Source organism: Cajanus cajan, chromosome 6, assembly GCF_000230855.2.
Source record: "Cajanus cajan strain Asha chromosome 6, NIPB_CcT2T_4, whole genome shotgun sequence".
Classification (NCBI taxonomy): domain Eukaryota; kingdom Viridiplantae; phylum Streptophyta; class Magnoliopsida; order Fabales; family Fabaceae; genus Cajanus; species Cajanus cajan.
This window is the reverse complement of record NC_138522.1, coordinates 6,814,654-6,886,742: the sequence shown is the minus strand read 5'-3', so window position 1 is coordinate 6,886,742 and position 72,089 is coordinate 6,814,654. Positions and strand designations below refer to the sequence as shown.

General features: G+C 32.0%; 5 protein-coding genes and 1 non-coding gene across 9 annotated transcripts; 3 read left to right on the top strand and 3 right to left on the bottom strand.

The window, feature by feature from the left end:
* The first annotated feature begins 18,055 nt into the window (after nt 1-18,055).
* LOC109796244 (pachytene checkpoint-like protein) lies at nt 18,056-22,909 on the top strand. Its single transcript, XM_029271168.2, has 14 exons — nt 18,056-18,309; nt 18,394-18,457; nt 18,638-18,750; nt 18,977-19,044; nt 19,276-19,379; nt 19,501-19,605; nt 20,184-20,273; nt 20,367-20,442; nt 21,173-21,242; nt 21,329-21,399; nt 21,566-21,656; nt 22,164-22,291; nt 22,443-22,571; nt 22,658-22,909. Exons 1-14 carry the CDS (start codon nt 18,213-18,215, stop codon nt 22,796-22,798), a joined length of 1,347 nt encoding a protein of 448 aa, XP_029127001.2. The 5' UTR covers nt 18,056-18,212; the 3' UTR covers nt 22,799-22,909.
* A 4,666-nt stretch (nt 22,910-27,575) lies between these two features.
* On the bottom strand, nt 27,576-28,163 carry LOC145958522 (uncharacterized). Its single transcript, XM_083076018.1, has 2 exons — nt 27,997-28,163; nt 27,576-27,891 (listed from the first exon to the last, which is right to left on the bottom strand). Exons 1-2 carry the CDS (start codon nt 28,161-28,163, stop codon nt 27,576-27,578), a joined length of 483 nt encoding a protein of 160 aa, XP_082932144.1.
* Nucleotides 27,760-27,865, top strand: LOC114915884 (small nucleolar RNA R71). Its single transcript, XR_003804073.1, has one exon. It is a non-coding gene; the product is annotated as a small nucleolar RNA R71 (small nucleolar RNA).
* Nucleotides 28,164-41,446: 13,283 nt separating the features above from the next.
* LOC109796186 (uncharacterized) lies at nt 41,447-46,094 on the top strand. The gene is made up of 6 exons (XM_020355854.3): nt 41,447-41,650; nt 41,781-42,633; nt 43,341-43,474; nt 43,879-43,950; nt 44,079-44,281; nt 45,767-46,094. The coding sequence occupies exons 2-6, from the start codon at nt 42,417-42,419 to the stop codon at nt 45,870-45,872; spliced, it is 732 nt and encodes a 243-aa protein (XP_020211443.2). The 5' UTR covers nt 41,447-41,650; nt 41,781-42,416; the 3' UTR covers nt 45,873-46,094.
* A 43-nt stretch (nt 46,095-46,137) lies between these two features.
* On the bottom strand, nt 46,138-47,923 carry LOC109796185 (elongation factor Tu, chloroplastic). Its single transcript, XM_020355853.3, has one exon. It carries the CDS (start codon nt 47,724-47,726, stop codon nt 46,284-46,286), a length of 1,443 nt encoding a protein of 480 aa, XP_020211442.2. The 5' UTR covers nt 47,727-47,923; the 3' UTR covers nt 46,138-46,283.
* A 4,007-nt stretch (nt 47,924-51,930) lies between these two features.
* WNK3 (WNK family serine/threonine-protein kinase 3) lies at nt 51,931-56,693 on the bottom strand. Of its 4 annotated transcripts, none has more exons than XM_020355850.3 (9): nt 56,535-56,693; nt 56,336-56,434; nt 56,099-56,136; nt 55,662-55,889; nt 55,356-55,579; nt 55,094-55,251; nt 53,652-53,832; nt 53,447-53,578; nt 51,931-53,343 (listed from the first exon to the last, which is right to left on the bottom strand). In XM_020355850.3, exons 2-9 carry the CDS (start codon nt 56,417-56,419, stop codon nt 52,592-52,594), a joined length of 1,797 nt encoding a protein of 598 aa, XP_020211439.1. In that variant the 5' UTR covers nt 56,420-56,434; nt 56,535-56,693; the 3' UTR covers nt 51,931-52,591. The 4 variants fall into 4 exon arrangements, with proteins under 4 accessions (XP_020211439.1, XP_020211441.1, XP_020211440.1 ...); XM_020355852.3 differs by having other exon boundaries at nt 53,447-53,557; XM_020355851.3 differs by having other exon boundaries at nt 56,336-56,430; nt 56,535-56,691.
* Between the last annotated feature and the right edge of the window lie 15,396 nt (nt 56,694-72,089).

Sequence of the window (72,089 nt, the reverse complement as noted above, 5' to 3'; positions counted from 1 at the left end):
GGCCCGTTCTGGAACTCATCCAGAACGGCCCGTTCTCCATCTAGAACGGCCCGTACTCCCCTCCAGAACGGCCCGTACTCCATCTAGAACGGCTCATTCTCCAACCAGAACGGCTCGTTCTCCAACCAGAACAGCCCGTTCTCAACTACGTTTCACAGGCTAATTCAATAGCTTGGAACGGCCCGTTCCAAATTGGGAACAGCCCGTTCTGGCTACTAAATCAACCACATTTTTTTTTACGTTACAATACTCCCCAACAAATAGGAATTTTCATCCTTGAAAATAGGCTTACCTGAAAAGAGAACTGGATACTCTTCGTTGAACTGACTCTCCACCTCCCAGATAGCCTCACCAGTAGCTGCATCCTAAAGAATCTTCACCAAGCTGATGGACTTGCCACGAAGCTTCTTCAACTTGTGATTAACCACAGCTACCGGTCTCTTCTCATAGGTAAAGTTCTCTCTAACTTGCACCTCATCCAACTCTACCACCTGACTCGGGTCTCTGATGTAGTTCCTCAACTGTGAAACGTGAATCACATGCTCTCCCTCTTTAAATTCTAGAGGTCTCCTCCTCCTATCAACATATGACTTTCATCAACTCTGGGTAGCCCTCAACCTTTCCTGAATCTATCTCACCATCTCAGTAGTCTAAAGAACTAACTCTAGACCAACCACTACTGACTCACTTTCCTGATACCAACATAATGGAGTCCTACACCTCCGCCATACAAAACCTCAAAAGGCGCCATGCCAATACTCAAATGATAACTGTTATTATAAGTAAATTCTACCAATGGTAACACCTCCTCCCAGCTACCCAGATGATCTAACACACAAGATCTCAAGAGATCCTCCAATGACTGAATTATCCTCTACGACTGACCATCTATCTGAGGATGATAAGCGGAGCTCAACCTCAACCTCGTCCCTAAAGCCTGATACAGAGTTTGCCAACCTGGAAGTAAACCTTGGATCTCTGTCAGAGATAATACTAGAAGGCACTCCATGCAACCGTACTATCTCTCTAATATACAATTGTGCAAGCCTCTCCAAGGACCACCTCTTGACAGGAAGAAAGTGCGCACACTTTGTCAACCTATCAACAATCACCCAGATAGAGTCACTATTCCTAGCTGTCCTAGGCAACCCAACCACAAAGTCCTTAGTGACACTATCACACTTCCACTCGAGAATCTCCATCAGCACTAAGCTCAAAGCACTAAGCTCAAAATCAGTTGCCCTCTTAGTACCAAGCAATCCCAAAAATTCTCAACAACTCTAGATCCTGTAATTGCTTAGTTCCCACCTGTCTCAAGAACTCATTAGTTATGGTGATCATACCACAACTAATGTGATCTTGAACAACCTCCACCTCAAGTCTCGAATCTCTAAACTATTCAATCAGTTCCAACTCCCTAATCATCATAGTCGACATATGAATGGATTTCTTAATCAACACATCTGCTACCACACTCGCCTTCCCAGGATGATACATCAACTGGAAATCAAAGTCCTTTAGGAATTCCATCTACCTCCTATGCCTTATTCAGATCCTTTTAATCAAACAGGTACTTCAACTCTTGTGATCACTGAATACACTGAATCTCGCACCATATAGATAGTGCTTCCACGAATTCAAAGCAAACACCACAACTGCAAGCTCCAAATAATGGGTAGGATAATTCCTCTCATAAGTCTTAAGTTTCCTTGAAACATATGCTACTACTCTCCCTTCCTGCATCAACCCACAGCCCAACCCCTGGTGAGAAACATCACAGAACACATCAAAATACTCACCAGTGTCAGGTAACACTAAAATTGGAAAAGTAGTCAATCATCCCTTCAATTCCTGAAAACTCTGCTCACAAGCGTCCATCCAAATAAAAAAACTTATCCTTCCGAGTCAGTTAAGTCAAAAGGCATTACTATTCGAGAGAAACTCTCTATGAATCTCTGATAGTAACCTGTTAACCCAACAAAACTCCTAATCTCCGTAACAGTCCTCAGACGCTCCCACTGAATCACATCCTCCACCTTGGCTGGATCCACTACAATCCCCTCTATCAATATCACATACCCCAAAAACCTCACCTCAGACAACCAAAACTCACACTTGGACAGCTTACATACAACTACATCTCCCTTAGCACCTCTGAACCAACCTCAGATGCTCACGGTGATCCTCCAAAGATCTAGAATACACCAATATATCATCAATGAAGACCACCACAAACCTGTCCAAGAATGACCTGAAAATCTTGTTCATGTAATCCATAAACACTGTTGGAGCATTAGTGACACCGAAACGCATCACTACGTACTCACAGTGACCATACCTAGTCCTGAAAATAGTCTTTGGTATGTCACTCTCCTTTACCCTAATCTGATGGTATCCAGATCTCAAATCAATCATCAAAACACCGAAGCTCCCCTCAGCTGATCCATCAAATCATCAATCCTCGAAAGTGGATACTTATTCCTTATCGTCAACTCATTCAGTTGCCAATAATCAACACACAAATGGCCCCACCACCCTTCTTCTTCACTAACAATACCAGGGCACCTCAAGGAGAAACACAGGACCTCACCATCTATTTCTTCAACAAATCCTCAATCTATTTCTTCAGCTCTACCAACTCAGCTTAAACCATCCTATAAGAAGCCACTAATACTGGTCTTGCACCCAGTACCAAGTCAATGCTAAACACAACATCACCCATAAGTGGCAATCCCGACACATCATCTAGGAACACCTCAGAAAACTCACTGACAACCCAATCCCAATGATGGCCCTCTTCGCCTCAACACTCAAAATGACAAACAACATGAAGTACTCAGCTCCATCTCTCATCAACTACTCAGCCTGACCCGCTGACAACACCTCATCCTCTAACTGAGGAAATACCAACTCTCTTCGAGTACAATCTATAAGGATGTGATGGGCAAATAACCAATCCATCCCTAAGATTATGTCAATATCTACCCTGAGCAACACAATCAGGTTCACTCAGAACCTCCTACCAAACACACCTATCGGGCATCTCACATACATCTCCGATGTCACCAAAGAAAATTGAAGCCATAGTAGTTACATACAAATCAACGTGTCATGCAGACACTGACAACCCAATCTTCCCACACAATCAACAGAAATAAATGAATATGTGCACCAAAATCAAACAGGAACAAAACATCCTCACCTGTTGCTTTCCCCTCCCTCTTCACCAAATTTGATGAAGTGGAAGTCTCTACACTTGATAAAGCAAACACTTTCCTCGCAACTGTAGGATTGACTAGCCTCGGGGCATTCTAGATGAAGTCGGCAGTGTCTGACAATCTCTAGAGATGTGGCCTGGCCTACCACATCTGAAGCAAACATTCCCCGGATGGGAACAATCTCTAACCATGTGGGCTTCTCCACATCTGTAACACTGCACTGACTGTGCTCCACTCCGAGGAGTAATAGGATGAGGTCCCCTACTAACAGCACCTCTTTGAGACTGAACAGGCCTGTCATAGGATCCCCTCTACTGACCTCCCCTCTTAGATCCGGATGATCCCTCCTGAACTCTAGCAACCTTACCGCTGCTACCACCACCCTCCAATCTCTCAACAGTCTTTACCTTCTCAACCAAGGCAAGAAACTCCACTATGAACATAGGGACTATGAGCCTCTTCAACTCATGCCTCAACCCCTCTGCAACTCCCTACATCTCCAAGCCTCAGATACGGCCTGAGAGTAGAAACGAGCCAGATGCTCAAACCTCGTAGCATAATCTGGAACAGACATGCTCCCCTGCTGCAGTCTCATGAACTCAGCCTCCTTAGCATATCTAACACTGTCCGAGAAATACTTCTCTAATAAAACTCTCTTTAAGCAATTCCAATCTACAACCACACCTCTGCTCTCTATCATCTGCTTGGTGCCTCTCCACCAGTACACAATCTCGCCCACCAGCATGTATAATGCATAGGCCGACTTCCTCTCCTCAAAAAATCCCAAAACACTGAAGATCTTCTCATCTCACACAACCACAAATACATCACATCGACCCCTTGAACTGAGGAGGCTAACATCTCCTAAACTCTGCTAAATTTCTCTCATCCTGAGAGACCACCGGTCTAACTGCCTCAACCGCAGTCATACCCGCCTCCATCTGAGCAAAGTGAGCACTTTGCTGCTACATCACCATGGCCATCATCTCCGTAGCCCTAGCGATCTGATCAAATTGAGGCCTCACCATACTAAAAGAATTCAAACATTCTTTTACTAACACTTCACCACTACAACTCACCAATACTAACACATATCAGAGATATGACACAACAGAAACCTAGAAAGATCACTCCCCACAGAGTATCCCAAAAGAATCGACCGGCTCTGATACCATAAAAGTGTAACGACCCACCGTGGTCCCTACACTTAGTGGAATCGCACTAAAAATAGTGAACTAAGATAAATAATAAAGTTGGATAGCTTATAAATACATAAACATGAAAAATATATATGAATCATTAAATTTTTAAGTATTAGGTATTTATACAGTTATCCAAAAATACTATCTCCTAGTGCCGGTCAAGCACAAACGGCTACCCAAGGTGATAACTCTAACACGAGGATCAAAACTCCCCGTCTCGCAGCGGTCACATCAACTCCAAGCTAGCCCTGACCTGCTCCCTTACAAAGTATGATCATCGCAGTCCATCCACATGGAAACAAGAGGGTAAGCTAGAGTTCAAAATCAATCATGAAGCAAGACACCACACATTTCATCATATTAACAATCATGCAATAAATGTATAACAATCATCACCACAAACAACTATACAATTCAACATAAAAACCCAACTCATTCATACAACTTAGAAGCAACTTTAATATAACAACAACAACAACAATATACAACTTAATATTTAATGCGTCGTCACGCATATACAACTAGGAGATCTCCAACAACTGAGGTTGAGCAATCTAGGTGGCATAAACCCTACCGAATCCAACGTTTGACCTATCTCCACCAGGTCAGGTATAGTACAACGTTAGGAACTCCGAAGAGAACCAGGTATAGACAACAATAGGCGATTGCTCAGGTGTGCCACTTAGACTCGGAGGTCCAGTACTACTGTCAGGACAGAAGGGTTTGGGTGTGAGCCTACCACGGTCTTGGCTAGCTTCACCAATCCACATCCAACAACTTAATCATTCTACACTCTAGCTTCCCTCACCTGAAGATTGGCTCAAAATAGCCAACAACTGTGATGAAATAGAATTCCCTTCCAAAGCTCAACCCGAAACTTCAATCCTCCCAAAGCAAGCTTTCTAATCTGAATTTCAGGAAAAGCCAGAAGGTATTAGTGGTCTAGAGGAGAAAAGGAGTCAAACAGAGAAATTTGGGAGAGAAAGGAGCTTACTGACCCAAAGACCTTCTCTCTAAAACTTCTCTCTAAAAACTCACATTTTCCTGAAGGCTTCTAATCCCTATTTATAGACTTTCCAGAGTGGCCAGAACGGCATGTACCGAATCCGGAACGGCCCGTTCTGCACCCCCTCATCACGTACAAAATTTTCATGCAGAACGGCCCGTTCTGGAACTCATCCAGAACGGCCCATTCTCCATCCAGAACGGCCCGTACTCCCCTCCAGAACGGCCCGTACTCCATCTAGAACGGCTCATTCTCCATCCAGAACGGCTCGTTCTCCAACCAGAACGGCCCATTCTCAACTACGTTTCACAGGCTAATTCAATAGCTTGGAACGGCCCGTTCCAAATTGGGAACAGCCCGTTCTGGCTACTAAATCAGCCAGATTTTTTTTTACGTTACAAACTGAATATATTATTGGCTACACATAATAATTTCTAATCATCTTAATTAATTACTATATTACATCATATCTTAATTTAATATTCCCAATGAAATATTAGCTAAGAGGTTTCTAATCACTAAGTCTTATGATCAACCATCCCTAGAGTAACAAACTCCAATTCAACAATTATATTTGATTGATATCAAAATAATTTCATTATAACAAGGTGTAATAACACGATATTATTGAATTTTATCTCATATATATAGACCCAAGATTCAATTAAAATTGATTGTATTTTTTAATATAATGAAAAATCAACAATGTTAAATGCCATAATTTATGGTACCTTTGTATAACACCTCAATTATTTTGTAATATGGATAACATCATATTTGACACTATAACCAATCATATTATTTGGAATTGTTAACAATTTCACAACTTCGCCGCTACTAACCAATGTCATAAGTGACAATAATTTTTAACAATTAAACTCAAAAAATTCACATCACTAATACCACAAAGGTATCAACATTATAATATTATTACACATATAATTAGAATACTTAAATAACACTAATTATCTCTCATGTAATATTATATAGAACAACATATTATTTTATAAAAAAATAAATAAAATATATAATTACTAATTATAGGGTAACAAAAAAAAAAAGAGGAAATTTAAAAACTAATTTCTCCAAAAATACAAAGCAAAAATGTTCATCACCAGATAAATTTATGTACACTAAAATCTTCATATTTATTTATTTACTTATATTGATTCTAAAATGAGTCTTATGTCATTTATGAAAACATATATTAATGATTTGTTCTTCTCAATGTACAACAATCTTCTTTAGCAATTTACTTTTTGGAAGGATGCAACCATGCATTCCCATTTTCGAATGTGTGAACTCTTATCGCCTAGCATTCATAGCAAGTGTGGAAAGCCGGATGGCGAACCGCGTGATGTCCTCGACTAGAGTTTCTATATCTGCCTCTTCTTTAGCATCCCCTATCTTTTTGGAAGGCTTTATCATTAACACCTACACCTTTGGAAGTTTTGGATGATATGCTAGTTTTTATGGACAAGGACATAAGTCCTTTAGTTTGTTGCCTATACATACTCATAGTACAAACTAATTTGAATTTTTCAAATGTGTAACTCACTGTTTTTAATGATCTATCTATAAATTTTCACACAAATTCTTTGAGATACAAACTAATATGAATTCTTAAGATGTGTAATGTACTATTTTTAATAACTTATCCACAAATTCTCACACAATTTCTCAGGATACAAAATTATCTTCTTAGTGATAGATTGAAGATATGACAAATTATTCACTTAAAAAACAAAAAACATATAAAAAGTGAGAAGAAAAGTTTGTGCATCTAACTTATGCTAATTGTCAATATTTATAAAAGAGAAATATTGACAGTTATGATTATAATTAATTATAGAAATTAAAAATATTTAATCATTTACATTTGATTGAAATTATATGCATTAAATATTATATATCATTAAAATCAATATTAATTAAGATTTAAAACTAATAAGGACATCTCTATATAATTTCATATAACATGCCAATTTCTTTATCATGAATTCATGATTTCTTATTTTTATTCTCAATTCGTTCTTTCATTTAACTTTCCCGCACATTTCCTCTTTATTTTTATTCTCAATTCCTTCCTTTATTTATCTTTCCCGCACATTTCCTCTTCATTCCTCATGCTTTAATTTTCCTTTTCCCTGATTCTTTTTGTGCCTTGTGGTGGACTTGGGTGGAATGTAAAGTTGGATATAAATATACCTATTTTTATTAGATGTTAGGCAAATGATAATTAAGCTCACCTAATTCATAAATATCATAGTTTTAAAACTTGACTACTAAAGTGGTCGATGATTTGGTTCAATCGAGAACCACTTTTTAATCAATTTAATTGATCCTAAAAAATGAAAAGCCGATAGAATCAGTTAATTAAACTAGTAAAAAAATCGGTCAAGTCGGTTCAATTAATTTTTTAAAATTTAATTTAAAATATTTTTGATAAAAAAATATATTTAAAATTTATAAATTAGAATAATTTATTTTCAATACTTATCGTATAATATAATTCTATCATTCGTTAGTTTGTGATTTTCAATATCTTTATTTTTTATAATTTATATCAAATCAATTTGATATCTTTTATTTAAAAAATAAATTTTATTATTAATAATAAAATATTTTATATTTTATTAAAATTTAAATTTAAATATTATATTATATTTAATTTATAATTTAAATATTATGTTATATTATATGTTAAGAATTTATAAATAATATTTTATTTTAATTTTTAATAATATAAAATTATGATATTATATTTATTTAATATTATTTTTATTGACAATAATTACTAGTGAATTTAGGTCTGTCACTGATAAAACAATACAAACTAATGATCATAAAAATTACAAATCATTTTTAAATTGCATCGTAACAAAATATCTGAGAGGATATTTTGTTACTCTTCATGATATAACAAGAATTAAATACAGCTCTCTATGCCTCATATATGTATATAATGCAAGAATATAATATTGAACCATAAATTTGAAGTCTTAAACTTTGAATGGGAAATAAATAGATGTGAACTCAACTTCATAAAAAAAAACTTGAAAAAATGGTATATCAACCTGTGTGCTATCATTTCTTGTCGTGTAAGGCATCAATGACAACAGTTTTTGAATTAGCTAGGCTTTGTAGAATCTTATGTTCTAGTTGGCCCCATGATATTTATTATTCCAAGAAAAATGCGTGAAGAATTTGGGAACTTAGGGCGTAGAGAATAAAGTAACTTTAATGTTTTAGTTATGCGCTCAAATAATTGTACCTATTCATTCAAGAAAAAAAAATATTAAATAGGGAAGGTCTACTTATAAAGTTAAAATCTCTTATGTTAATTGTTTGAAAAAACTTATATTTATCTCTAAAAAATCTTTATATATCAAATATTATTTTGAGCTTTTTAATAGCCACTCCTTAAGAATTACTACTATTCTTTCTTTCTTTCTTTCTTTAAAAAAAAAAATAAATTATTCACATGTTAATTATTGGTCTTATTGAAAGAACGATGGATCTAAAGTTTAGGACGAATCTATTTTCTTTTCTTCTTTTTTGATACATAGGACGAATCTAGTGTTTTAATATGATTTGACATTATCAAAAGCTAGGGAACTAGATTCATAACTTTTGTCAATTTGAAATGTTGAGAAAAAAGAACATCATACATATCTATATGCCTATATATATCTCAATTCTCACCCTCCATTTTCAATCCTGTGCTTAAGCAAATAATTACTTGTGAGTTTATTCAACACAAAGAACAACACCATGTTGAGATCCGGTGACTACCACACCCACATTTCAGAAGTTGAGAGGGAGTCTAGCGTTGAATACCCCAATGCTGATCTTTCCTTCAACAAGAAGGTCGTTTACGAGGAGACAGAGATTGAGGGATCCCACCCTCACCGCCACCACCTCTTCCATAGGCATCACCACCCAGAGACTCGTGAGAGTGTTAAAGTGGTAGAGTATGAGCAAGTGCCTGAGAGGCGCGTTGATGAAGTTGTTGTCTACGAAGATAATAGGACAGTGTGGCCTTGAATTCCATGCATGCATGCATGCAAAGGTTGAATTTCTATTTTGCTAAGCAGATGCTATGTACGTAGTATATATAAAAAATAAAATAAAAAAAATCACGTGTGTGTTTCTATTAAATAAATTCCTGCTTAGCTAGCTGTTATGTCATATATAAATCATATATATCGATAAAGCTATGTTATTATATCTTTAGTGTATGTTTGGTGTGTCTATTTTTCAAGCCCAACACTTTTTCGCGTATATATTTAACCTGATATATTTTTTTTTATAAAGAGGAGAGATTCCTAAATTTTAAACCGTAAAATATAAATAAAAATAAAAAAATAAAATGGTATAATTTGACTTGACTTAATACATCAATGAATTAAATCAAACCACAAAATAAATGGTTGACAAGACTAACTCACTTTACAAATATCGACTCAACATAGTAGAATATTTAATGTAAATAATAAAAATTTGATAAATTTTTTTATTAAATTAAATTATATTTTGGATGCAATTTTAAAAATCGAATTAGTTTAAACTAAACCAAATTTATAAGCAAGTGTAACTTTGTTAAATTATTATAACAATCATATCACTCTATATATAACAATTAGAATACTTATTTTAAATGAAAAAGGTTTTGAAAGATTATTCTTTATCAATCACATTTTAACTGATTTTCTTTGAAAAAAAATTAGAGTTTTTTTTTCAATCTCTCTCTTCTTTCAATTTAACCTTTTAATTTTGGTTTTAAATTAAATTTCAATATTATTAAAAATATCAATAATTAAAAATAACCTTATATTACAAAATAAATTATTTATTATAAATTTAAAATATAATTTATATGTTAAAATATAATTATTTATTATGAATTACATTTATATAAAATAAATTTTTATTATGTGTATTGAGCATATATATTAAAATGTTAATTTGTATAAATATATATTTTTTAAAATTATTATAATAATTTGTTTTTATATTTTTATTATATATCTAAGATATATCTTATATTAAACCAAAATGTGGACGTGTTCACATGATTAACCACCAAAGCTAGACAGAGTAATTTCCATTTAAAAGTTAAGTTCGACTAATCACTCTAAGCATCATTATTTTGATGCTAAATTTCAACGAATTTTGAGTAACAATGTTCTTTACGCTATGCATAAGGGCCATAAAAGATTGATCAATATATATGCTTTGTACTTAGGGATAAACATCAGATTTTCCACGTTAAGCACGAGTCCCTCGGAAAAGAGAGTTGTGAGAATTGAGAGTGTAACAAAGTGAGCTTTATTCTTTTAAGAACAATTGAAACATGAGAAAAATTGAGACGAGTCCCGAGCTTTAAGACTAAAAACATGAGGTATGAGATAATGCATGTGAAACGCAATGATGATAAAGTGAGATATTTAGTTGTATAAGACATGCATCATTAGCATAAAATTTGATTTTTGAGGTATTAGTTTGGAATTCTATGTCAAGGAGCTCACATTAAGGATGTTCAATTCTAGACTTCATGGTCTACTTGGTTTGAGAACCTTATTTAGCTCAAGATAAGGGATGGGTGGATCTAGAACATTTTTGTAACCCCGATAAGTTATTAGTGGATTTTTCTCTAATTGAGATTGCTTGGTGTCAAATATCTCGGTGAGGTTTCCATATATATACATGTACTCTAGACTATACTAATTTAGGATCGGTCTTTACTTTTTTTAGATCTTAAGCGAAACAATATATTAAGACTTCCTATACATAATTATAACTATTAAATATAAAATGTATATTTATATATATATATAAAATATAAACATGTAATTTTATTATTCTTTTCGTCTTATAATAAGTGTCCTACATATATTATTTTGTACCAGCCAAGAAAAACTAATAAATAAATATAAGACAATAATAATTTTATAAAATTGACTTTATAATTATTCTTCTGTGCTAAAAATAAAGTAACAAAATAACATTTCTAAAGAATATTATTTGAAGTATAAATGAAAAAAAAAAGTATATATATATATATATCAAATTAAAAAGATAATATAGCACTTGTTTTAGATTTTTCTTCAAATATGTAAATTATTATGGAACAGAGAAAGTAGAAAAAATTATATGTCTTATTACATTAAGTGCATAATATAGTTTTAACAAATTTTTTAAAAAGAATATATGATTTTTTTCTTCGATCAACTCTCTTGTCATCCTTTATTATTGATAAAATATTTGTTTTATTTGTCGGAAGAAATTTTGGAAATCGAATAATTCCAATATCTGTTGTGTCTTTTTCACTGTTACATGAAATTTAGAGAAGGTATAGTGTACTTTTTATTTTCAAATCAGTTTCTTAAAAAATATTTAGCTTAGATTTTATTGTGTGCAGTTTTTTTCCCCGTTGCATTACACTTATAAAGCGGATATAACTTATTATAAAATCCATCTTTAAAAATTTCAAAGCACTTCTATTTTTATATTTTTCGAATGTCGTTGTTTAATACAAAAAATTCAACGGGAGTTAAGGATTTGAAACACAGTCTGGAACGTGGAGCAGTTAATTTTATTTTTTTTTAATTACAAATGCCAATGAAAAGGTTAAAAATATAAATGTAGTTTATATTACTTATCAATAATATTATAATATTAATAACATATCAATTTTATTCATTCAATAATAATAAATATATATTTAATATATGAATAATATGTGTAACTTAAATTAAATAGGTTAATAATTATATAATTTTTTAAATTATATATATATATATATATTATATTTTTAATGAGAAAACTAAAATTATATAATTGTGATATTTAAAAGACTTAAATTATTTCATTAAAATTTTGGAAATCAAAATTGTATAACTATAATACTTAAAAACTAAAATTATTCAATTAAAATATCAGGAATCAAAAAATCGCAAAATTATAACACTTGATAGAAAAAATAAAATTAAACCTTGTTTTTAAAAATAAAATATGATTTTTGGAGTCTCAACCTTTAAATTTTGAAGTAATGTCTTACATTCTATGTTAGTATTTAATTAGACATTCGACTAGTTTTTCAAATGTAAAAAAATTTTCATTGCTAATAGTTTTGAAAATTTCGCCTTTTTTTTTATAAAAAAAAAATATTTATTTATTATATCAATTTTAAAAGGGTGGAAGATATTATAATCACTACTATTATTATTATCATTGAATTATCAATGATATTTATGATATTATTATCATCATTATCTTTCCTAGTATTATAAATATTGTCTTCTTATTATTATTATTATCAATTTTATTACAATCACCATTATTATTATCATTGTCATTATCACAATCCCACAAATGCACCTAGGCATCGCAATCTAACCCATCCCCGTGAGTACCCATCTAAACTCGCCTCGATTTGGACGGAAAAAACTCGTATTTATCGAGTTCGGGTTTGAGTTTTCTCTGATTGATAAAATCGGGGACGGGGCAAGGACGAGGATGTTAATACCTGTCTTACCTGGTCCTTGCCCCTGCCCCGCTTAATAATATAATTAAAAATTTATTTATATATATATATATATATAAACAAAAATTAGAAATATTCACACGTAAAAAATTATATTATCTTATTTTTCTTTTAATTTTTTTTTAATTTTTTCATATTTATTAGAAACAGAAAAAAGAAAAAATAAAAGTTCAGGAGCGGGACCGAGAGGGCAGAGCGGGGAAACCCGAAACCTACCGAGAACGGGGATGGGTACCTAGATTTTACTCCCAACAGATATCAAGGACGATTTAAATCTGCCGAGACGGAGTATATAAAACCCGCCCCCACCCCACCCCGTTGCCATTCTTAAATGCACTCTTAAATTAATTTTAATAGTATAAATAACTTTTAAAGTGAATTTATTTTGAAACTAAGGAAAAAATTAAAATTAAAATTAAAAATTATAATGTAATTTTGAAAATTTTTCAAAGCTTGCCGCTAAACATCAGCCCTAACATGCTAATAACATTGTTTGGTATAAAGTTTATTTTAATAACTTTTGTTGCTGTTTTTCATAAGCTACTTTAATTGATTTATAAAAAATAAATTAGCTTATAAGCTATCATCTTTTTTACATTCGTTGATTTATTTGAAATCTCTTTTTACCCTAAATAACGAAATATTTATTTTATCATTTTGTATTTATCATTTAACTTATTAGTTAACCTTATTAAACACTTTTCCAATTTAATCAACCACCTTAAAAGCATTCAACTTTTGACTTATGATTTATAAGTTTCAACTAATGTGCAAGTTTTAGCTAAGTTATACGTTAATTTTACCAAATACACCATAAAAAAATGAGTTTGGCACATAAGCTAAAATTTATATAAAAAGAAATCTTGTTTGAAAATAAATATTTTTTATGCATATGAAAGTTCAAAACTTTTAATTATTTTCTAACAACTTTTCCCCTAAAAAACATTATTAACAAATTATCTTCACAATTTTCAACAATTTTTTTTCTAGATTCATATATACTTCTCCCTTGTGATTTATTGTTTAAAAATTGTTTTTTATATAAATAAAATAAAATAATATCTTAGCAAAATAATTCTTCATTGAGCACAAATCGACTAATGATATATATTTCATTTTAATTAATAGTTTCGAATTAATTAAAGTCCTAATTATGGAGATTTATTAAATATTTGGAAGGAGAAACGGATTGTTCTGTAATGATTTTATTTGACTTGAATAATATTACTTTGAGTAGAAGATACATATAATTTTTAAAAAAATGCACATGAAACTCGTCATGTCAACCACAAACGCAATATAGTGAATGAGGTTTTTCTATTCTAGTTCGTTGAGAAGAATCCATAATAGGACCCAAACACATGTAAAAGAAAAATGATAGACAGTCCGAAAGGACTATCTAAAAATATTTCTGAATGTATAAAATATTAATTTAAATTATAAAATATTAAATTAAATATTTATTTTATAATAAATTTATTATAAAATATTAGTACTTTAATATTTTGGATCATTTTTTGAACATTGAATCGGAGGCTGTATCATTCCCCGTGTAAAATTATGTAATTTTGGGACCTTTACAAACATATACTAGAGCATCATTGCTCCGTACTACTATCAACTTTACAGATTGATTTTGCCGAGAGTAATGATAATATATATATATATATATATATATATATATATATATATATATATATATATATATATATATATATATATATATATATGGCTTAATTGCATTTTTAATCTCTCACGTATTGTAATTGTGCAATTTTGATCTCTAAAATTTTAATTGAGTTATTTTAGTTTCTTAAAGATTATAGTTGTACAATTTTAGTCTTTTAATTTTTAATTGAACAATTTTAGTCTCTCAAATATCATAATTGTGTCATTTTAGTCTCTTTCATTAAAAATTTAATAATTTTAATATATATACATACAATGTTTTGAAATTATACAATTATTTATCTATTCAAGTTAACGTATATTATAATTTTCATTATTGTATTAAATGATATATATTTATTATTATTAAATAAATAAAATTTATATATTGTTATTTTTATAATATTACTGATAAATTAATATCAATAATATTATTAGTATATTTATAGATAAACTAATAATTTGATAAATATAAATTATTATATATTAATATACTCTTACAAAAATATAAGTATATTAATTAGAAATATATATCTTATCTTATATATTTATATTTTTGTAAAAATATATTAATATATACTAAGCTATATTTATCAAAATATTAATTTATCTATAAATATACTAAAAATATTATTGATATTAATTTATCAATAATATTAAAATATTAATAATATATAAATTTTATTTATTTAGTAATAATAAATATATACCATTTGATACATTAAAAAAAATTATAATATACGTTAACTTAAATAAGCAAAAAATTGTATAATTTTAAAACATTATATATATATATATATATATATTTTAAATTATTAAATTTTTAATGAAAAATATTAAAATCGCATAATTATGATATTTGAGGGACTAAAATTGTTCAATTAAAAATTGAGGGACTAAAATCATACAATTACAATCTTTTAGCCCCTGTTTGCTTCCACGAATTTACTATTCACGACGAAGGAAAGACGAAGAAAAGGGGTGTTCGTTTCCAGTGATTTGCAACGACGGAAAGGCGAAGAAAAGGGAGGAGGGGCGTCGTGGCCGTCCTCGCATAAAAGCGAAGAAAAGAGAAGAAAGCCACGTAGGATTTTCGCTTACCCAGAAATGCCCCTATGCCATGCAGCAGAGGAAGCATAATCGATTGTGGTTGGTCACATAATCAATTATGGCCTTGCATAATCGATTATGTGGCCAAACATAATCGATTATGCTGGGGTATTTTCACTTGTAGTGGAACCCAGAACGATCCGTTCTAAAAATGAATTTTTTGAGCAATATGCGAACTCAGAACGAGCCGTTCCACTTTGGGAACGGGCCGTTCCATTTTTGGAACGGGCCGCTCTGGGTAGCAAATTTTGGGATGAGAAATGAGTCCAGAACGGCCGTTCCAGATTCGAAACGGGCCGTTCTGGCCACATTAATTACTTAATAAATAATGATTATTTAATACTCTTTTTCATATATATATATATATATAATATTAATATTTAATATATAATACCTTAAATTAAATATAATTATTTAATATTAATATTTAATTTATATATATATATATTAAATATTAAATATTAAATATATATATATATTTATTTAATATTTAATATTTAATTTATATATATATATAAATTAAATATTTATTTAATTTATATATATAAATTAAATATGAAAATTAAATATTAATATTTCTATCTTCTCACATTTATATATATTAAAGTTCGGTTATCTATTTTTAGGGTTTATTGTACATTTTTTTATATTAAGAAAATTCTATTATTTAAATATTGACATCAAAAAGTGAAAATATAAAAAAAAATAAAGTAATACATGTTTATAAAATTAAAATAATAACACTTTCATAAACATTAATAAAATAATGTTAAAAAATATAATTATCATAATATATTTTGTTATTATTATTTATTATTATAAATATTATTATTTTCATTTGTATTAATATTAATATTATTTATTATAATTAGTATCATTATTATTTATTATGATTCTTATTATTTTTCTAATATTTATTATTATTCTTATCATTATTTATTATTTTTTAATAAATTATACCTATTAATATAATTTTATTGTAATTATTATTATTTACAATAAATAATATTATACTCATTTTTAATCCAAGGGTAAAAGTGTAAATTATATATTCATCTATTAAATTTTTAATTTTTATCTATCATTAAATTTAAAGTAAATATTTAAATTAAATTATTTTTAAATTAATATTTTATAATTTTTTTAATTAAAATTTATATATTTATCTTTTAATTATAATAATTATAAACTTTTTATAACCTAAGAGCAAAATAGTAATCTTACACAATTATCAATTAAAAAATTTATTTTTATCTATCACATCAATCAATTCACTCACAAACTTTCACAAACTTTCTCTACACTTTCCACTCACTTTCCCTTAATCCAAACAACCCCACTTTCCACTCACTTTCCCTTCAAATCCCTCCTTTTCCACTCCCCCTTTTCCATCCTCAAATCCAAATAAAGCATTAAGGACTAAAATTACTAAATTAAAATCTTGGGGACCAAAATTGCACAATTTTTATACTTAAGGGATCAAAAATGCAATTAAGCTCGTATATATATATATATATATATATATATATATATATTATTCAACAAAAAAATAATGATATTTAGACATTTAAATAATTGAAACACTTTTAATTTTTCTCTTTCTCCCTTTTTGTGTGTAATAGACTATACACATCATTAATTATATTAATTTGTCATATAACTTTTTTTATTCATGAAAATAAACAAATATAATTATTTTGTATTTGATTTATATGGAACAAAACATATAAGATAGAAAAAAAACAAGACAAAAATTTAATTTTTTGTAATTGAATAAATCATAAGACAACTTTTTCTCAAAGTATGGAAACACTTATTAATATAATATTGTACTAATATGATCCCAACTCTTATCATTATTGTTCAAGACCTTTATCACTATTGTCAATTATCACGGTTGTTGTAATCTATCACTATCGATGTTGTCACTCACATAACCTGATCTCTGTCATCATGGTTGTATATGTTACTACTACTTATATTAATAGTACCAATATTATTGTAGTCAACATAATTTTAGTTATCATTATTTTATTTATATTATCTATTATTTTCAGCAAACAATGTAAATATAAAAAATATTGTCTAATAACCTAAATAATTATTCCATGTTTACCTATTCTTTTTGTTCCATACGTAAATGTGTATCAAGCCTATCTTTAGAGACTTTATTTTATCAATCTACTTATGAATTATTTTTTGTTTTTTTATTTTATCAATCTACTTAGAGAGAGAATTTACAGCAACTGGTTCAACCAACTAAACTAGTTACCTTGATATATTTATGTGGTGTCTTGCCATTTTTCTAGGTTGAGACATTTTTGGGGTGTCCAAAATTTTGAAGTTGATTTAAAGACTGTAGCAGCGTAGATATTGGAATTTTGCCGCCCATTTTGAAAGGAAACCCTGGCTTCCATTTCTCACAAAAGTCAGTCGCAATTGCAATTGCAAGCAACACAATGAGTGCTCCCATGGAGACGGAGCTCACAACCCACGAAAATGGCACTGCTAGTGCTTCCCAACACTCTCTTCCCGAGGACAAAGTACTTGTCCCTGGTACGCTCCCTCTTACTCTCTTTACCCTACGCATTCCCATTTCCCACCTTACTCTTTCTTAATTCTCTCTTATTTTGCTTCTAGTCGAGGTATCCCTAAAACCTTCAAGCACAGCTAGAATTCAAGATGTGCGTTCCGCCATTGAGAGGTAACCCCTTTCCTTTCTTCGCTGAATTGCAAATTAAATGTTTTTGTGTTTTTTTTTTGCCAAATTGTGATTATCGCTATTCTCGTTCGGGGATTATGCTTTTCCGAAATTTACCTAATCGAAATTCATTACTTTTATATGGCGTGTTATTGATTATCGCTATTGTTGATGTTTTTTCAGGATGCTTGAGAAGAGGAGTTTGAGCTACATCGATGGGCCCATTCCGGTGCCTATTGATGACGCGTTTCTTGCAGACAACGTGCAAAGGATTTGCGTTTGTGGATGTGATACTGGTGCGTGATTTGTTGGTTTAGGGTTTAGCAGTGGCGAAATATGAAATTTGATTGACTTATTTTTTTATTTTTTAATCTGAAATTGCATAAAGAATTTTGGCCTCATAGTTAGTTGAACTGAGTGTTTTAGTAATTAGCATGACAAAATAGCAGATTATGGATATCTCCGAGAGAGAAAGATTTACATCTGCTTTTCTGATTCTGGTGAACTGTATTTCTTTTGTAGATGAAAGGATGCACAATGGTAATGTCCTTTTGTTCTGGCAAGTCAAGCCTGTTGTACATGTCTTTCAGGTGATACTGCTTACTTGATTTTATTGCCTATGTGTTGGTCTTAGTCTCAGTCTCAGTCTCAGTCTCAGTTTTACTTGGTTTCCATATGCTTGTTTGACTAATATGTGATCTTATGAGTATGAGAAAAGATAGATTTAGCTCCTTTAAAGTGAGGAGAGGGTGCATTTAAAAAACCACAGTTGTAATTATTCTAAAGTGCATCTCTGATGTCTGCGAATATTTCTTTGTCAGCTTAATGAGGAGGGACCATGTGAGGATATAAGCTCTGATGGCCAGTCTTCCAGCTTCAATGAATGGATGCTTCCTGCAAAAGAGTTTGATGGCATGTGGGAAAGGTTACTACTTTGTAGTAGTTTATGCTTTTCCTTGACTAATTCTATACTATTGTTTTTTTTTTATGATTAATTATAAAATGCTAAATCATTTGCCCTGCACTATTAACCATTTTCTTTGCAGCCTAATATATGAGTCTGGTCTAAAGCAACGGTTATTACGTTATGCAGCAAGTGCTTTGCTCTTTACTGAAAAAGGTGTTGATCCATTCCTTGTTTCATGGAATCGGTAAGAACTGGATATATTTGTTTTACAATTGCATGCATGATCTTGCCTGGTAGACAATATGCATAACGGTTCTTCATGATATACTAAGCAAATTCTGGACATCTGAAGAGTAACTCAATATAACTACTGATCGAGCTTGACATTTGTTTATAGACTTGCTTTAAAATCCTCGAAGAGAAAAAGTTTACAGTGTATGGAACCATGATAAACAAAGAATTATTTTCAAAATCTATTGAATTCTTTGCAAACCTTAGAAATTGACAGAAGAACTGAAATATTATAACCAAGGAAGGTGAACAAGAACATTCTGATGGTGGGCCTATAATTCTTCTTGCACTCTTTAGAATCTGACTCTGCTGAAAGTGAACAATTTACAACTAAATAATATCAGTAGGCTATTTTCTATATAGAAAATTATAAAAAAAAAGCATGTTTCTTATCTTCTTTTTGATCTAATTTTAGTGCAGTTTAAGTAAAATTGTTTAGAGAAACAATAATGGGAAGTTTATCTTTAAACTTGAGTGAGATGATTGAACTATGAACATATTTTGATATTTTTTAGACTTAAATATTTGCAGCATAATTCTGTTACATGGACCTCCTGGGACTGGAAAGACATCTTTATGTAAAGCATTAGCCCAGAAATTATCAATTCGATTCAATTCGAGGTGCATTGATCTATATTATCAATACCTTTTCAATAGTCTATGGAAACAAGTAAATAATGAGAACAAAAGTTAACTTTCTTTTTCCCCACTCAGATACCCACAGTCCCAGCTTGTTGAAGTGAATGCACATTCTTTGTTCAGCAAATGGTTCTCCGAAAGTGGAAAGCTGGTATGCATATATGCCTTTATGCTTCTGATTCTTCTGTCTATCATATATTGGCTTATTTGCTTTTCTATAATTCACATTTCATACTCTTATCACATTTTGCTTTCATTCGTGGGTTTGACAATCAAGTTTAGGGTTTAGGGTGCTAAATAATATGCTCGAGACATTGATTCCTTATATTTATCATTGCCACCTTCAAGTTGATATCAAGTGGGATCAAAGTATACTTTGACTCATGCTAGGAACACCCACTATTTGGTTGCATAAAATTGTATTCAGGAGATTTGAACTTTCTTTATTTATCCCTAAGGATAGGGGGCAAGAGTCAATATGACTTCGAGTTTGGATAGTCTTAAAAGATATTTTCTTATATCACTAAACAAAATTATTCGTATAATCATACCTTCACATGATGGATATGGATTTTCTACTTGACATATTCACTAGAGCAGTATGAATCTGGAAAGCATACTTAATTATAAATATCCTTTTTCTCATCTTTCACCTGGACTCGGTATTATTGTTTGTGTGATGATGAGTCATAGTTCTGACTTTCCTTGGGAGGGTATTTAGTGAAAATAGGTTCAACTATAGGACTTTATAGAATTTTGAATCAAGAGGTTAATTAGTCAAATTGTGAAATTGCCAACCATAACAATTCCGTATACTAACTTTGCATGAGCTGTTTTTGTATAGTTATCGAATGGGTAATTGTGTTTCTTTGTTCTACCAGGTAGCAAAACTTTTCCAAAAGATTCAAGAAATGGTAGAGGAAGCAAGCAATCTAGTATTTGTATTGATTGGTGAGGCATAACAGGATAAAATTTAACTTATTGCTGATGTATTATTGTCGTAAATCTGCTTCAGTATATGTGCTTATGATCTGCAGATGAAGTGGAAAGCCTTGCTGCTGCTAGAAAAGCTGCTTTATCTGGTTCCGAACCTTCTGATTCTATTCGGGTAAAATCTACTCCCATTTCTATTTGCAGGAATAAACTCCCTCACTATTATCTGAAAATGTTTTATATTGTTGCAAAAACATGTAAAAATGTAATTCAGAGGTATTGGCTTTTATTTTTGGGCGTTTGTGTGTTAATACAAGTTTAATCTGAATACGGAATTTCAGGTTGTCAATGCATTACTAACTCAGATGGACAAGTTAAAATCATCTCCAAATGTGATAATTTTAACCACGTCCAACATAACTGCTGCTATAGGTAAGCCTTAATTTCTTATTTATTCAATTCTGTGGCTTCTTCCCTTGTAAGCTATGGCCTGCCCTGTTCCATAAATTTGAATAGTCAGATCAGTTTAGCTTATAAATAATAAGTCAATCTACTTTACAGGCGAAAAACTGTAGATTTAACTTCCCAGTATGTATATGTTGTGAATTTATTTTATTGTCATAATTCACGGTGAAATTGGTAGCCAGTACTATGTATAATTCTTTTTCCCTCGCCAAGCACCTGTTTGGCGGCATCAAAGTTAAATTGCTATAAAATAAAGCAGACTTTTGTTGCTAGCATCATCACTAATACCCAGATCTGAAATTAGCATCACCCCAATATAAAACACATCACAACAAAATCCTTTTCGCACTAGGTGGGAACATCACTCCTCTCAAATGTCTTGATAAATAGTTTATTAGTATCCACTTCAAATTTCATTTAACACGCATGATTTCACATGTTGCAAATCATACAGATTTATCAATTTTATTGCAGATATTGCTTTTGTAGACCGAGCTGATATTAAAGCATATGTTGGTCCCCCAACTCTTCAAGCTCGGTATGAAATATTAAGGTCCTGCTTGCAGGAACTGATGCGTTCGGGGATCTTGACTAGTTTACAGGTGCAGAGAGTTTTCAGTCTTGTCCAGCTATCTTTACAAACAAGGCTTTAATATTCTAATATTTATTCCGATTCAGACAAAAAACTTTATTCAGATTCAGACATTTTGGCTTGTTAGTCTTGTGGCTAATCAATCATACTGACTTGGTTAGGATTGTAAGAATGTCATGCTTCCAAATTATGCTAGTGCAAAGGATAGGTTGAACGCTCCCGCTTTTCATGAGGGTGCTACATTAATGCAACTGTGCAAGCAACTACTTGAAACTGCCGAAGCATGTGAGGTAGGAAATGAATATATCTTGTGGATGTTGAACATCGATCTTTGGTTGACCTTTAGTCTTAGCTGATGTGTTTGATCTGTTTACAGGGAATGAGTGGAAGGTCTTTGAGAAAGCTTCCGTTTTTGGCACATGCTGCACTTGCAAATCCTTTTGATTGCGACCCTATTAAGTTCTTATGTACAATGGTAGAAACAGCTAAGAGGGAGCGTTCTGAGCTTCCTGACTAAAATAACTAAAAATTCATTTTAAAATGTGTAAATCAAAAGTGTAAGGATTGCTTCTACTGCATTTTAGTGATAAATGTTGATGCAGCAGCAATGATTATTTATTATAAGCAATTATCATGGCTTAGTACATAGTCGCAGTACTAAAAATGGCTGATCCTAGAGAGAATAGCATCTTGTTTGGAAAAGCAATAGATCTGTTATATATTAATGGGAACGGCAAATTTTAATCATAGTTTAAAATAAATAATCAAAATTAAGAGATAAATATACATGACTTTTTCTCCAATAATTTTATGGAAAAAATAGTCTCTTAAAAAAAAGCATCTTGTGACTTTTTACATCTTATGATTTTTGATGAAGAATTAGTCTTATGACTCTCAATGAAGAGTCATATTTTATTATTCTTAGTGTCACGTCTCAGCTTGTCATTGATAAACTTAATTTTATAAAAGGATACGACATTTCATAAATTTTTAAAACCCCTTACAATTTCTAAGGATAGTGTTTGATATATGGCATTAATTGTGTTATGAATTATGTTAATTTTAATTTCAACCATTTATTTTATTTCATTGGGAGAGATAATTATAACGTTGGAGGATATAAAAGTTCCAATTGTGCTGTTTAGATTGTTTTTCAAGTCTTTGGCAAAGGGTAGCCGATACTCCATGGATGAGGTATTTTAGGAAGAATGAGAGCCGTATAGAGCATAGGATGTTCTTGTCATTCTGGTTGCTGAGGTTTGTTTGGCTGACTTCACATTACACAAAATCATTTTGATAAGTATTTTTTCCTTCTATTGTCATATATATATATATATATATATATATATATATATATATATATATATATATATATATAGTTAATCATCCATACATTGTCAGTGTAAAGTTTTTTATACTGCCAACTAATTATATCTTTTAAATTATTTTATTTTATTTTTATTTTATTAAATAAGCAACTGACATGATACTATTAAAAGATATGATTGGTTGCTACTGTAAAAAAACTTTACACTGACAGTGTATAGGTAATTAACTTACATATATATATATATATATATATGTGTGTGTGTGTAAAGCAGCTAAGATAACTTTAGCACTTTGTTTTCACAAGCATTTATAGATAAGACTTCAATTTATTAAATAACAAAATCAAAGCTATTACAAATGTTTATTACTTTCTTCTCTATTTTTTTTCTTTTATTTTGTTCAACTACAAGTTGTTAGCTGTCATGTTATTTATTTATTTTTTTTCCAAAGATGACGATTGGAGAATGGTTAGCGGAGGCAAAATGATTCGAGTTGGATTGATGGTTTAAGTAATGACACTTGACTTAGTATTCATTATATAGATGTTAAATATAATGTTTGACTAATTTTTTTTGTCCGACTTTTAATTTTTAAGTATCCATATTTTAGTCAACCAAAACATGGATGCGATTGCTTAACATTTAAACCCTGTAACCTTAGATAATTGATGAATGTAATGTTGACACTAATGCCGATTAAGCATTTGTTTTCATATTTCAACTTTAGTTAATTTCTTGTTATAATTGGTTAATGAATATTTTTTAATTTTGTTTTTACTAATGTTAAAGAACAATAGTTTTAACATAGAAAAATTATTAATAAGGAAAATATGTTGCTTTTGATTTAAGTAGACAACTCACTCAATGACTAGTTTGTGTTGTTTCAGTCGCAAATTATACTCTATTTACTTGCTTAATTAATAATCTATTTGGTTTGAAGAAGCAGAGGAAAGACTAGAAATTTTAATGGAAGGAGAAAGGAGGAGAGAGATTAAAAATTATGTTTGAATAAAAGGAGAGGAAGGGAAGAATTTTAATGAACGAGAGAAGAGAGAACTTTTTTTTTTATTTGGTTCAGAAGAGAAGAATGAAATTTTAAAAACTAATTTACGTTTGTAACGTTATAATTTTAAAATTAAAAATATAAGTAAGGATATTTATACATTATGCTTAAAATGTTTTAAAACCCCTTGGAGGGAAGTTAAAATTAGAAGAGGGGGGATTTTGCTCTCCTCTGTACCCTTTCCCCCTTATCCAAAAAATTGAATAAAAAAATTATAAAAACCATTTCCTTTTCTTATCCTCCCCTTTTCTTCATATCAAACTCTACGTTAATGAATTTTTGATTTGACAAGTGAAATTAGATCCATTGATTATCCAATTTTTTCAACAATCCTGTAGTAATCTTCAGCATGGTGACTTTTAAGAGGATAATAGTATGAAATAGTAATTGTACTTAAAGAAAATCGAGTGTCTTTTAAACTTCTGTCAAAAGTCGAAAACTTTCTTTTTCCCTTTCTTTTACAAGCTCCGAGATCCTCTAGGTGAATGGGATATATACAACGACACTTTGACACCCTTGTTAGATGAATAATAATGTTTTAGGTAAGTAGTGTAAATGTGTAATCAATGTCTACATGATGATTAAGTCTTCTCTTTTTATTTGCAAAGAATACATTACACATCATTAAGAGTCATAACGGTGACATTTATCAATTATTATTAATAATTATATAAGATGTTATCTCATATTCCATTAATTATTCGACCATATATGGTACATAAGCCCACACGCCTTGAATCCATGGAAGAAGATATTTAATTGTTTAAAGCACATCCACAAACATTTTAATCAAAATCTTGTAACTTTTGTTTAACATGTCGTGAATGATTAAACTCTATTAATATAAGTAGTAGACACCTTCTTGATTGAATGAAATTTTCTTATTGGAATGAATTGTCAAAAATAATTAACTGAAATTTATCAAATGAAAATTTTATATCGTCAATTTGACCAAGATTTTACGATTGGATTTTATACATGGAAATCTCCATATGAGAATGTTTACCTAGATGAGATCTTATTTACCAAGATTTTATACTTAAATTTTAACTTCCATATAAGAGTGTTTACTCGGATGAGAACTTGCTCGAGGGAAACTTACTAGCCAAGATTTTATACTTGGTAATATCTATCAAAGAACTTTTACTTAGATGAGAACATGTTGGCATCTCAGATGATAACTTTTCGGCTAAGATTTTATGCTTGGAAACACCCATATGAGAGCATTTACTAAGATGAGAACATGTTGATATATCAAATGAAAGCTTCTCGACCAAGATTTTATACTTAGAAAAATTCATTTAAAAAATTTTACTTGGAGGAGAACATTTTGGCTTCTTGGATGAGAACTTCTCGACCAGGATTTTATACTTAGAAACATCCATCCGAGAATGTTTTACCTAGATGAGAACATGTTGGCCAAGATTTTATACTTGTGTATCCATCCAAGAACATGTCAACTTCTTGGATAAAAACTTGTCGTCCAAGATTTTGTACTTGGTAAAATCCATTCAAGAATGTTTACTTGGATGACAATGTTTCGGCTTCTTGGCTGGCTTGTCGGCCAAGATTTTACACCTGGAAACATCCATCCAAAAGCATTTACTAACAAGTTGGCATCTTTGGTGGGATCTTCTCGACCAATATTTTATAATTGAAAAAATTCATTTGAGTTTTTTTTATTCGGATGAGAACATGCCGACTTTTCAAATGGGAACTTATCGACTAAAATTTTATACTTGGAAACATTTGAGAATATTTTATTTGGATAAAAACATGTTGGCCAAGATGTTATACCTGAAAAAATCCATTTGAGTTTTTTTTACTTGGTTGAAAACATTTTGACTTCTCAAATGAGAACTTGTTGACTAAGATTTTGTGCTCGGAAACATCCATCCGAGAATGTTTTATTTGGATGAGAACATGAGGCCAAGATTTTATACTTGGTAAATCCATTTGAAAGAATTTTTACTTGGATGAAAATATGTTGGTCAAGATTTTATACTTAGAAAAATTTATGGGAGTTTTTACTCAAATGAGAACATGTTAACTTATTGGATGAGAACTTCCCAACAAAAATTTTATACTTAGAAACATCCATTTGAGAATGTTTTACTCGAATACGATCATGTTGGTCAAGATTTTATACTTGTATCCATTGGAGGATATGTCGGTTTCTTGGGTGGAAACTTGTTGTGCATGATTTTATACTTTGGTAACATTTATTTGAAAACATTTACTCAAATGAAAACATGTTGGCTTTTCGGATGGCTTGTTGGCCAATATTTTATACTTTAAAACATTCATCCAAGAGCATTTACTAGGATGAGAACAAGTCTATAGCTTAGATGGGAGCTTCTTAGCCAAAATTTTATACTTTGGAAAATCCATCTGAGTTTTTTTTACTTGGATGAGAACATGTTGGCTTCAAATGGAAGCTTGTCAACCAATTTTATTCTTGAAAATATCCATCCGAGAATGTTTTATTTATGTGAGAACATATCAACCAAGTTTTTATATTTGATAAATCTATTTGAGAGAATTTTTATATAGATGAGAACATGTTGGCTTCTTAGAAGGGAACTTGTCAGCAAAAAAAATTTAATTGGAAAATTCATCCAAAAGAATTTACTCGGATGAAAACATGTTGGTTTCTTGGATGAGAACTTGTTGGTCAAGATTTTATACTTGATAAATCAATTTGAGAGAAATTTTACTTGCACGATAATATGTTTGCTTCTCGGATGAAAAATTATCAACCAAGATTTTATACTTGAAAACATTTATTCGACAATGTTTTACTTGGATGAGAACATGTCGTCCAAGATTTTATACTTGCTAAATCCATCTAAGAGAATTTTTACACGGATAAGAACATGTTGGCTTCTTGGATGGAAACTAATCTACCAATATTTTATACTTCTACCATGCTGGCTTCTGAAATCCGTGGATGCCATAGACTCAATGATGGTAATAGCCTCTTCAACGGTTCTAAACATAACTGATCCTCCAAAGGAAGCATCCAGTATCATCTTGGTTTGAGACTGTAAACCATTACAAAAAGTCTGAACTTGCAACTCCACCTCAAATCCATGGTTAAGGCATCTCCTCAACAATGATTTGCACCTCTCCCATGCTTCACATAAAGTCTCATCCACACCTTGAGCAAAAGTAGTAATGAAGGTTCTGGCTTCAATGTTCTTGGATGGGGGAAAGAACCTACCTAAGAATTTAGTCTCCACATCCCTCCAAGTGGTTAGGCTTTGGTTTGGTTAAGAGTGAAGCCAAGCCTTAGCCTCCTCATTCAAAGATAAAGGAAACAACCTCATAAAAAGTGCCTCCTCATCAACCCCATAAACTCCAACTGAACCACACAACTCATAGAAGGTATAGAGATGAGTGTGTGGCTCTTCATGATCCAAGCCAGAAAATTGATGAGAGCTAATAAGTTGTAGAAGTGTTGGCTTCATTTTTGCAAGCCTCTCATTCATGGTGGGCTTCACAATGCTAGAAAACTCCCTTGGGCTAGTATAAGTGAAAGCATCACCTATCGCTCACCTCTGGTTTGCATTGTTGTTGTGAGCACCACCTTCACCTCCATCTTCCATAGTGGATTCAAGAGTAGCAGAAATAGTAGCTTTAAGAATATGAGTGCTTGGTTGACTAGCTTGATTTACTCTGTTTCTCCTTCTCCTCCTGTTGCTATTATTCCTCCTTGCTGTGCGTTCAATCTCAGGATCACTCAACAATGGCTCAAAAGAATTGGTCCCCCTAATCTGGATGGTACCTTGCATACAAGAGAAAACAAGAGACTAGAGTGCACAAGTCAGCTCAAATAATTATTTGCTAAAGTAAAAGTGACAATAACAGTAAAAGAACAAGTCATAAATAGCTATAAATACTAAATTGCCTTAACTAGTCCTTGACAACAGTGTCAAAAACTTGTTGAAGTTCTGTTTATCTTCTTGTTAAATGTAATTATAATTCTAACCACAAATTCAAAACATGGCAAGTATACCGGTCGTACAAGTAATATATTAAAGATTGTATCCACAGAGACTATATAAGGTAAAATAAGCATTTAGTGACTATTATTGACTAAAGAATAATTCCATATTTTAATTTGTGATGCATGTAAAAGTAAATGTTATAAACTACTGCAAAACTAAATTTAGAAGATAGTTTGTGTGTGTGGAAGGGATAAGAAATGATATTGAGGAATTGTGAAATTGTGAGGGTTAGATGTCACCAAACTACACTCTTATGAATTAATTGTTCTCTTATTGCATACATTTTTTAGTCAACCCACAAATATACTCAAACCTAATCCCTTAGAGAAAGAGCCTAGGAACATATATTGAATATCAATCCCTTGAGTACCCAATATATGAACCCACATTAATGGCTAGGGTTTGAGACTACTAATGGGCCAAGCTCCATTCCTAGATACATTTTTCACTAGGTATTTTGTTTCAGAGCTAGTTTCAAGGGATATTTTCCAATACCCAATGGACCCTATATCAAGCAATGAGAGATCAATCCAAAGCAAGTATTAAGAATAGAAACATAATGCAACACTGAATGAAACAAGCATTTATCATTGATAGGATAAGTAATACATAAGAGTTTAGTTGGTTACATCTAACCCACAAAAAATGGGTACAACCACTCAAAATAATGAGGGCAAATCAAAAATAGAGATGGAAGAGAAGATGGAAGAATCGAAAGAAAGACCCATACACAGCACGATCCCAAGCACCATGAATCTCTTCCACAGCTCCCAGTAGTTTCCCTATATGTGAATGAGGAATAAAACATCGAAAATATGTTCAAATATGAGTTGGATGAGTTTGGATAGGGTTTACGTGCCTAGCGCATTATACTTCACGCCTGATGCAGTGTCTTCTAGAGAGCAGTTGTTCTCTACCTCGAATCGAGCCAGGTGCAGATGCTTATGCGCCCGGCGTAATAATGTAATATAAAAAATGTTGCTCTCTACCTTGACCACGCCCAACGCAGGTACTTGTGTGCCCGACGTGAGTTGCTTTCTCCTACTCCTTGGCTCTTACTTTCTTTTGCTCTTTCAAATTCCAATCCCATGGGTCCTCAATATCAACTCTTCTACTCAATACCTGCACAAAAAATGAGGTGTATCAGGGTATTGATAAATGATTTTTGGGTTAGTTATATATGCACAAAAATTAAATCAAAAGAGAACAATTATATTGCAATATTGAATGAAGAAGTTGAAATTGCTCAATAATTTGTATCAAAATGTAAGTAGAAATGAGAGTTAACATTTACTCAGACAAGATCTTTTTTTATCAAGATTTTATACTTAGGTTTTAAACTTTCACTTGAGAATGTTTACTCTGATGAGATCTTCTTTATCAAGATTTTATACTTAGACTTTAAGTTCCATTTGAGAGAATTTATTCGGATAAGGTATTTTCTACCAATATTTTATAATTGAGTTTTAACTTTTATCCAAGAGTATTTACTCGGATGAGATCTTCTTTACCAAAATTTTATACTTGGGTTTGAACTTCCATCCAAGAACGTTTTCTCAATTGAGATCTTATCTTCCAAAATTTTATACTTGGGTTTTAACTTTCATTCGAGTGCATTTATTCGCATGAGTTCTTCTCTACCAAAATTAATTTATACTTGGATTTTAAGTTTAATTCAATAACAATTACTCAAATGAGACATTTTTTACCAATATTTTATACTTGAGTTTGAACTTCCATCCAAAAGCGTTTACTAAGATGAGATCTTTTCATTGTTTATCAATATTATTATTCCTTAATGTAAGAGATTATAGGAAAGTTTTCTACGGTCCCACAGTGGACACCAAATGTATTTACTAAAAATTTGGTGCTTTTCAAACTTTTGTCAAAAGTCAATAACTTTCGCTTTTCCCTTTCTTTTATAAGTTTTGAGATCCTTTAAGTAGGGTGGGGTAACTGCAATCCAAACCTCTTAGAGGGATAATAATGTTGAAAATAAGTAGTGTAAAGGTGTAACCCATGTTTACCTTATAATTAAGTCTTCTCATTTTATTTACAAATGACACGTGTTACACATTAGCAAGAGTCATAATGAAGATATTTATCCATTATTATTAATAATTAAATATGATAAAATGTTACCTTATATTCCATTTATTATTTGGCCATACCCGATACAGTTGAATAATATTATTTCTACACATTTTTCATGATATTTTTCTATAATTTATTATTTTTCTTTATATAAATATCTCTTCCTTTTTCATCAGTTATGTTATCTCATGCATCTCTCTTCTCTTTTTATTTCTTTCTTAGATGTAAAAAATATACAAAATATATATATTGTATAAATAGTTTTCCTTTCAATAAAATTATATCCAATAAATGATTGAGTGATCAAACATTCTCTGGTCTACATGTGTCCCAAATGACTAATTGTATAAAAATTTTGTTGAACTAACCGTCAAACCCTACAGTGGGAACGTTAGGTTGATGTGGTTTCTCGTGCTACCAAAAAGAGAAAGTGGAAGAACACCTTGTGCGGTTGGCAATGCCATGGCTACTATTGGGTTTCATTTTGTATTTTGTGCCTCCAGATTCCAGAATCAAAATTGTCTTTCACGCTAAGTTTTGATATGATAGCCATTTTCCCCTGAAAAGGATCCGAACTTGTGGCAGTAGTAACCCTAGTTTTAATGTAAGCTAAATACTACTTCCATCTTAAATATAAGAACAATACAAATAAAAATAGTTAAGTAGCTAATTTTAATTAATAATATCATAAATTTAAATGTTATTTTAGAAATATTCATAAAATTAAATTATAGTTATATTTAATAATATTACTCGTTATTCATTTCTTTTTTCAATTGTGACTTATATTGTGAATAGCTTAATTAATATGTTTACTTTCATATAAAAAAGTAGATGACTCAATAATTAATGGTATAAAATAGAATTAGTAATTAATATATTAGTAAGTAAATCTATATTTCTTAATAATTAGGATAAAAACTAATTTTTTTTCTTCTTATATGAATGACTGATGGTAATAGTAAATACATTAATAGTGTGTTTGGAAGGAAGATTTAAATGGAGTAATTTAATTAGTTGAAAATTTTCAAATTTTTTAAAGTGAAGTATCTTGTTTGGATGGAAAACTTATAAAGAATTTAAAATTCAAACATTTGAAAATTTCTTAAAATAGTAAAATTTCAAATTTTTTCAAAAAAGCAAGAATTTGAAATTCGTCATATTTTTTTTATTCACTTATATATTTTATCTTATCTCTCAAGTTTTTAACTATTGAATATTTAAAAATATTTTTAAAATTATTAAATATTATTTAATATTAATTTTTAAAACTATTAAATATTATCTAATATTAATTTTTAAAATTATTAAATATTTAAAAATTAGCTAATATTTATTTTTTTAAAATTTAATTTAAAAATCTCAACATATAAATATATTTTTAAAATCAATTTTATTATGGTGAAATCAAATTATCATATTCAACCTAATAATTTAAAATTTAAAATAATTCAAATATAAAAAATTTAAATTTTTTTAAATTTATAAAATTCTTCATCCAAACATATCGAAAGTTTGTATTTCCTAAGTGTATGAGATAGTGTAAGAGGATTTAAAATCTAACCATTAATTAAAACAGAAGTTTAGATATTGATACTGTCACAATTACGGATACGTTGTAGTTGCAGACAATCTCAAAACTTTGATGTTTAATCTAAAATCGTAATCGCAAACTGCATTTTTAAAACCTTTTTTCAGTCCAAAACACAAATGATAGTTTTACATATCGCCTACAATGAGAAATCATTGGTAAGGGGATTTAAAATCTAAGCTTTAGAAGAGAAGTTTTTAGATCCCTTAGCTCAATAACCAATTATCCATATTGGCTACACATAGTACAGTGCAATTTTTTCACTTGTTAATAGCTACCAATATCTAGCATCTCGTAAAGAATTAGATAAAATTCACTCCACAAAAGGAAATAGCACACGCTTTCTATGAATCTTGAATAATAAATATGTCATCATATGTAACCTGAGTAGATAAATACTAATGATCGGATCAGACTGCGAAGTATTCATTATGTCACATGAAGATTCATGTTATATATTGATCGAGATCCCCTTTCCAAATATGCTTTCACACCACTATTTGCGCTTCCATATTCTTAATTCAAAAAGAACATTCTTCAATTTGATCGATGCATCAAACTTGGAATCGTACATAAATGAAATTTGAACACCGGGCCACTTATGTTGTAAAGATTTCATCAAAAGCATATGGTTGGCGCAAATGATTCTTCAATATTTAAAATACAATTATTTAACTGCAAGACTATACTTAAAAAAATGCTCTGGTTATTGATTATTGACTTGTACCATGTGCAGGAGCTTCCTTTTTCACAATAGTTTTGTGTTATTTCCCAACTCCACAAGAGGGTTATCACTGACATGTGCAGAAACATCATTCTCCCCCACAAAGTATTCACCAATTCCATATGCACAGCAGGTTGGTGAAGATCACTATGTGCAAAAATCTCTTTAAAAAGTTTTCAGACAAGCCCCACATGCTGCAGGAAGCACTTATAATAAGCAAAGTGGTTTCAAGAAAATTATAATACTTTTTTGGACACTTCCGACCAAAAGAAAAAGGAAAGAAAAGCCAAAACTTGAAGCACCATAGACAAAGACCCGTTCGGGGAGTGGTGCAGGCTTTGAGACAACTTGTTAACTTTGCCAACAAAAAGAATGCTTCAATCTTCAACACCCTTCACTGTCTATATCCCTTTTTCTCCCTTGTGGAAACGTGCCCTCACTGTACATTAAAGAGAAAACGTTTGCATGCGGGAATATAACATAGCCACTATGCGTGTATCACAATATTTCAGTACACTGCCTCACATAGCCGCTTTTCTCCATCTACACATATATATACAAACATCATCTGTGTCTTGTTATTTATTTATATGCTCACACAGATCAAACATGTCTCTCTATTCTATTTGTTTCCACCACATGCCTCTCTCTCTCTTCATCCTTTTTCTTAACCTATTTGTTTTGTTAAAGTTCAATAATGTCTTCTATACACTCTCTCAACATCTTCATCTTCACCACTATGACAATTCATGTATTCATCATCTTTCTCTTGAGCATGATATTATAAAGTGGCACTGCAGCATGCCTAGTTTGACATGGGAAGAGTCTGCAGAAGACATTTCCTTAATCTAGAGGTCTCTTTTAGCTAATGAAATGGAAGGCCTAAACTTCATCCATGGGGAATTATGCACTCCTGGTCCGAACCCTTTTTTTACTTCTTCTTAGTATATGGTTTTCTCTTTTCCACTTCATTTTTTTTTTTATTTCTTTTCGTGGTGTTTTGAAGAGTGTGCAAGTGCAACCATGCCTACAACTTAGTACCTAGTGCTGTAGCTTGGTGCCATGCATGTTGTCAAGTTCATTCAGGTTTTTTTTTTTTTTTGTTGTTGTACCTTTACTGTTAGGCTACAGCTTAAGTTGCAGATGAGTGAATAGATGACTAGGTAGTTCTGAATAATGGTTTGTGTTGAGTTGAAGTGTTACCTTTACCATACCTTGAGTAAGGTATGAGATTAATATAAAAGCATCGCTTGCTATTGATTTTTTGTTTAATAATATTTCTATATTTTCTGTAGTTTTTTCTTTTCTTGCTGCGTTGATCTCCTTCTGTGTACAATTATTCCATAATGTAATGACTATTTTTATTAGTTTTCAGTAAATTTACAGCCATTAAAACTTGATACCGTTTGCTCATAGTCATACCACAAAATAAAAAGACGTAGTTATGATTATCCTTTTTTTTGTATGGCTATTGATAGTTTGTTTATATCCATAATAACTGGTAATGAATTAAAATGAGTAGCTCCTCTACAAGCTATGTAGATCTCATTTTGTGAATACAAAAAATTAAATAAAATCCTCATGATACGCAGTGCAAGAAACTAAATGAAAGCTTGAATTTACATGAGATGTAGTGTTCACTTCTTCAGATTATTGTATCCAAGAGAATGTAAGACTTCAACAAAAATAGCTAATAAGCTACCTATTTTCCACATATATATGATTATTTCTTGTGTTTATATTTAAATGAGAATATGCATGGGAAATGAAGCAGTGATCGAGCACTTTACACTTACTCTTTCGTTGTTTCTAAGGTAAAGAAACTGCAGAGATATGTATACAATTTTCACTCCATGTTATGAGCCAAAATAAAAGAATCTGAACGGTACAATTAAGTTAATGGTGTAGCCGGGTCTCCCTCTTCGTGTACGTGTCATGTCAAGTGTCTATGTCAGAGACGATGCTTCATAGTATACGACCTAAGCTTTAGGAATGAAACCAAAGAAAAAGAAAATAATTAGTTGCAGTAGTATGAAAACAGTTTGGCATAAAAGTTAGGCACTATATACTTATAGCTGATTAATTTGCCTTATTTTCTAGTCTTCTAGTTCTAGGTATTGATCCCAATATAGACGTACTTCATGATCTGTGTTGACTCTTGCCTTCTAATCAACTTATTGCCAAACACTTAATTTGAATAAATTTTAACTACAACTGGCTTTTTCAGTGTGGATCGGTGTACAAAATGAGTTTAAAGGAACTTTTGCTTTTCTTTAATCATGGAATGTTTTGGTTGACTATGGATATGTGTGCCTACAGAATCCTGAGCAGGCTCCACCTACGAGATGCATATCCTATACTCAAAACATGATAAAGCTAATTTTTAACATTGTAATCATTTGTGTCTTTGGTTTTTGTTTTCTTATGCTTTTCTATTACCTTAATGATAACTCTAGAAACTATATAGTGTGTCAATTTGGGCTCGCTATTCAAAATAAATGGGAAACCTGTCTCTATATTTGGCGCAACGTTTTCATGCGGCTTTATTTATTTATTTGTTAGTGTTTATATGTACGGAATGTAAAACTTGGATTACTCATTTCATTCTACATAAATTATTCATCGATGATTTCTGTTTTATTCCAAATAATATTTTTGGTTCTATATATAATTGATGCAGACATGTCCTGGACATTAATGAAATCCATGCAACTTGATGGCGATAAAGAAATATTTTTCCAGCTATATATAACTATTAGCTGGAGATAATTACGATGGTATATGTAAATTCCAAAAAACTGACTAACCCACTAATACTGATAAAAGGGTTTAGATATTTACATAAAGACTTAAAGCTCAAATTTTATTGTTATTATTGTAAAAAAAATATTATGGAAGCCACAACAACTATCATATGGGACCACATTTTCATTTTATGTGCATAATTATTAGATTCGACCAGAGTTGTCAATTATGCAATGGTACAATGAGTACTATAAGCTGCCCCCAACGAATTTTCCCTTTTTTTCATTTTGGGTCAAAAACGATTTTGTTTCTGCTATATTACTAAAAACCATGGTTTAAAAAAAAAACATATGTAAGCCCAAAATTTCTGGCCCAAAGGGCTAGATAGAGTGTACATGAGACAAGTTCCAATTTCTAATGTGCAACAAATTGGGTTGAGATTTATAGCACAAAAACTTGAATAAAGATATTCTCCATTTCTTTTATTACTAAAATTTTAAAAATACAAATGTGACTCTTTGAAATATATATATATCAACTTTATTTTATCGATTTTATCAAAATTTTAAAAATAGAAATAAAAGAAAATAGAGAATCTATTTTCCTAAAAACTCCTGTTAATCATGGGAAGGGAGGGATGTATCATAATTTTTTATCATAATATTTTGAAATTATATATAGTTATTAGTATATTGAAAATCTTAAGCCTGTTGTAGTTTGGACACATTAACTTAGATGTTTTTTTGACTTATTAAACGATTTTATTAAAGGATTTACTTAACTAATTGAGTATTTTTTGTTATTAAAATATTTTATTGCGAAATATATATATATATATATATATATATTTAAATATAGGTTTTCAGTTAGATTAAACTTTTAAAAATTCAAAGTAAACCTTACAAATTTATATGAAGTAAATAAATAGAAATGATAAGTAAACCCATACATCTAGATATTGTCTGAACATGTTCTGAATTTAATGTGAATACTTGGTTTAATCAAGGGCAGGTACAAATATGGGTAATACTCAATTTATTGAATTAAGTATAGGGACAAGGATGGTTATATTCATATATGTGTTGTATCCATACCCGTACTCACTTTAAATTCCTAGAAACAATTTATTTTTGTTAGAATTTACTTGACATTAATTTCAGTATTTCTTACTCTATTTTAAATTGATTTCAAATCAAACTTAATATAATTTTGTTTTGTTACTTTATGTTCAGTTTTTTTTTACAAAAAAAAAAGTTCAATTATTTTTTGAATAGGTACAAGACGAGTACTAATATACTTAATACTCGACAAGCATAGGGATTAGACACAAATTTCATATTCATTTGGGGTTTAGGGTTTAGAGTTTAGGGTATAGAGAATAGGGATGAAGATGAGTATATGATACAAGTACAAGGACAATGATAAAGATATTGAAAATCGTACACATCTCATTCCTTCGTCATAGTCAGATTTATATTTTTTATAAAGTTAGTCAGTATTTGAAAATCATGAACTAATTTATTTAACCTCAAAAATTGTTCTTGTAAATAAACAACATAAAAAGGCACACTAGGTAAATCAGATAAAACTAGCCAAAAATAATTTTTTTTATGCTAAAAATAGTAGATAAAGGATAATACACCCATGACTATCGAACAAAAAGTCAATGATATGCAAGATTTTATTTGTCAAAGAATTTCACTTTTAATGCCAAAGGATCTCTTTAAATAGTTATATCAACCAAAATTGGATTTTATGGTTACATGAAATGTTGAACTGACGTTATAAAGAAAATAAGTTTGGATCATGTTCTGTATTACTTGTATCAACCTACGATGACATACAAAAATAAGTTTAAATTGGTTTGTTGGGAAAAACCTTTTTTTTATTTATTAAAAACTTAATATTATGAGGATTGATATAGTTCTAATGTAATTTTATATTAGTTTTGTTCATGACATAAATCTAAAATCTACTCTTTGGAATGTTGATTATAGTCAATTGTCCGTTGACTAAAAAGTAATATTAAATTTGAAAATTTTAAAAAATTAAAATTCAGAAATGAGAATCTAAATTAGCTCTCATATTATAATAAAATTTATTTTTATTTAAAATAAAAACAAAAGAGAATATTTTTTATTATGATGTGTTGTATGGGCTTTTGCTGTTTGAACCATATATCACCATTATGCCAAGATATTTATAGAAAAAACTAAAGTGGGCTTTTTGGAGAAAGCGAAAGAACTGAAGAATAAAAATATCACAATAACCCCTTTTAGCCAGAGTTCACGTAGAGGGTAGTTCCACTAAAATCATTTGGCGGATGATATATACACCTCCATTTTTTTATATATACACCCTATTTTTTTATTTTTAAAAAAGCTTAATTATAGTTTTGATCCCTCAAGTATTGTAATTGTGCAATTTTGATCCTTAAGGTTTTAATTGGGTAATTTTAGTCCTTAAAAAATTGTAATTGTGCAATTTTAGTCCTTTAATTTTTAATTAAACAATTTTAGTCCCTCAAATATCATAATTGTGCGATTTTAGTCTCTCTCATTAAAAATTTAATAATTTTAATATATATATATACAATATTTTAAAATTATACAATTATTTGTCTATTCAAGTTAACATATATTATAATTTTCATTAATGTATCAAATGATATATATTTATTATTACTAAATAAATAAAATTTATATATTATTATTTTTATAATATTACTAATAAATAAATATCAATAATATTATTAATATATTTATAGATAAACTAATAATTTGATAAATATAACTTATTATATATTACTATACTTTTACAAAAATATAAATATATTAATTAGAAATATACATATCTTATCTAATATATTTATATTTTTATAAAAGTATATTAATATATACTAAGTTATATTTATCAAATTATTAGTTTATCTATAAATATACTAAAAATATTATTGATATTAATTTATTAGCAATATTAAAATATTAATAATATATAAATTTTATTTATTTAGTAATAATAGATATATATTATTTGCTACATTAACAAAAATTTATAATATGTGTTAACTTAAATAAGCAAATAATTGTATAATTTTAAAATATTATATATATATATATATATTAAAATTTTAAAATTATTAAATTTTTAATAGGAGAGGTTAAAATCGCACAATTATGATATTTGAGGGACTAAAATTGTTCAATTAAAAATTAAAGGACTAAAATTGCACAACTTCAATCTTTTAGGGACTAAAATTACCCAATTAAAATCTTAGGGATCAAAATTGCACAATTGCAATACTTGAGGGATCAAAACTGTAATTAAGCCTAAAAAAAATATTAAATTCCTAAATTATCTTTAATATTATTTGGAAAAAAATTTTATTTTGAAAAATATTTTTCGGAGGAGGTGTGTTGTACATAATTATATAAAGTACTTTCCGGAATACTAAAATTATTATTCTGGAAAGAACTTTCCGGCGAAATAATTCCGAAAAGTACTTTCCATAATACTAAAATTACTATTCCGGAAATAACTTTCCGTCGAAATAATTTTGGAAAGTACTTTCCATAACACTAAAATTACTATTTCGGAAAGTTCTTTATGAAATTATTATAACAAATACACATACTGTTAATATTCCAGAAAAAAATTTTCAAAATTATGTAAGAAACTCACTTTAAAAAAGTTATTTCCGGAATAAAAATTTTCTAATTCCAAAAGACTCATGATATATACACCTCTTTTTTTTTTTTTTAATAAGTACACTTCCTTTATTTTTTTAAAAAATTATAAAATATTGTAGTTTTTTTCTTTCTAAATTTTCTAATTTTACACCTCCAAATTTCGATTTGTTACTTTCTTCTTCTTTTTCACACTTTTTTTTTTCTCTTTTAGTTTTCACATGCTACCAAAATAGGTGGATGAATGAAAGATAAGGGGGTGCATATAAAAGAGAGAAAAAAAAGTGTGTGAAAAAGAAGAAGAAAGTAGCAAATTGAAAGTTGGAGGTGTAAAATTTAAAAATTTAGAAAGAAAAAAACTACAATATTTTATAATTTTTTAAAAAAATAAAGGAGGTGTACTTATTAAAAAAAAAAAAAAGAGGTGTATATATCATGAGTCTTTTGGAATTAGAAAATTTTTATTCCGGAAATAACTTTTTTAAAGTGAGTTTCTTACATAATTTTGGAAACTTTTTTATGGAATATTAACGGTGTGTGTATTTGTTATAATAATTCCGGAAAGAACTTTTCGCAATAGTAATTTTAGTATTATGGAAAGTACTTTCCAGAATTATTCCGACGAAAAGTTATTTCCGGAATAACAATTTTAGTATTATGGAAAGTACTTTTCGAAATTATTCCGCCGGAAAGTTCTTTCCAGAATAGTAATTTTAGTATTCCGAAAAGTACTTTTCATAATTATGTACAACACACCTCCTCCGAAAAATATTTTTCAAAATATTTTTTTTTTCCAAATAATATTAAGAAAAATTTAGGAATTTAATATTTTTTTTAAAAAAGGAGGTGTATATATAAAAAAATGGAGATGTATATATCATCAGCCAAATCATTTTCTTTTGCTGTTAAAGGTATTTGCACGACCCATTTGATCTTTCTCCCTTTTATTAATGATATATTATCAGTGTAAAATTTTTTCACATTAATAATTAATTATATTTTTTAATAATATCATATCAGTTATTTTTTTAATAAAATAAAAATAATTTAAAAAATATAATTAATTATTAGTGTAAAATTTACACTAACATTATATGAATAATTAAGTCTTTATTAATTACCCTCGTTTGTCTCTTTTCATTCTTCACCCCGAGTACAAAGGCACAAAAATCGAAAATAAAATGACTATGACTTCTCTTCGTAACAAAATCCATAAAATCTTTGATTTTGAAATAATATTGTATTATATACACATACAATTTCCTTCACATATATGTAAAAGATTAATTAAGCATGGGATTATTTTATAAAAAAAGTTACCAAAGTATTTTTATTACTCAATTATTTATAACTAATTAACTACTGGAGAGGTGATAAATGATTCTTAATTAACTACTTTTAAAAATATTTTTTTATATAATATACTTATTATATATAACCAATGAATGCAAATAAAATTGACAAGAAATGTCTGATTATATATATATATATATAACTTTATAAAAAAAATATGAAATATCATAATTTATTTTATATAACTAAATTAATAACGTGTTATAATTTTTTAATAACGTTAATTAAAAATACTAATAATGTTTCATAGAAAATCCGAAATTTATTTTATAAAAAAATATTTTGTTAATAATTAGTTTAAAAATTAAAATAGAAACAAATAAGATGTTATTATACTTTATATTATATTGGTTAATAGAATTAGTAATTTTTGAAACTAAATAAAAGTCACTTCAATAATATCTAAAACGTGTCTATATTCCATTTTTTAAAGCAGTAAATTTCTTATTTAATAATATACTAAAAATAAAAATATTAATTATTACTAATACGGAAACGCTATTGCAAACGTGGTTTAATTGGGTAACATATTTTCCCGTAGAACAAGAGGCTAAGTGGCACGTGTGAGTGATCAATAACGTGTCAGAAGGCAATGAAATGAGTAAGCAAAACACGACCACCCCAATCGGAACAGATGATAATATTTGTCTTTTTTTTTTCTTCCCTTGAATCGAGAATTCTCCTTTGATAACTCACTCACATCCATGTCTTTCTTGTTCCTTCCCTCCTATCATCATGGACTAGGACTTCTCTTCTCTCCAACGCCTTCACACTGGTATTCCTTCTATACCGTTTTTCACTTATTGTTTCTCAATTGTATGTGTGTGTTTTGTTTCCCCTATTTTCCATTTAGCTATGATTTTTGTGTTTATCTTTCCTTATGATGTGCAAATGAAATCATATAGGTTTGTCTTTTACCTGGTGGGTTGGGAAAATAGAGAAAGAAGGCTTTTGGGTTGCGTTGCAAATTTGCATTTGCATTGGACTTTTTGGTGGACTGAATAAAAGCCCATTTTCCCTTTTGCTAGGATTGACTTTGGTTATCTCAGGACGCAGAGTTTAGTTTATATTTTAATTTTCTTGTCAGTATGCTTCCACTTGAAAGCTGTTTTGCTCCCAAAGTCTCTGTATTTATCAGAAACGGTTTTGGAAATTATTACTGTTTTCAATGTTTTATCTTTGCCATTGATTATGTCCCAAGTGGGAATCATTTGCAAGTAACCGTTTCGTTTGAAGTTGTGCATTTCACGGTTGATTCAATGGACAGCGAAGATATAGTCTGTCTTTAATTGTGATCAAAATATTTTTCCTTAATTTAATGTCAGTAATGATTTTGTGTTTATGGGAAGTTGGCCTTAATTAGACTAATAAGAAAAAGCTACCCTGGGGGTTCTACTAATACCATATATGTTGCTCTTACCATACAAATTCCTTCACTCAGTGTGAGATGATTTTGTATACAAGTAGTACTTCCTAGGGGCTTTCAAAGCCATAGAAAAAAAAGGTTCTTTGGTGGAGAAGGTTGATTGAATTGGAGAGTGATGACGAAGGAGAGCGATCCGCCAAATGAACAGCCTGAATCTGTTGCCTTTAGGAAGAACCTGGAGAAGCTCAAGTTGGACTTGGGCAGCATTAATCAAGGGATTCGGACTTATATAATGGGACAGAGAATTGATGTACCTAGGGGGCCTCCAAGATATCTTATTGGGGATGAAGATGATGACAAAACAGAAGTGGGTGATCCTGTGTTTGATGGAGGTGAAATTGAAAAAAAATATTAAATTTAGATTGTGTTTGTGATTTTTTTGGGGGCATACCGGAATTAATAGAAAAAAATGTTGGTGCCTCAGACTTAAAGCCTGTAAAGGTTCCGATCTTTCGATTTTCTTGGGCATGAATGCCTTCACATTTGGTATTTTGCTGGATAGATTTGATCTTACTGTTTTACCTTTTTCCTAAGTTATGGTTGTGCCCTGGAAGTTCCTAGTATGTTTAAATGGAGAAGGGAAGAAAAGGGGGAAGGGTGGTAAATAATTTAACCTTCTTCTTGTTAGAGGATTTTTTTAGAATGAGGGGGATGGTCATGTAACCCACCAAACCCTCCCATTTTTTTTTGCTTGTGTCTCTTACAAACATAAAGTTACCCAAATTTAGAGAAACTTGGATGATTTTAAACATCCAAATAAGGGAAAGGAAATTTATTTCTTAACTTGCTATTCTCTTCCCTCAATCTTCCTCTCCTAACACCCAAACATACCATAAAGAGCATAAGGGAACCTTAGCACCATGCCTTTTCCTTTTTGTTAGTGTTTTATAAGCTTGTGAATTTGTAGCAGTGCATGACATATATTTCATTTATTTTTCCTATTGCTCTTTTCTTTTGAGATGTGCCATTTTATGTTTTCAAAATGGAATTCTCGAGCTAGAAACAACTTATTGATGTGGATTCCTTTTAAACCATACAGGAAAGTATTCAGTGTACAATGACACAGATGAGGATGATGATTCTCAATCTCTTATTCAATGTACCTTCTGTGATTTTATGATTGATTTTTCTGCGGTCTGTAACTGTTTGGAAGGCTATGACCCGGATAATATGGTATGATGGTTCTGAATTTTAAACTTCTATGATTAGCATAAGTTATTGGTACTACTGTCCAATGTACATAATGATATGTTTCACGCTTTTGTTAGATTTTTGTTTTCATTTCCTAATTTCTTTGATTAATTGTTACTGTCCATTGACTTTATTATGATTTATAAACAATAGTTCTTCGCTTAAGTGCAGTTGTATATGGCATGGAACAAAACTTTTATGTATCTGCTTGTTATGGTGCACTGTTCTGTTCTTGAAAAAAAAAAGGATAAAGATAAATTAACTAGCAAGCATTTTAGCTAAAAGCTAAGAAAGAATGAAACAGTGTTTCTGAACATTTCATTCAGCTAATTAAGTTATAGTTGAATTTTGAAATCTGATTGACTGCTTCAATGTTCCTATATCAGCTTTGTCCGGTGTGTGACGAAAAATTAGGGGATGAAGCAATCAGGGTTATCTGGAATTCAATCTCACAAAAGGTATATACTGCCTATCTTGGAATCTTTGTGTTCTAAATGTAACCTTGCTCACTTTTGGTTTTAGGAGAATTTGATTCTTGCCCAACTCAATTCAATATGTTAATAAACTGATCTATACTTTTCTATAGAGAACTTGGAAGTCTGACACATCTAGCGTCTCCTCGGTTGATTCATTAGATCTTGATGAGAAACTTCCTGTCAGGGGAACCAAACATGAACCAGTGCCTGATCCACTTTTGTCACTTGGCAATGTGTCTGTTCCAAAATCTGGTGGTATCCATACTAGTGAAGGTTCCTCCTGCAAGGCCTCAGACATTACCAAAGCAGAAGGGTATGATCCTTCTTTCCATCTGTATTTTGTATTGGCGGTATGTTTGTATAAAATGAAAAAGTGCAATGATGAGAAATTGATAGTTCAAAGTGCAAAGCATTAAAAGAATGTAGGCAAAAATCAATTGTTTTTTCCTTTGAAGTCATTGCTAATCTCCTGTTCTAGGAAATGTTATAAATGTAGAAAATAGAAATATAAATAAATTCACTAGTATCAGCTAAACGCATAAGTTCTGAAGTCTATCTGAATTTAATACTATTGTAACTCATTCATTGTTCTATGCATAAAAAATAGTAATAGTAATGCTTCGTATGATGTGGGGAATTGTATGGCTTATGCTGATACATTATATAGTTTCCAAAGTATGACATTTTATAGTACATTTTTAAATTATTTGTGTGCTGTGGATTTACAAGATATATCAATCAGTTGAAGTTTATTCATTAGTTGGTTGACAATAATCTACATTCTATTCATGACATGACATTACATATATAAAACAAATTTCTATAAATGATCATGTAGAGTATGCTCATGAAGCCAGTAAAATGACTTGGACATTCTCATGTTAGTTCCATCACCACTGTTAAAATTAAATGTCCTTTCTGATCTTTTTTCTGGTTTAACTAGATGTTGAATACTGCTTACACTTACCTTATCTTCCTTTGAAACAAGTTTAGCTAGTCCTAATTAGTAATTGTACCAGGAGGTTGATTTCACTTTTCAGAAAAGATAATGATCTTCTGTATCGCACGTTTTGGTTATAGTTTTCAAGTATCTCAGTCTATATGGAAATGATTTGAATGTTTTCGAGTGTAATGCACAAGTCTTAAAAAAATGTACAGAGTTGTATGAATTCATGCCAATATGCACATGTACTGACTCCCACTTAAGTAGCTTGCATTTGTTGAGATACAATTCATATTGTTTCTCTGAAGCTCTTGCTCCAACCTTAGCTTTGCATGAACCTATTATGTTGGTGATTATATTAAATTGGCACAATTTATAGGACTGCATAGTGAGGTTTGTGCAGTAATTTTAGAAGTTCTTCCTGTCTTTCTGAACCTTGAATTTGTTGAGTTGTATGGTAATACTCTTTTAGCCCGAATACCTAAATGTCAATGAAATGTGACACCCTCATTAATATCTCCTGCATTTGTTTACAAGTATGCTCTCCTGAAAAGCGAATCTATCTTACTAATCTTGTTGAATTTTGTTAGTTAAGATTTGTGACAAGTAGCAATATCTGAAATAATAACTGTCATTTTCCCTTTAATACGTTCCAAAAATTTGTTAATTAAAAATATTTAATTTGTTCCATTGATTTGTGAGGAGATTTTGCATATTATAAAGGTTTTGTGTAGATCATGCATTTGATGTTGCATACACTTAGTATAAATGGTTGTATACTGTCTTCAAATAGAAATAAAATATATGCAAAATTCTCTACTTAAATAAACTCAGTGCTGGTGGTTTTGTTTGCAGCGCTGTGACAGATTCATCCCCGGATTCTGGTGATGAGAAGGATGCTGAAGAGAGAAGGTTGACAGCAACTTTTGTTCAAGAGTTGGTATTATCAACTTTAATCTAGGAAATTTGCGTCTTAGAATTTATAGACAGTCGGCATTCAGATAGCCTTGATGCTGGTAGAAAATTAACCGAGTTTTATTGCGGTGCATGAGTTTAGACTTTAGAATAGCTGTTCTAAACATTGGATAGTGATAAAATTGGATGGTTGCCTCGTTTTGCAGGCATGCATTATTGAGTATTTGAAATTATTTATGATATATTTTACATCAAATATTTGTGTTTTTGGAGACAGTGCAGATGGAATAGAAGAAGAAGTAAGAAAGGCATTGAATTTGCAACAGAAAAATAATATAATTATCCATCCAAGGATCCTAGAAAGTAGAAAGTAGAAAGTATAAGAAAAGGCAAAGAAAGGAGAGAAGAGAAAAAATAATAAATTAAGAAAAAAGAAGGAAGCGGTTGAATATGAATATCACTCAATAATAGACTGAATAACACCAGCACCCACAGTCTTGCCTCCTTCTCTAATAGCAAACCTCATCCCCTGTTCACAGGCGACAGGGACGATAAGCTGGACCACCATCTTGACCCGGTCACCAGGCATGACCATCTTGGACTCCTCATCCTTATCATTCATGATAGAGGTAACCTTACCGGTCACATCGGTAGTCCTCATATAAAACTGAGGCCTATACCCAGCGAAGAAGGGGGAGTGCCTGCCACCCTCCTCCTTCTTCAAAACATAAACAATGGCAACGAACTTGGTGTGGGGAGTAATCGTCCCAGGCTTCGCCAACACCATCCCTCGCTGAATATCCACCTTCTGAACCCCCCGAAGCAGAAGCCCCACGTTATCGCCAGCCATCGCTTCGTCCAGAATCTTCTGGAACATTTCCACTCCCGTCACGGTCGTGTTCCGCGTCTCGCGCAGCCCTACCAGGTCCACCGTCTCGCCCACTTTAACCGTGCCGCGCTCCACGCGGCCCGTGGCGACGGTGCCACGCCCGGTGATGGAGAAAACGTCCTCCACGGCCAGGAGGAAGGGGAGATCGGTTTGGCGCTGAGGGATAGGGATGTAATTGTCCACTTCGTCCATGAGTTGGTAGATTTTGTCAACCCACTCGTTATCGCCGCGTTTGATGCTAGGGTTTGCCATGAGGGCTTCGAGGGCTAAGAGCGCGGACCCCGAGACGATTGGGATGTCGTCGCCGGGGAATTCGTAGGAGGAGAGAAGCTCGCGGACTTCCAGTTCGACTAATTGGAGAAGCTCCTCGTCGTCCACTTGGTCTTGTTTGTTGAGGAACACCACCATGTTCGGGACTCCGACTTGCTTCGCCAAGAGGATGTGTTCCTTCGTCTGCGGCATGGGCCCGTCGGCGCCGGAGACCACCAGGATGGCGCCGTCCATCTGGGCGGCGCCGGTGATCATGTTCTTCACGTAGTCCGCGTGCCCCGGGCAGTCCACGTGGGCGTAGTGCCGGTTCTCGGTCTCGTACTCCACGGTCGCCGTGTTGATGGTGATGCCGCGCGCCCGCTCCTCCGGGGCGGCGTCGATCTCGTCGTACTTTTTGGGGGCGCTGTTGCCGAGGGCGGCCAGGGCCATCGTGAGGGCGGCCGTCAGCGTCGTCTTCCCGTGGTCCACGTGGCCGATGGTGCCGATGTTCACGTGGGGCTTCTTGCGCTCGAACTTGCCGCGGGCGGCGCGGACGGTGAGGGGGCGGCGGTGGGTGGGGGTGGAGGCAGGGGTGCGGCGGAGGACGGTGGAGGGGTGGAGGAAGGAGGAGGAGAGAGGGGCTAGTTTGTGGGTGGTGGTGGAGCGGAAAGGGGTGAGGGAAGAGGAGGAGGATGAGGATGATGCATGGGGGAAGAGGATGAGTTTGGAAGAGGCTGTGGCTGTGGCTGAAGAAACTGCCATGGTTGGTTGGAGGATTGGGATGGAGAAGAAGAGGATAGTGTTACTCTGAGTAGTGTAAATTATGTAAGGTTGTTGTGTTATCGGGTGGTGGTTTGTGGTTGGATAAAAGAGGGCCTCACATATGTTGTGTTCTATCCTCTTTCTGCCTCAACTTTGGAGGGACGCATAGGATCACATATTCACATCTCTCTGTCTCTCTCCTCTGCTGACCCAAGTCAAAACCATAGGGATTTATATAAAATAATTTACAAGGTTTCAAAGGGTTATATTTACATAATTCTTGTCTAGTCCCGAGACAAATTTATTGAATTTATAATAATTATTTTAAAAAATATACTACTTTTGTTCATCCAAATACCTAATTCATCAATATTATAAAAAAATGATTAATTTAGTTGATAATAATAAATTTATCTTGTTTTTTGTTTTTTTTTTCTTCAAAATGAACCTTATATTATTTTTCTCTCTTGATTAATACTCACCCATCTCTTAATTAAATAGAGTGTATATTTTATACTACTTGTCTCTCATAATCAATATTATTTATTCTCCTAATCTATTAAAATGCATATATTAATTTATTCCATCAAATAAAGAGAAAATGTTTTAATTAAAAATATTTTAGTCTAAAAATAATTAATACATTAAATATTATGAATGGAATGAAGGTAGTATAAAGTTTCTAAGTGATTAATATTTACACTTGTAATGCATAAAAAAAATAAATCAAACTCTTACATTAAATCCTTTTAATTTATTGTTATGGTAATGGATTTTTTTTTGTGTGAAAACAATCAACACTATAGTATAAAATTAATATTGTATTTTAATTGCATATAAATTGATATAATTAATTTTTATATATCTTTTATTGTGATTTAAGGAAGTATTTTAAAACATTCCTTTAATTATCACATATATGTGTATTTTTTAGGTAAAAAAATTGTCAAATATTGTTCATCAAATACATAAAAAGAAAGGGAAAAAGAGTATGTCATGCTCAAAATTGATTTTGAAAAAGCTTACGATAAGTGGATTGGAACTTTCTAAGAACCACTCTCATAGATTTTGGATTCCCTCAAAAGATTATTGCCTTCATCATAAATTGCACAACTTCCACTATGTCTTTAAAATGGAATGGGAAGAAGATGGATAGTTTTAAGCTTAATAGGAGTCTTAGACAAGGAGATCTGATGTTACCTTACTTGTTTGTGCATAACTTGTGGATACTTGAGGGTGTTTGTGGCAAGCTTGATGCTACTATCTGTAAATTCTTTTGGGGAATGACCATTGTCATTGCATGGATTTGAATACTATAACTCTACCCAAAGCCAGTGGAGGGTTAGGCATTTGTCTAGCTAGAGACGTCAACATTTCTCTTTTTGGAAAACATGTTTGGCACATGTTTAAGAGAAACATAAGTGGTGGGTACAAATTCTGGAAGTAAATACTTGAGGGAGGATGTTATCTTTCATGTGCCAGTTATTGAAGGGGCTTCATGTACTTGAAATTCAATTGTTAAAGTTGATTATCTCAAGATGGTTTTCCAAGTTCAAATTGGTATGGGGCAATATCTATTTGGTATGATAAATGGTTACAAGATGACTATCTTAGTCACTTAGTTCCTTCTGCAAATATTCAAGACACTACCTTCCTCCTGTGTGACATTTTTCATGATGGTACTTGGTGTTTCAACATGTTGGTTACCATTGTCCCTGAGGAGGTGAATGCATAGCTTCAAAATCATGTTATTATTTATGATGTGATCATTTGGGGACTTGTTACTATTGGTGTTTATTCTTCAAAATTCGCTTTCCATTGGCTTATTATTGAGAGTCCATTGTCTTTACTCCAATGAGGGAACTAGTCTTGGATCTAGAGATTAAAATTACTAAAGAATATTATACATTTGTATGGCTTACCCATCACGGTAGTCTTCCTACTAATGTATTTTGTGTTTTTAGGCATATGCCTACTAATGCTTTTTGTAGCAAGTGTAGAGGTAAATAGGAGATCATTTGTCATCTTCTTTGTGACTATGCTCATTCAATCTTGTTTGGCAACACTTGAAGTTGGACAAATATTCAAAGTTTTATACAACAAATGTTTAGAATTGGTAGATCAACAATTTCAAAGGACCAAATGTTTTTTTTTTTTTTTTTTGCGACAACCATCAAGATTCTATGGAAAGTTAGGAATGTATCTATATTCCGAGATCAATCTTGGGACCTTTAGTGTATCTTTAGTCAAATTCAAGTTTTTTTTTTTTATTTTTTTTTTATGGATATTGTGAATGTGTTTAACTATCAAAGTCATTAACAACAAAGTTGTCAAGTCAAATGGGAATCACTTGCATCTCCTGTAATTAAAATCAATATTGATGGTAGGTCATTTAATATCTTAGAAAGAGCAAGTTTTGGAGATTTTTTTTAATACCATATGGGGAACTGCATTATTGGTTTTTTTATTCATGTGGAAATTTAACTAGTATCAAGATTGAATAGTTTTATCTCTTCCATGCTTATACAAAAGCTTAGAAAGAAGGTTATCGTATTATTTTCTATGATACAAATTTTACCATGATCTAGGAGTTAGTTCATATCAATAGCGATTCCTTTTATCCTTACTTTTCTTTGGTCATTGCAATTAGGAAGTTGTTGTAATTACGTTGGAGCATTACCTAGTAACACACTTTGTGAAGCTAATTCATATGTTGACCCACGTGCAAAATATGGTGTTAGTAATGATATTTCTTTTAATATTGGAACCATTGTCCATCTTACTAACTTCTTGTTGTTATATGATGTTACGGGGATGTTACTTTTTCTTGCTTGCCTGTTGTACTTGCTCATCAAAAAATGTTGATACATCTTTTGATAAAAATTTAAATTATAATGTATTTTTTAAAATAAATGATTTTTTATATATAATTATTTGTTTTAAATATTGAAAAATATTTATTTTGACTTTATTTGAAAAACGAAATTTGCTTTGAAATATTTTATATACTCTAAATTACTTGAAATATTATTGAACACATACAATGAGGTTGTTTCAAATTAAATATAATAAAGATCGGTTAAAGTATTAATTATTAATTAATTAAATAATGATAAACAATTCATAACAGAAATTATAATATCAATTTTGCTCATTGTAGAAGTTATGGCAAAAAATTTGTTTGAATTAACTTTTCTATACACTTCTTAAATTTTTTTTATAAATCAAAATGAATTTATAAATGAGGACATAAGTAGGGATGGGTTGAGTACGAGTTTCATGATACCTGTTTCCGTTCCCATGACTCAAACTCATCTCCATCCCTGTACGTATACCTGTCAGATATATAACTTTCGTTCCCATCTCCATCTCTGTTAAAAATTATTTATTTTTTTGCCAAAAAAAAATATACAATATTTTTAAATTATTTTTTCATTATATATAATTATAATTAGGTTGTTTTTCTATCTCATTTTAATTAAAAGACTTCTTAATAATTAAACAATTATAAATGTTTCACATTATAATAAATAATTACATATAATAAAATATTAAATTTTTTTAATATAATTAAATTGAGAATGAGTATTAAATCGGGATGGGGATGAAATAGGGATGGGTAATACCAATTTGATATATCAGATTTTAATACCAATTTGATATATCTGTCAAAATCAAGATAGTTTTAAATATTATCTTAAATTACGGGTTTATTTGTATCTCTAGGCATAAGGAAAGAAGAGGAAAAAACATCACTGTCAACAACTTCAACATATGAAAACCAATTTTCACACGTACATATAGAAGCCTAACCACATACTTTTGCTCATTTTGGTCCGATAATTTGAGGCGAATCCTTATTTAAGCATTGGAGAGGCACAACTTCCACGTGGCCCTCTTCCAGCGTTGTTCCATAGTCCCTGATTGCGACGGGTATTTGATTCATGTCTCCATGTTAAGTCGACTTGCTGGCAGTTAGATCCACCACAAGAAATAGCATTTTCTTACGTCTACCATTTTCTATTATATCAAATATAGTAGAAAATGAAAATTTATGTGTGATCTTCATCGTTTTTGTAATTTATTAAATGGATCAAAAAATAAATAAAAGGAAAAATGAAGGATAAAAGGATACTTTTTAGACAGGATATATTGTTTATATCAATAGACTAAAATGGGATTTTTTTTTTTTTTACATATTACAGAAACTTAAATACTTAATTTTACATTTGAGAAACTAAAATCAAATTTATCTGTTAAAATGTTACAAATACTGGCCCGAACCAAAGTCAGTAATACCAAAAGTCCAAAATTATAAGAATAATTTGGAAGCGTACTGAAAAATTATCGAGGAGAACCAATTTCATGCACCAGTAGTCGACCTCCAAGCCCAGATATACTAGTTGGGAAGACCTTCGTGTATACTGAAACGACAGCCAGTGATATATGTACAAGTATACATTTTCTGTAGTTTAATGAGTTGTATCAAACTATTTACAGATAGAAAATGAAATCCGGTCTTATGACCTTTATCAAAGGTAATTTCTCACTTCATCACCCATGCTTCTTGGATAAATGCAGCAACAGCATCGAGTCCTTCAAGCTCTTAGGACTTTATCACCCAGCTGGATTTCCTCTTGACATCAAATACCAAGAACACTTGTGCCTTTAAAAAATTACCCTCTCTTGAGCATGAATTATGAAACCCAAAATATTAACAGTGCGTAAGTTCCAAACAACAAACAAGGATATCTCAACTTCAGAATTCCACTCCATAAATAAGCTTTCTAAATGACGAAGAAGTGCCCAGGACTACCCTAAACCTCGCAAAGGGGCATTTAGATGAATGTAGGGCAACCCTCGCCCTACATTTCACCGTCAGGCATCTGCAGGTTGCATATATTTAGGACCTTCTGGCACATTTCTGGTGAAAGTTCCTTCAGAAGATCTGAAACAGCTAATTTGTGCTTTCTCTTTAGTTCATCTAGCTCCATTTTTTGTTTAACCAACAAATTCTCCAGATTTGTTGCAATTTGATTTATGTATTCTGTTTCAGTATCTTCCAAACTTTCAGATAATTCTTTCTCGGAAGATTTTTCACCAGATGCTCCTGATGTAATACTTCTCTCACTAGAAGGGGAATCAGCAGTTTCATTACATTCCTTCTCAGCACTACAATCATCAGCTGAAATATCACCATTTGTACCCGGGCTGCTGCCTTTGTCAGCATTTGCATCTACTTCATGAGACAAGAATGAAGCAATGTTTCGAGATGGAGAGTTTGCTCCAAGTGCCTTTGGTGAGTCTGACCAGTACTTACGACCTGAAGGTAATATTTCTAATGCAAGACTGCTAGGAGAAGCTGCGGAATCATGTGCCATAGGAGAGGCCAATGCTCTAGTTTCAGGGGTACAGCATGAATCTAGACAAAAACCGTCAACAGGAGTTTCACTGGCATTCCAACTAGGAATGTGATATTGAATTTCAGAATCAATCATACTAGCAATAGTTGTAACATCTTGATCAGTAAGTTCCAACTCCTCAACCATTTCACTAGCTACGGCGGTTGAAGTGTCTGCTTCAATATCAAAAGGAAAATGGATATTTCGAATATGACCTACACGGAAATGAACATCAGAACCAATGAAAAAGCAAAGAGACAGACAGTCTCTTTGGATAAAAAATAAAAAGCAAAAAGAAAGAAAATTGAGAGAGAAGACCTGAGGAATCTGCAATTCGCAATTTTAAAAATATTGTATTATTATCCCTCCTCTGACCTTCCACTGTGAACCTTGTCTCGGCTAAGTTATCCTCAGCATTTTCTCCAGTAACTTGATTATGCCAATTATTTCCTGCATTTGATACATCAGACGGTAAACAATATAAGATAGTTAATTGAGGAATTTAGATGCCAAGTATATTTACCTGAATGATGGGCATGGGATCTTAAAGATCGACCTACACTTTCATCATTATCTGACTGAAGGAAGGGATGCATCAAGAGGTCCTTCGCAGACAACCGTTCAGATACATGAGCAATACACTTTTCGATAAATGCTCTAACTTCAAGATCTGCAACTTTTGCCAATGAAGCTGGCCTTATTCCCTACCAGGAAAGGAAACAGCAATAATAAACATAAAGAACATAAAGGACAATAAGGACCCATTTGATTTTAGAAAATGTTTTCTGTTGTCACTAATAATTTAAAAAAAAAAAAAAAAAATTTGCTTAGTTTCCTAATTTGGAGAAGGGAAGATGAAAACAACTGGACATTTTTAAAATTATCTGTGAAAATGGAAAATAGAAGTGGTGGGAACTGTTCCCTTGAACGAAGCAAACCCCTAAATACCAGGTGTACCAATCAACCAAAGACTTCTGTCAGTTATTTGATTCTCTGCAATGCATATCAATAAGATCATGGAGGCAGACAAATATTTTTCAGCGTTGAGTTAAAAAATTTCCTGAACAATGCTCTTTTCCCAGAAGCTTCACAACTCTTAAAAGGATGTAATCCAACCACTTCTAAAGTCCACTTAAAAACTCTAGATCAGATCTCAAGCAATTTCATGAATAAGAAAAGCTAAAACCTTACATGATTCTTATTGAAGAGGATATGTTAAACATTATTCCCTAGATAGGTGTGATAGCAACACACTCCTAACGCACTTTCTACTATTGGTTAAATTTTATTGGAGACTACAAAACTGAGTGAGACTGTGAGACTCACAAAATTTTGTGATTTCTAATAAATTTTAGCTAATAGTAAAGCATGTTGCAAGCATTTTCATTCCCTGGAAGCCTGTTAAGATTCAGGTTCAGTAACTTGAGAAGAAGAAAAAGCACCAATTCAGATATTCTGGGATTCATTTTTTCGTTTTTAAGTCTGATCTTCGCAATTTCACCAGTTTTATCTTTTTACCCCTCCCATCCCATTCAAATTCTATGAAATTCCCACTACAATTAACATCTTCACAGACTCGTTAACCATCCCATACTTTTGACAAGCTGACAGGTGAAAACAAGCAATGGGGCTAATAAGAACTATAATTTGGACTGTATGATTGATTAATGATTAGTTCAAGAAGAATAGAAGATTCAAATCACAGAAATGTGATGATGTTACATCTTAGTTACAGTAGTAAGAGCAGAAGTGATCTTATGATCTTAACAAGTTGAAGCATACATTGTTGTATCATCCAAAGGGTTTGGCAAACACAACAGCCTATAAACATTTACAGAGCTTTCATAGCGCATTGAATACTATATCCATCAACATTGAGATGAAATGGATAATTCTAATAACTTTGTTTCATCACATGTTAAGCAAAATAGTCCCAACATTTTGAAAACAAAGCATTTAACTTACACACGTCACTTTCTTGTATATTTGAGCAGCATTGGTACATTCAACATAAGGGTACTCAACAGTTACCAATTCAAGCAAGCACATGCCAAAAGCATAGATGTCAACAAGTTCATTGTATTCCTCTTCATAAAGTTCTGGTGCCATGAACTCAGGGGTACCTAGGTTCATAATAAGAATTACAGGCGCTTTCAGTAACAAGATTCCCACAGTAATCCACATAAGAAAAGGATAATAAATATAACAATTTCACAGGAAATGTTACCAATGACACTGTGAGCTGAATTTGCCTGTTGAAGGATTGCCGCCAATCCTAAATCACCAATTTTCACCTCCCCTTGATTCCCATTGACAAAAATGTTGTCACACTTGAGGTCCCGGTGAATAACAGGTGGATTATGACTATGAAGATAAAAAAGGCCTTCCAAAATCTGCCTAGACCATTTCTTCAAAGCTCTCAAATCAACATGCTTATGTTTCTTCCGGTATCTAAATTAAGAAACTAAAACTTAAACACAAAAACCCACCAAATTTGCAAATAAAACCGAACACCTAGGCAAAAGAGACTCACTGGCGCAACGTTCCTGAGGTGAAAATTTCGGTAATGAAGTTGATGTTCTCATTACTGGCATCAACCCATGAATTGTAAAACTTAATTATATTCTTATGCTTCAAAGTCTTGAGCAAATGAACCTCTGAATAAAGTCGCTCCAAATCTTCAGAGTTACGCAACAGATCCGCCACCTTAATCTGATTCCAAGCCACTTCAATCCCTTCCAACTCATCAAACCCTCGATATCTACATTGCCATGTTAAGGAGCAAAAAAAAAAAAATCCCCCAAAACGAATCCGTTACCTATACATATTAGCTGGCCAGCATAAAGCGTAAGAATGTAAGATCGTTAAAGCTTAAGCTTTAGACATAACAACAACAAAAAATTATTTATTACTATTCTTTATAAAAAAATATATATTTATCGACTAAGCGTTTTACAATAAAAAGGATACACTTTCTTGAAAGCCCCTTTCCCTAAAACTTCCTTGTACTGCAGAATCCAGCAAACAAAATCAGATAAACCGAACCGATTTACAATACATTGCAAAAACCAATCAACAATTAATAAAATTAAGCAACGAGGTAAAGAAAAGGGCGTAACGGAACGCATGAAGAATCGACATTGAGCGTTTAATTTGAAAGCTGAAACGCTGAACAACAATAATTGAAGAGAAGGACACAAAACTAACCCGACCATAGCGACCGGTTGGATCAACCTCGACGAACTCGATGTCGGGATCGTCGAGGTCCGGCTCGGAGGAATCCTGCGGCATTGTAGGAAACCCTAGCTAGGAAGAACGAAATGGTGGATTAGGAAGAGAAAAAAGGAATGAAAATTATTGATATAGCAATTGGGAAGAAAAGGATGAAAGAACGTTGCAGCAGTACCAAGGGGGTTGTCCTTCCTGGCAGGGTCAAGGGTCAATGCTTGAATTCAAATGGTTTCCATTAAAACGGTGGGTTTTGGTTGTCGCTTTGATTTCTTAGGATTTTCTTATTGTTCAACGAGGAGCTGTGTAGGCGCCACGAGACGCAACTAACGTGTTATTATTATCCTAGGCCAAGCAAGTCAAATACTATCTTTTATGGCGTCCAAGACAAGTTAGTTGGCTACTCTATTTTTTTTTTTTGTTATTGGTGGGTTTGGACTTGCCTACATTCCTTTTCTTTGGACTTTCTTGACCAAAATGACTCAGCCCATTGGAAATAAATTATATTAAAAATACATTTATATGTTATAGATAATATTTTATTTTTGTTGTGTTTGAACATGTTTCATGCAATATTTCAAAATTGATAGTTAATAACTAAAGTTTGTATATCTTTTGTTATGATGCAAATAAAATCTTACATCATTCAAATATGAGGATAGACATAAGTTTATATATTACAATTGTCTCCATTAATTAAGAGGCTTTTTAGGTGGTATCTAAAAACAAAATCGTGAAGGATATGTCCAAAGTGAACAATATCTTATCAATGTGGAGACATGTGTATCTTATCCTTTGTTTAGATGTGTATAGCCCCCGGTGCACAATATCTTCCTCTACTTATTTTACTCTTAATAATTCTATATGAACTTAAATACCCACACATATAATTCTAATAGAGTATTTTTATTTCTACTAGTAATTTATAAAACTCATACATTTATCGTGTGTAATAAACGTAGAGCTAATGTCAAAAGTTTGATCATAAAACATATTAGATTAAAGAACTTATCTTGATAAGTTATATTGAAATAAGCTTTAAAAAAAAAACCTTATGAGAATCATGAGTCGTTTTTATAAATTCAAATAAGGTTTCTGTAAGCTTTTCTAAATGTTCGCTCAAATTACCTTTTGGTTAGGTTGGATTATGGACTTGGGACTTGGCATACACGCTCACAATATCTTATTTTAAGTGTGTACATATACAAGTGGTTATGAGTATACCTGACCCACTTAAACCCAATATGACCCAAGAAAAAAAAAATAATGTGTTGAGTTTATGATTTTTGATCAAGTTTAATTTGTACTAACCCGGTTGATTAGGTTGGTTGGGTACACATGCTTGACTCAACATAATTGTATTAAAAAAAAAGTGTAATATTTACTACAAAAATAAAATGAAAATAGCACATATGCTTTGTAGAATAATTCTTACTTTTCAAATAGAATATAAACTTTCTCTCAAAATTTTTAATTTATATATTTATTATTATTATTATTATTATTGGTAAACTTGATTCAACTAACTTGACTTAACCTTAAAAAAATCTTTTGGGTTAAGTTGGCTTCACAATTTTTTTATATCAAATTGAATATATATTAACCCAATTGAATTAGTTAGGATCATATTTAACAAGTGCATATTCAACTCAACCTTCAATATATTTTGCATCCCATAAATACAGTGTTTTTCTGTTTTTGAGCTTTTAATCTGTGAAATTTTCATCGTCACTTGTTTTTCTTGGTCTTTGTCATGACAATAAATACTAAAAATAGAAATTGTTATTTTCTGTAGGAACGTAAAACCATAAACTAAAAATAAAATCCACTATTTCACAATTAGTAAAAACCAAAAATGGTATACTTTGAAACAATAATCCTAATATATTAGATTCTTAACTAACTAGTCAAATTGAATTATTTTCCTTCATAAAAATTAGTAATTCGCGTTATATATGTGTAAACAAAAATTTAGGAGCGTAAAGAGGAAAAATGTTCGAATAAAAATGTATGACTCTCCAAAATCTGGTTGGACCTTATTATATATTAACGTGTTTCAAGTGTTTAATATCTCGTGGAGCTAAAGGATTTTTTGTGTGTGTGTGTGTGTGTTACATGTCCAACTTTATGTGGGTTTTGCAATTCACTTACGGAAAATGAATGACACATTTTTAAGTTGTGAACACGCAAAAAAATATGTGAGTTTCTTCTTAAATGTGACATTTAATTTGTGACCATGTAGAAGTGTGGAGGGTGTTTCAGAGCTTCTACTTTCTTTGTTTGAAGTAATTTGGCCATTATTCTTTGGGCAATTTGGAGGAGTAAAAATGACTTGGTTGATCAAATGTGTTTGATAATTCAGCTTTACAATGTACAACAAGAAGAAATTTCAGCCATGTTAATCAAGAGACACCTTGTCCTTTACACCAATGGATGATATATGGCACCTCCAACAGGCCTACTTAAATGTAATGGTGATGCAACAATATTTAAAGAAAATAATTTATTTAGAGCTGGTATGATAATTCATAATGAGCATGTACACTTTCTCAAAGTAAAAACCGTTCTTATGAGTGATATTTGAGATCCGATTGAGGCTGAGGCATGGGGTCTTCTCTGAGTATTGCATTGGTTAGTAGAACTTGTGATTCAGAGTGTTGTCATCGAGGTGGATTAGAAAGCTATAGTGAATGGTATCTTAAGATCTTCACTTAGTTGTTTAAATTTGCATGTCCTTTTATTTAATGTAGAGCATGTCTTTCCTTTTTTCTCAAACTCTTTGGTGAGTGTAAAGGAATTTTGAAGCCTTAATATTATATAAATTATCAATTTTGACATTAATTTTCTTACTCTTTGAGGTGGAAAATCATTTATATATCACATTTTTATATTCAAGCAATTTTAATATTTCACCTTCGATATATATAAGACAGATAATTTATTTAATTTATCTTATAACAATGTTGATATTAGAAAAAATTAAAATAATTAATTTTAATTTTAAAAAACTCATTTCACTAATAATAATTGTAATATATACTATCAATAATATTCTATAAGAAATACATACATTTGAAAAATAATATAATGTTTAAATATAATTTAATACTTCTATTAGAGTCTTTTAACACTTATCTCAATACATTTAATTATGAAAATAAATCAAGATGATTATTATTTAGATGTGATTGTTCTACCACTTGTTCAGTAATTGAACTTATTTTTTTTAATGAATGATAATTAACAATGGTTGAGATTGAATTTATTTTTAAACCTTTTTTCTTTATTTTTTTTTAAAATACATTCATATTTTCTATTACTACAAAATTACAAGAAAAAAAAAGATATATTAGTAAACTATAATTTTTCAAATAAATAAAAAAATGAACCGATATAACCTGAATATGGAAAAAATTGCACGTTGATATTGTCTAGTAGTACTACTGCATATGTAACAATTTGATATCTGTTCTTACCGGAAATCTGCTGTAGAGCTGATCCGCCAGGTAAGATCGGTGAGCCTCCTTCACTAGTACGCTTGATGCTCCAATATGGGGTGGTACCTGCAAAAGAGACTCTGATGCTAAAGTTAGGGTTTGTATGAGTATGAGTCTCGTATATGTAATGCACGTACCTTAGTGTGAATTAGGGTTGTTTTGGGCCTTGGGCCTGAGATAAAATATGATTAGATAACGGATCTCGTCTGGCGCGAGATCCCCTGAGATCAGTTATGATCTACTTAAATGTCGAGCTGACGTCGTGTGGCGCGTGCCCGAGGTCATCATGCGCTGTGGTGCCGAGCTCGGAGCTCGGTTTCGCAGTACCGATAGTACACTAGCCCCCCGAGCTCCGAAGACCGTAGGTTGAGGAGTTAAGACCAAGCTCGAAAAGGGGTCGTGACTTTTCGCGTACACCTATTTGTCATGATGCCATGTGTCATAATCGTTACCTCGTTCCCATAACGCGTGGGCGGCACGGTGACAAGATTGTATTTTTATTTGTTTGATGACGTGGCCTCTTTGGGTCGATGTGGTGTTCCGATGTCCATGTTTCATGGTCGGGCTGAGGAGCTCGGCAATAATGAGCTTACTGCTTGGTTAGGCTGGTAAACCTTTGACCGAGTCAGTAGATTGGTGAGGGACAAGTCGGCAACTCGGCTGGCCAGTACACTTGCCCCCCAAGCACCGAGTGATGTAAGAGCAAAGGGACTTCTGAGGAATTTCCAAATTTGTTGTTTGAAGGTTCAAATTCGACCTTGTTAAGTAGATGTGATCTCAAGGTTCGGACTTGACCTTGACATATCAAGGTTCGAACTCGACCTTGGTTAAGAAAATGTGATTTCAAGGTTCGGACTCGACCTTGGCATATCAAGGTTCGAACTCGACCTTGGTTAAGAAAATGTGATCTCAAGATTCGGACCCGACCTTTGCATATCAAGGTTCGAACTCGACCTTGGTTAAGAAAATGTGATCTCAAGGTTCGGACTCGACCTTGGCATATCAAGGTTCGAACTCGACCTTGTTAAGTAGATGTGATCTCAAGGTTCGGACTCGACCTTGGCATATCAAGGTTCGAACTTGACCTTGGTTAAGAAAATGTGATTTCAAGGTTCGAACTCGACCTTGGTTAAGAAAATGTGATCTCACGGTTCGGACCCGACCTTGGCATATCAAGGTTCGAACTCGACCTTAGTTAAGAAAATGTGATCTCAAGGTTCGAACCCGACCTTGGCATATCAAGATTCGAACTCGACCTTGGTTAAGAAAATGTGATCTCAAGGTTCAGACCCGACCTTGGCATATCAAGGTTCGAACTCGACCTTGGTTAAGAAAATGTGATCTCAAGGTTCGGACTCGACCTTGACATATCAAGGTTCGAACTCGACCTTGGTTAAGAAAATGTGATCTCAAGGTTCAGACCCGACCTTGGCATATCAAGGTTCGAACTCGACCTTGGTTAAGAAAATGTGATCTCAAGGTTCGGACTCGACCTTGGCATATCAAGGTTCGAACTTGACCTTGGTTAAGAAAATGTGATCTCAAGGTTCGGACTCGACCTTGGCATATCAAGGTTCGAACTCGACCTTGGTTAAGAAAGTGTGATCTCAAGGTTCAGACCCGACCTTGGCATATCAAGGTTCGAACTCGACCTTGGTTAAGAAAATGTGATCTCAAGGTTCGAACCCGACCTTGGCATATCAAGGTTCGAACTCGACCTTGGTTAAGAAAATGTGATCTCAAGGTTCGGACTCGACCTTGGCATATCAAGGTTCGAACTCGACCTTGGTTAAGAAAATGTGATCTCAAAGTTCGGACTCGACCTTGGCATATCAAGGTTCAAACTCGACCTTGTTAAGTAGATGTGATCTCAAGGTTCGGACTCGACCTTGGCATATCAAGGTTCGAACTCGACCTTGGTTAAGAAAATGTGATCTCAAGGTTCGGACTCGACCTTGGCATATCGAGGTTCGAACTCGACCTTGGCATATCAAGGTTCGAACTCGACCTTGGTTAAGAAAATGTGATCTCAAGGTTCGAACCCGACCTTGGCATATCAAGGTTCGAACTCGACCTTGGTTAAGAAAATGTGATCTCAGGGTTTGGACTCGACCTTGGCATATCAAGGTTCGAACTTGACCTTGGTTAAGAAAATGTGATCTCAAGGTTCGGACTCGACCTTGGCATATCAAGGTTCGAACTCGACCTTGGTTAAGAAAATGTGATCTCAAGGTTCGGACTCGACCTTGGCATATCAAGGTTCGAACTCGACCTTGGTTAAGAAAATGTGATCTCAAGGTTCGGACTCGATCTTGGCATATCAAGGTTCGAACTCGACCTTGTTAAGTAGATGTGATCTCAAGGTTCGGACTCGACCTTGGCATATCAAGGTTCGAACTCGACCTTGGTTAAGAAAATGTGATCTCAAGGTTCATACTCGACCTTGGCATATCAAGGTTCGAACTCGACCTTGGTTAAGAAAATGTGATCTCAAGGTTCGGACTCGACCTTGGCATATCAAGGTTCGAACTCGACCTTGTTAAGTAGATGTGATCTCGAGGTTCGGACTCAACCTTGGCATATCAAGGTTCGAACTCGACCTTGGCATATCAAGGTTCGAACTCGACCTTGGTTAAGAAAATGTGATCTCAAGGTTCGGACTCGACCTTGGCATATCAAGGTTCGAACTCGACCTTGGTTAAGAAAATGTGATCTCAAGGTTCGAACTCGACCTTGGCAAGTCGTCATGGTTGATGTGCCAATACCGAAAATGTATGGGAATGGAGTTGCTTTGTTGATTTATTTCTGAGGTGTGCCTCGTTAAAACCTTCCTTGGCCAAAAACTCTTTTCTTTAGTGGGAAGAAAGGTTGAGGAGGAAAAAAGAGTACATCACCTGAATTTACAAGTTAAGAGAAATAAAATTTGAGGTGGGTGGAATTCCAAGTTCCAAATTTTTCTTTGGAGGGGTCTGTTCTTGCTTCTCCCCGTAATCGCCAAACAAGGTCGCCAACTTTAAATGTTCGTGGCCTGACCTTGGTCTTGCTTTCCTTGTGGTTTGTCGCGAATTGCCTTGCGGAACTCGGCATGCTCCTCCATCTGGATGTACCCAGCAGCGCGAGCTCGGAGCTCGTCCATGTCGGGAGGAGGTTGTCAACAAAGGCTATCGACGAAAGGTCCTGTCTTCAACGCCATGAACATGGAGTGCAGTGCGACCTCGGGATTCAGATTTCAGATCTTTACCGAGATGGCGGCGAATCGTTCCATGAACGTCCGGAGTGGCTTGTCGTCACTCTGTCTGAGACTAGCCAGGGCAGCTGATGTTATGTGATGAGGTCGGCTCGTCGCATACTGTGATTTGAACCGTCTGACCAGGGTGCCGAAGCTGTCAATTGACTCGCCAGGTATCTGGGTGTACCAGTTGAGCGCGACCCCTTTGAGCGAGGTCGGAAACACCCTACACAAGATAGCATCGTTGTTGGTGTAGAGATTTACCTGTGTTGTATACAGGTCGATGTGTTCGTCTGGGTCCGTCGTGCCATCGTAGCGGTCGAGGTGGAGAGGCTTCCACCCATGAGGGAGTGGTGTCTCCATAATGCCATCCACAAAAGGGTGGCGGTGGAAGGTTGCCTAATCCCCCGCGGCATGAGTAGGAGCCTTGCTGACTTCATGGGTCGGCTTGTGCGTCGGTGCATGAGACCGATGTGAAGCAGGTCTGGGGGTTGGGACCCTAGTTGCAGTCCGGGATTGGGAGACTGAGTGCTCCTCCTCCTCATTATGGTTGCTCGTATGAGGAGGATGATCGGAGTGGTGTCGAGGGAGTTGAGCGCGGATTCGCGCTGCCAGGTCGGCCTCATTAGCGGTACGCATTGCCGCTAGGTCAGTGTCGTGCTTGGCACGCATGTTTTGTAGGTCGGCGGCGTGCTGCTGCCGCATCTGTTCGACCTGATCGATTAGTCTCCTCAACGCTGCTTCGTTATCCATGGTAGTTGAGTGGTTTGCGTCGTCTGTTGTGCGTCTACTATGGCTTCTGGTGAAAACCACAAGCGTGGCCGATAAGAGCTGTCTTGATCGGCCCCACGGTGGACGCCAAATGTTCTTACCGGAAATCTGCTGTAGAGCTGATCCGCCAGGTAAGATCGGTGAGCCTCCTTCACTGGTACGCTTGATGCTCCAATATGGGGGTGGTACCTGCAAAAAAGACTCCGATGCTAAAGTTAGGGTTTGTATGAGTATGAGTCTTGTATATGTAATGCACGTACCTTAGTGTGAATTAGGGTTGTTTTGGGCCTTGGGCCTGAGATAAAATATGATTAGATAACGGATCTCGTCTGGCGCGAGATCCCCTGAGATCAGTTATGATCTACTTAAATGCCGAGCTGACGTCATGTGGCGCGTGCCCGAGGTCATCATGCGCTGTGGTGCCGAGCTCAGAGCTCGGTTTCACAGTACGGATAGTACAATATCAATTCTCGTGTTTTGATCCTTTGATAATTCACTCGAAGTCTCCAAAGAATGCTAAGATGAAGAGATTTGCAAAGCAAAATAAGAAAGATAAGAAATTTTAAAGTAAAAATGTTAAAATTTTAGAATCTATAAATGATAAAATAACGCTTGAAAATTTTAGAAGTAATTACTACACCAATTTTCTTTTTCATAATTGCATTTTCATTTTTCAATGGTTAATTAACTCTGGTAGTAATTAATTAAACATGACATTGTAACATTAAAGTAATAAAGGCCATATATTATGTATAAAATAAAACATAAAAAAAAATATTTTGAAAGTTGAAATCATTTGTAAATCACATTGAACTAATCATCATCTTCCTATAGCATGCATGATAAAATGTTAAAAAAAAAAAGTGAGGTATAAGGCAATGATTTTAATGGCCTAGTCTTGTACACGACCTGTAAGGAGGCAAATAAATCATGTTACTCATACTTTAATTAGGTTATTATGATTATATGCTAGCAGTTGCGTTTTTAGCAGTTTTTACTTGTGTTTGCACTCTTATCATGAATAAATGAAATAAGTTTGCCTATGTGAAAAAATACCAAGTGGAGGATTATATACAAGAATGTTTGATAAGGGAAAAGATTTTTATATATAAGAATCATGATTTTTGAAAATTATAAATCTTGGAAATATCTAAAATATGTTTGATTATTCCTAAAGATTCCTGGAAATATTCATATGAAGACTGAGAGGGAGTGTGAGAGAGAAAAAGAAATAGAAAGAGAGAAAGAAAGAAAGAAAAATTTAATATCTTAAAAAAGGATACCGTGATCTTTTTATATGTATTAAATTTTTTTCCTAATTCAAGAAAATTGAATTTCTATCTCTCATAAGAATACTTTTGTGGGAAAGTAGAATAAAAATAGTTATCAAAAAATTATATTTTAAGAATTTTTTTAGTAATTATCAAACATAGAAAATTAAAATTCCTACTTTAAAATTTTAAAGAATTAAAAAACATCTCGTGTATCAAACATTCCCAAATTGTATTACACTTTTTACAACTTGTTTTGGGCTTTGGCTTGATGTTCATATTGGGAATTGTGGACCAAAAACAACCCCAATGGAAAAATTCTCATCATTGAATTCTTGTGAAAGAATATAAAATTGTAATTTAAAATCTATTTCTTCGTGAGTAACCTTTGCACCAGTAAAACTACGTAGTCCAACAAAAAATGGTTGAACCTCTATGAAGTTCACACATACAACCTCCATGTCAATCTACGACCAGAAGACAATAATGTTAATTGCGCTACAAGTTAGACAATTAAGGTTTTGTACGCATAGTGAGTATATTGTATGGCTATCGAAGTGCATCTCTGTTATGTCTTAGGCGCTTTCTTTTTATAAGAAAAGTTTTGACACTTTAACTAGCAATTTTTGGCCCCTTAAATTAAGAATATGACCCATGAGTTGCCTTTGAAATGGATCACATACATTACAAGCCTAATCCAAAAGAAACATTATAGTTATGCTTAATATTCATTTCGTTTTCTCTTTTAAAATTTTTCATGTGTGTGAATAAGTTCTCATTATAATGGTTATAATATTAAATTTTATTTAATATTATAAACAATGAGCAAAGTATTATTATATAGTTGAATTTTATTTATTTTATACTTAAAAAGATATTAAAAATATAAGATTAATATATTATATTGACTTATTAAACATGATCATGTATATTTTATTTTATTAAAAGAGTTCATATTATGAAGGAGAGATAGATCTCATTTAGATCACTTATACTACTCTTCATGATTTGTTCTATATCGAATAATCAACTTTATAACCATTTTATTACATGAAACGTTTGATAATATTAAAATATATAATTTTTCGTGAAAGAATTATAGTGAAAATTACTTATGATACTATCATAATTTTCTATATTGTTTTCTAATAGTGGGTCACTCTAAAACATCTTTACATTAATCCTATATAAGAATTAATTTCTCATTTTCATAACTTAAAATAAACAATTATTAGTTTACTCACATACTAATCATAATTAATGTATAATTGTTATTTTATATTAACAATAATATTTGATCAAGGATATTAAATAAAATATTGTATGGAGTTTATTATGTTTCAATACACACAAAATAAAAATAAAGTACCTCATAAATGATTGTAGCAAGAATAATTTTGTCAGAATAGCCGCAATCTACGTTGCAACAATCGCAACTTACATCATAACTGCTGCAATGATGGTAATTGCAACTACAATTACAATTTTAACTGGACTGTAATTTAGAACCATGCGTGGAATGATTTAGTCAGGATAGCCTGTTAGGACTGCTAGCAATGGCTAATAAACATGTAAACATGGACTCCATCTATTGTCTATTGCAGTGTTCTAAATTGCGGACCGCATCACGTATTGCGATCGCAATATTGTGATTGCAGTCTTATCCGCAATCGTATTGGACTACAATTGCAATGAGACCGAAAATTACATGTTTTTCTACAACGTAAAGGTGTTACATTCGTAACACATCTACAACGCATCGCAATACAACAAATTGATACTATAATTTTAAAATAAATTAAATTATTTCTTAAAATAATAGAATATTTTTTAGAAAAAGGTATTAAAATGTATAAATTCTTAAAAATAAAATATATATTGATAATTATAATTTTTTTATATTTAATAAAAATAATTAATAATTTCACACCGCAACGACTACAATGCGCATCGCAATACCCGCAATACTCGCAACCTCAATAATCGCAACCGCGATCGCGATCGCAATTGCGATCGCGATCGGGATCGCAATCGCAATTTAAAACCATGGTCTATTGTTTCGCTGTTTTATCAGTAAAAGAACAAATTACCCACGAATGAGAACTTTGTTAAGGTACTATTATGAAAACTTGGTAGTTTGTCCCTTAGTGAAAAGACATATATTAGTCGAGTCACATGAGTTCAACACTTGGAAGATCGCCAAACGAATCTACTGAGACAATGTGTGACCTATCACCTATATATGCATGCATGTGTGGTTTTGCTGGTGTCGTGGAGAGCCATGAGCCCTCTAAACGTGCAAAATCAAGATGTGGCCCATAACATTAGTGGTCCCAAGGATGATCCATGGCCTTTTATTTTTGGTCAGATTCCAAGTATGACATATTTTGTTTCTGAATCATGGTCTATAGTTTTAGACTTCATGGGCCTTTGGGCTTTTGACTGCTTCTGAGCTTAGTAAGCATAGGGTTCTCTTTACTTGAGCTTTACATGGATGACCATCTTTCTCATATTTTTGGTAGTATAGGAGTTTATATTGTTTGGTCTTGTATTATGGGCATTAGTATAAGACTTTTTGGGTTTTAAGCTTATTGGGCCTAGTTTTGGGCTTCATGGGCCTTTGGACTTTTGATTGCTTATGAGCTTAATGAGCCCAATGGGTTTGGTAGGCTTAAGGTTCTCTTTACTTAGGCTTTACATAGATGACCACCTTTCTCATATATTTGGTAGTATAGGAGTTTATATTGTTTGGTCTTGTATTATGGGCCTTAGTATAAGACTTTTTGGGTTTTAAGCTTATTGAGCCTAGTTTTGGACTTCATGGGCCTTTGAGCTTTTGACTGCTTCTGAGCTTAGTGAGCCCAATGGGTTTGGTGGGCCTAGTGTTCACTTTACTTGGGCTTTACATGGATGACCGCCTTTCTCATATATTTGGTAGTATATGAGTTTATATTGTTTGGTCTTGTATTATGGGCCTTAGTATAAGACTTTTTGGGTTTTAAGCTTATTGAGCCTAGTTTTGGACTTCATGGGCCTTTGAGCTTTTGACTGCTTCTGAGCTTAGTGAGCCCAATGGGTTTGGTGGGCCTAGTGTTCACTTTACTTGGGCTTTACATGGATGACCGCCTTTCTCATATATTTGGTAGTATAGGAGTTTATATTGTTTGGTCTTGTATTATGGGCCTTAGTATAAGACTTTTTGGGTTTTAAGCTTATTAGGCCTAGTTTTGGGCTTCATTCATAGGATGCTTGATGTCATTGAGGAAGGGACTTCATATCTCACTCACGCTTAGCACCAAACTACCCGCACCTAATGCCATTGAGGCAAAGAGTCTCCTATTCTCTCGTGTCTACTAATTAGGCAGAGGGTCTTTGTCTAACTTATGTTTAACGCCACATACATTAGCACCCAATGCAAATCCAAATAGAAAATGAGTATCTCTCCTCACATTAGGTGACATTTAATCAACGCCTAATATTTGTAGCATTGGTAACAAAACCACGAAAGTCTATGCACCTTAAAAGCAATTAAACTAATGTAAATCAAATTTAAAAATATTTGGTAACATCATTTTTTTAAGAGAAAAATGTCGAGATATAAAACTAAAACTAACAAATTTTTGCAATAATTTAAATGAGAGAAAATTATATTTATAATAGAAAATTTTGTTTGGTGTTATTTTCTAATTAGAATTAAAAATTTACGCATATAATTAATGTAAACCTCTAATTCTAATAGAAAAACATTATCAATTGAAAAATTATACATAAATTTTAAATGTAAGTTAGTAGAATGAAAAAAAATATTATTTTGCTTAAAAAAAGTGCTTATGACAAATATGTAGTTAGAACGGGCCGTTCCGAATTCGGAACGGCCCGTTCTAGTTTAACTATTCATATGTTATTTTTGAATCTGGAACGGGCCGTTCTGATTTCGGAACGGCCCGTTCTGAGCCAGTCATCATATTTTTTTTTATCTGGAATGGCCCGTTGTGATGCATTATTCATGTGTTATTTTTTCATCTAGAACGAGCCGTTCTGATTTCAGAACGGTCCGTTCCGAAAGTGAATCGCAGCTGCGTCAGTGCATCGTAACACGTGTTTTTTTTTTGTAATTTAAAAAAAAAATTCAGCAAAAAATTTAGAAATTTAAATCCAGTGTGATAAGATGTATAATGGTCTATTAATTTAGATGTATCTTAGGGTCAAAACTCATAGTGCACCCATACACCACTTGTACTACTGGTCTATCAGAGAATTCACCTATATACATATCCATTCCAAGGCATAGTCATGTCTTATCTTGTTTACGGGGATCACAATTTTTTTAAAAAGTTATAAATTTTCATATTTTATATTTCTTTTAATATTATATATTGCCTATTATATTTATTTAAAGTACATATATACACCCACAATATATCTCAAATGATGATTATTCATATTTTTCTTTTATAATTCACCTTCTGTTAACTCTGGCTCTCCTTAATTCCTCCTCAAGCCAACAGTCATCGTGTAGTTTGATTTAACTTGTAAAAATAACTTTTTTTTTAATCATTTTTACATAATAATCTCTTCCAAAAGAACCATATCCAACTTACAATTAAATTTAATTTTATAAATACTTCAATAGTTATCACTCAACTCTTGCCTATAAATAGAGGATTTTGTTGAACATAAATATTAAGAAATTTACTCGACTAAAATTCATATAGAAATATACAAATAATTCTGATGTTACACTAACACGTGCCTCACTACTTATTATGTGGAGTTTTCTTTTGTTTCTCCTTAACTTTTGTGGGCGAAAACTGGTTGCGGCTATTTTATATGTTTGAAACGTTTGGAATGTTATCCAATTGCATGTGGACAGTTCATAAGCTAAGGCTGATGTCAAATTCAATCACTAGAATATATAAACCCCTCCCTTTCTTAATTTGAGGAGGGTTGATGACTATGAACAAAGACTCTCTTGTCTTGAAGCAAAATGCTGAATTAGACTATACACAATTTAAGATCAGATCTACAACTGCAACGATATCAACATATTCGTCAGACTTTCACTAAGATTAGCATTCTTTGAATCCTGTTACCATTCTTCTTTGCGGTGAAGGTTTCAAGAGATCATATAAAAAATTAAAAAGAAAAAAGGCTAGGACTTAGCATTATGTCAGCACAAGGGTGATGGAATACTTGGAGCATGCAATCATGCATTCTGTTCTATAATATATTAATCATGAATAAAATTCAAATATTAATTAGATCACATAGTGAAGACATCAAATAATAGAGTGAGTATATAGTGATAGATGATTAAAATATATAATATATAGAGAATTTTAAATTTGAATCTTATTATTATTGTTATAAAAAAAACATAAAATAAGAGTGGGCAACAAATTATATAGCATGAAAGACGAAACTCCCTTCTTTTTACAATGCTTTGAACCGTAAGTTACCACGAAATCGTTCTCTTATTTTTAAAAATTAGATAATAGAGAATTCTAAAAAGGTTTAATACATCATTATAAGAAATATCACATACTAACATACAAAAAATGACACTATATAAGGTATAAATTTATTTAATATATAATTATATAATTTTAATATTAATTTTAAATAAAATTTAACGACATATATTATTTATTATTATAATTTATATATATATATATTTTAATAAATATATTAACATATATTGTATTTATAGTATAGATAAAAGTAATTTTTAATAATAAGTATTGTATCACTATAATTTTTTTGATAGTATTTATCATTTGATTAATTGATTCTTGATTTTTATTTTAGAAAAGAATTTGTAAATAAATTTTTCATCTTTTTTAAATCTTTATCAAACATGCATGACTTGAGTTGTGCGCTATCCTACAAAAATCTCTGGGTTGAAATTGATTCAAAGATTCTAATTAATATGCTCTATAGTGGCTATGCAACCTCTCTCATATGTACGTTATAGTCTTGTTTTGAACATTCTTTCTTTTGATATTATAAGTAATTTGTTGAAATGATCTCGTATTTTAAAGTTATATCTTATAATTTAAGGTGTTAAGTTTGATTTTTGTCCATATTAAAATAATATTTGGTTAGTAAAAAATATATTTATAAATTTAGATTATAATTTTTAATTATCAATTTTAAGATATTGTATGAATATATTTTTTTAAAAAAAACATAATTTGCATTCCAAAGTAAAGTTATACATTTTTGTTTTGTTTTGTTTTTTTTTTTAATTTAAAGTGAGCGGCAAACAACCCCCACATCATCAAATTTTCTTTTCTTCTTTATTTATTTGCATGTGAGTAAAAAGAATAGAATATGAATATGGATAGAATTTTTGCTTCTTAAAAAAAAAAAAAAAAACAGTGTTATACTATCAAATTTGATTTTCTCCCTTCTAAGTTTTGACCGATTATCATTCACATTTTGTTATGTATATAGTACCGTTTCATGTGCTGTCACGAGTAGACGATAGATGATTCCTGTCCCAAGTTGTTAAACATCCATGATCCATGCCCCAAATCTGGTGAAAATACGGCAAGTCCGTTTCTCACTCTGCCTACAACTACGCACTTTTCAATATACCCAATCAAAAACACCTAGTCTGAAAAAGAGACATTTATAATTTCAACTTCAAATTTAAAAGGTCAATTAAACAAAAATAAAATAAAAATTGCAATTAATGTATAACGCTACAAGCTTTTTAGTTCTAAATAAATACTTGCTTATATTAAAAAAAAACTCTAAATAGTTAAGGATTTAAACTTAGCTCTTATATTTTTTTTATTATATAAATGTATGTTATTATATTTTTTATAATTATAATATTGATATGAAATAATCAGAAGTAGTCATTAATTTTCAGCAAAACTCGTAAATATCCATAATATTAATATTCCCCTCCTAACAAAATTATAAATAATGTCACTAAAATTTTGTTTAATGGACTT

Coding starts and splice junctions, on each gene's coding strand:
- LOC109796244 (XM_029271168.2), top strand. CDS start 18,213: ATGAGTGCTCCCATGGAGACGGAGCTCACAACCCACGAAAATGGCACT. Junction 18,458..18,637: donor GTGCGTTCCGCCATTGAGAG/GTAACCCCTTTC, acceptor ATGTTTTTTCAG/GATGCTTGAGAAGAGGAGTT. Junction 18,751..18,976: donor CGTTTGTGGATGTGATACTG/GTGCGTGATTTG, acceptor TTTCTTTTGTAG/ATGAAAGGATGCACAATGGT.
- LOC145958522 (XM_083076018.1), bottom strand. CDS start 28,163: ATGAATGAGAGGCTTGCAAAAATGAAGCCAACACTTCTACAACTTATT. Junction 27,892..27,996: donor GAGGAGGCACTTTTTATGAG/GTTGTTTCCTTT, acceptor ATTCTTAGGTAG/GTTCTTTCCCCCATCCAAGA.
- LOC109796186 (XM_020355854.3), top strand. CDS start 42,417: ATGACGAAGGAGAGCGATCCGCCAAATGAACAGCCTGAATCTGTTGCC. Junction 43,951..44,078: donor GGAATTCAATCTCACAAAAG/GTATATACTGCC, acceptor ACTTTTCTATAG/AGAACTTGGAAGTCTGACAC. Junction 44,282..45,766: donor GACATTACCAAAGCAGAAGG/GTATGATCCTTC, acceptor TTTTGTTTGCAG/CGCTGTGACAGATTCATCCC.
- LOC109796185 (XM_020355853.3), bottom strand. CDS start 47,726: ATGGCAGTTTCTTCAGCCACAGCCACAGCCTCTTCCAAACTCATCCTC.
- WNK3 (XM_020355850.3), bottom strand. CDS start 56,419: ATGCCGCAGGATTCCTCCGAGCCGGACCTCGACGATCCCGACATCGAG. Junction 56,137..56,335: donor CAACCGGTCGCTATGGTCGG/GTTAGTTTTGTG, acceptor TGGATTCTGCAG/TACAAGGAAGTTTTAGGGAA. Junction 55,580..55,661: donor ACCTCAGGAACGTTGCGCCA/GTGAGTCTCTTT, acceptor TTCTTAATTTAG/ATACCGGAAGAAACATAAGC.